This window comes from Calliphora vicina, chromosome 4 (assembly GCF_958450345.1).
Source record: "Calliphora vicina chromosome 4, idCalVici1.1, whole genome shotgun sequence".
Lineage (NCBI taxonomy): Eukaryota > Metazoa > Arthropoda > Insecta > Diptera > Calliphoridae > Calliphora > Calliphora vicina.
Window position 1 is genome coordinate 2289441 of NC_088783.1, and position 72089 is coordinate 2361529.

Sequence of the window (72089 nt, forward strand, 5' to 3'; positions counted from 1 at the left end):
AATAGTTGGATTTGCTTTGGAATTTAATTACTTAATTAAATTCGAGCTATTTTAGATGCTTCGGCAAATGATCGCTTCTTTGTAACAAATTAAACGCATATTTGTATTTTCTGTAAACGTTAAGATAATTTTTGCGTGGGTATATTTAATTTCGTTGTGTTTCAATAAAATATTAATAATAATAATAACAATAACGTAATAAAAATAAATTGGATTTAATTTTGAGATTGTGTGTTTTATTGTATTGTGCGTAAAAGTACGAAGAGAACAACATAAATTAAGCAATAATAAATTTCATCATTAGGGTTAAATCTATTTTGACATGTCACCCGTGCCATTTGCACGCATTTTTGCTGGTGTTTGTATTGTTTCTATTGCTGCTCCTTTGTTTGTTTATTTTGTGATTTTGTCTTCTTTTCGTTTGTTTTGTTTATTCGTCTCTCAGTGTTTGCAGCCACCATTGCGACATGTGCCAAATTTGTAAATCACTTCGTGGTTATAACATTCACCCGGATTTAAAATGATCGATGGGAAATTGGGCTGAAATGGGACATAGAAAAAAATTGATTAAATTAAATTTTCAATATTTATATAAAAAATAATAAAAGGAGCAACGAAATCCTTATATTTCTAAAAACATTTCAGCTATAGATTAAGTCGTTGTTGTATCTGTTTGGTATTCAAATACTTTGTTTAGTAGAAAGTTGGAAAACGAAGAAAAAAAAAAAATAAAAATATTTAAACGATGTCATTTTGAGGAGAAGGTGGAGTCGAGTGCTGGCTCTATCTTTATATGCATATTAACATGTGTGTGTGTGTGCTTGTATGTGCTGCTTAAGGATATCAACAGCAAACAATTACAGGATTTACACCCTGTCAGACAATAAGTCAGTGTTTGACAGCTAAAATAGACTTTAGCACCTCAGCATTGTTGCTGCTGCTGCTATGGTTATTGTTGTTGTTGTTGTAACCCATGCATAGTTAACAAAATTGAGCTTAAAAGTCTATGGAAGTGGAAAAGGACAGCAGAAGGACAATAAACAGATATCACTGTCTATTTGTGGGGCAAACAGGCTGAAGTGCAAGTTCTTGTTTTTCTACTACTTATGTCTTCTTCCTCATCTTTGTTTTTGTCCTTTTTTTGTTTTGTTTTACTCTACTCTATCATTTCTATTGTTGACTTTATGCAAGATACTCTACTCATTTGGTTAAACGGTCTCCTTCTTATGTTGCTCCATATTGTTGTTGTTGTTGCTGCTGTTGTTTGTGTTTTTGCTGGTGCTTCTGCTCCTTGTGGACAATGGACAATGATATTGAAAACTTACATGATTGACAGCATCGGGATACTTTTGTGTCTCCAAACAAAAGGCACCTTGTTTAACATACTGAGAATGACTTTTGCCTTGTAGGGGTGTCTGAAAAACAAATCGAATATAAATAAACATATTACCGATTATTTTTCGTATTGTAAGCTTAGATAGAGAACAAAGAAATTATAGAGTATGTACATTTACATGCAAGTTTCTAAATACACATCGCTCATTTGCTACAAGATAGTCATAACTCAACATTGGTAATTTTTGAACTTAATATTTATTACATTTTCAAGATTGAATTCTTTTAGACAAATTATTTTCGGTCTGTCAGAAAAATAACTTAAAACACACAAATCTATTTTATTTAAAAGCATTTCTTGTAATGTAAAATAAATCAAATGAAATTTATTTAACAAGTAAGAGTGCTATGTTCGGCTGTGCCTAATCTTAAATAACTTTACCAAAGCACACTTTATGATAAATATTGAATACCTCAATCATTTATGAGCAGATTTTATATAGCAACCGATTTATTAATTAAGGGCTGAGATCGAAAAAACCTTAACACACGTTTTTCCTTAAAACTTTTAACACATGTATTATTTGATTTTTGTTTTGATCAAGTTACCTTTGTAAAGCATGTCAGTTATTATGTTTAATGTCAATTGTTAATCTGATTAAAATGAGTGACCAGGAAAAAGTGCATAATAAAATTATTAAATATTTTCAACAAAACCCAACTTGCTCCTACAAAAAGTTGACCAAACAATCAAAGGTCTGCCGTCAAACTGATTCCAATGATATTAAACAGTATCGGTAGAACTTGTCCGTTGATAGAAAATCAGGTTCGTTTAGATGGAATGGTCCACATGATGCTTCTAAAGCCAATAAATAGAAAGCATTTTCAAAAGACATTCGGTAGGGAAGCAGTCCGGTTAGCTCAGTAATCGGACTATTTGGTATGAAATGGTAAAGCCAATGCAGGTTTAAAACATACAAGGCTGAATTTTTGAGGCCAAACACAGAGCACGGAAATTGAAGTAAAATTTTATAGTAAATAAAACTGGATGACGAAAAATTTTCGCAGCTTTCCGGTCAATATTTATACCCTACACCACCATAGTGGGGAGGGTATTATAACTTCATGGCGATCGGTCCATAATTGGTCCCATATAAGGCCTATTTCCGAAAATCACTCAAAAATATAAATTATTGAAATTTTAAAAGAAAAATGTTTTTGCTCTTTTACTTAGTGTTGGGTATTATATGATCGGGCTAGACCGACCATACTTTCTTACTTGTTTTAAGTTGCTGATGCTCGGGGGAATGTTGTAGAAAAGTTTGGGATTTTCCCAAAAAGTTCTTGGTATGGCAAGAAGCCAAACATTTGTTACAAAGGGCTCTATAAATACCGAAATTTACATCTAGGAATATTTACAAAAGAGAATGCTTCCATTCATAAGACTTCCTAATTGAAACAAGGTCTTGAGTGGTAAAAGAACAATAATGTGGTATTTGTACCAAGAGAGGCAAATCCTCCAAACTGCCTGGTGCTAAGGACAATGGAGAGATATTGGTTTCTTCTTAAAAGAGAATTGAAGAGCACAAAAAGGAGTCCAAAATTGTGGTAGATTTTAAGAGTTTGTTCGAACAAAGTGACAGAAAGTTCAATAAAAACCTTAAAGGAAGGGTTTCCGAAAAAGATTCATAAATTCATCACCATTGATTAGAACTATAAAAATTATATTTTTTGTAAATTGTAATAATAATTTCAATCAAATAAAATATAATCAAAACTGTAGGTTTAGTGGTTACTTTTTTATTAACATTTATGTATGTTAAGATTTTTTCCATCACAATTTGTAAATTATTGTTTACAAACTACTCGATTGTTTGCGTTTGTAAGAAATTTGCAACCATCCATGATATCAACATGTAATGAATTTGCTCTCATTATTTTGCAATGTATTGGATAGTGCTTCTTTGTTGGAAATTCAGTTCAAGTTTCTGAGAAATTTTCAATGCCACATTAAACCCTTTTTTTATTGTATTTCCTTTTAGTTGGTATAGTTTTGTTCATAATTCAAATAAAAACAAATTAAGAAACAAACTACAACTACTGCTACTATCTCTCTTTCTCTCTCGCCTCCGTTTTGTTCATTGTATAATTACATATTTATTTTTATTATTATAATAATTTTTATGTTTGTATTGCTGTTGTAGTTTGTTGTTTGTTTTAGCGAGTGTTAAAACAAAACATAGGGCAATTTTAAGTAATTACAATTTGTGAAAATTTCTCTTTCTTCTATTCTGCTCTGTGTGAACGTGAACGTGAGCGTGAATGTGTTTGGTTGTTTTGTTTTGTTTGAACGGCTGTTGGTTGGTTGGCTGGATGCTCTGCACACAAGCCTTAAACTTTTTATGGCATTTCACTGCCATGGTGGATACAACATACACAATTGTTTATAATGTTTATTATAGTTGTTGTTTGTTTGTTTGTTTTTGTGCTTAATATTATTCTGTTGTTATTATTGTTGTTTTGTGTTTTTTGTAAAGGCATTGTTACCCATGTTTTTCTTTTTATCATTTTCAATTCCTTTAAGGCATAAACTTTTGTTTTTTTCTCTTCAACAAATACAAACGTATTACTTGGAAAAGCATGCTCAAGTAAATACACACACACAAACAATTGCATGTACGCACTCACATATGCACAAACACAAATATACAGTCATGCAATGGGACACACATTCGGGCTCACACACACTGCCAGGTTGTGTACATAAGAACAAGCTGCAGTGAAAAGTGGAATTTGCACAAAGAAATTGTATTGAAATATTTTCGAACATCATCAACAGCTACAGCGGCAGCAACAATAACAATAACAACAACAACATGTACAGGAACATTAACAACAAAAGTAGCGACAATGACAATTGCAAAAAAAAAAACATTTGAAACAACAAGTTGTTTTATTTTGTTTTGCGTTTTGTCGCTTTTGTTGCTACATGTTGCACTGCAATCGCTGATGTCACAGCCATTTGAGAAATAAAACATGCATTTTATACATCTACGTGAGCTGTATGCACCATGACCTCCCTGTGCACGCCAGCAATAAAAAATGAAATATGAAAGACAGTAAAACAAAGTAAAGTAAAGAACGGGGCCAAGACAACACAAACAGCCAGACAATTTCACTTATTGGCTTTTTATTTTACCATCGTAGTAAATGCAATTGTAGCTTGTTGGAATTGGTCAAAATCTTGTTTATTTAAAAAGATGTTCATATGTATGCATGTTGTGCATTAGGTTGGCTCCGTTTTCTAGGTATGAAAACTGATTTAGCTTGATCAGATGATATGTAACTGTTTTTTTTCTTATGTAAATTTAAATAAGATGTGCGAAATAATTAAATAATGGCATTGATTAAGAGCCAAAATCAATTCAAACATTATTTGGCTTAGACAAGTATTGTTTAATATTCCCTTGCAAGATTCTTCAATAATATTTGAATACAAAGTATTGTATTGTTTTTATCACAAAAATATGATAACTAACAAAATAATAATAATAATATTTAAAAAACAGACTTAAAAAGCTTAATAAATTTAAAAACTTTAAGATTTTATAAAATTCTGCTTTATTCTTTCCCGTTTAGAAAGTAACATTTTCAAATATTATGACTTATCGTGTTTTTGCACTAAATAAACTCTTCAGTTGTAAAAAAAACACCGAGGAATTCGATTACTTGTGGCAGAGATTCATAACATTCGTACAGTCCATATTGGATTTACTTGTATGTTTGTATATTTGTGTGTGTAAATGGCATTGTATGAATGTCTATGTAGTATTTTTCTTCGTCTTTAAATTAAAAATAAAATTTCATATTGTTGCTTGTTTACTTGTCTCATCTTTATACACAAACAAATGTACGACTCAGCAGACACACATGTGCTTTAGGGAGGCCCTTATTTTTAAAGTTGTTATCAGTCATCGAGAATCAAATTTGTGACCAAAAACTAAATTCCTCGAAATCCTCTAATTTATGGTTTTTCTTTTCTGGCATAAATGATGCATTTTTCTGTCCTTACCCTTCTTTGTGTTCTTGTCTGAAAAAAAATTAGTTTGGTCGTGTTCTTTTCTAATAATGTTACCCTAAAACCCTGAATATATGCTACATGCATGTTTCACCCTCACCCTCTGGTGCATTTCTAACGCACCACTTTTTATGTAAGTAAAAAGTATAGTTTTATAATATTTCGAAGCTACATAAAAGAATATTGCATAAATGGTAATGATTTTTGTTCTATTGTGATCGTTAAAAATGCAACAAATTATAAGGGTATGGGTAACATTTAATAAATGGTACAAAATATATAGGCAACATTTTGTGTCAGAAAAGAAAACACCATTAAAATCTGTTCCCACGGTATCTACATAATAGGTACAAGAGTTAAAATTTGCATTTATAATACTCAACATTTTTACAAGTTTTTTAACAATATTATGGTCACTGTAATTATTTATATGATTGCGGTAACCATAATGTAGTAATGTTACGATTCGCAAGCACCACAGAAAAAACAAAAAACCTTCAAACTTTTTGTCGAGATGATTTGAATAGAAGAAAACACTAAAATGTTACTATGTGAAGGTATTTAGAGCTTATTACAATATTGCAAGGACAAAACTAATAGTTTAAACTGATTATATTTAAGTTTTTAATTTAATTAGTATGATTTAGGCTAAGATGGTGGCGAACACTAAGCTCCCATTTAGCATGTAATATGAATTTAATTTGACTCTGATTGGTTTTTTGCTATTATCACCTTTTTTATTGAAACCGAATTTGAATACATATTTACAGAATATATATGGCTTTACTATAAGTGAAAAATCTGTCACGTACGGTATGTCACGTACGATACTAAATTTTATTTATTATAAAATTATCCAAATATTGTTTTTATTTAAACATGACGGATTGTAAAGGAAAAATATTTGGTTAATTGAATTAAATTTAAAATAAAACATAACGCCTCTCACGATTCGCAAATTTTCGCATATACATGTACCTCATAATTACTTCCCTTTTAAGTCACGTATAGGGTTTTTAATTTCCCGACCTTTTTTGATTCCCGGGAATCGGGAAATTTTTTTCTACATTCCCGGGTACCCGGCTATTCCCGAAATATATAATGATACTGTAAATGTAGGAATATTATAGCCAAATTTCATATAAAAACTTAGTGTTATAATTATTAAATATCAGAGCTTCGAATTAATTAATAAAATTTGAGCTTAATTCACTAAAATCTTAATTCGTAATTAAAAAATATCAGCCTTTCATTCCATAAATCCATTCCTAATATTTAATTTTTCATTCATTTCAAAGACTTTGTTTAAACTGAATTAATTTTAAAGTTAATTCATAACAGAATTTATTCAAACTTTGAATAATTAAATTTTTGTTAAATCAAATCATTTACAAAATTACTTGAAAAAAATTGTCTTAAACCTTTTTGTACTAGATTTTAATTGAAGAAAAATTTAGTCATTTAATAAATTTTTGAAGCTATTTTGTAATGGATTTGAAGAAGAAACTTAAAGAAATTAGAATGATTCAATAACAAATAAATTCTATAAATAATGAATTATTTTTTTAAATTTTCATACTAAAAACTCCAAATAAATAAGCAAAAAACTGTAAAAAACTTTCCACTGTTTTTTGGTGAAAAAAACAGAGTTCTAACTTGTTTTCTATGTATTTTCGTCAGTTTTTAATTCCCGGGATTCCCGACTAAAAATCCCGGGAATCGGGTAGTGAAAAATTGGCTAAATTCCCGGGAAATTCGTACCGGGAATCCCCCGAATAAAAACCCTAGTCACGTACGATATACCCTTATTTCGCTCGATATTTTGGACAACAATGTTTCGAAAGTTCGTATCATTTTTTTTTTTTTTAAATAAAGTAACCTCTGAATGGAACATAAAGACCAAATTATTTTTCAGATACTCTTATTTTTGCAAACAATTACACTCTGTAGGTGTACAAATGTCACGTACGATGACATGGAATTGCCCATTTTTCATATTTTTATAAATCATATTGTGACAAACATTTTTATGATGGGATTTACCATATTATGTTGTTACCATTTTATGGTTACCAGAATCATATACATATAATTACTGAAAAATTTTGAAAAAAGTTTTTTTTTAAATTTCGTTTAACGTTTAACGTTTGGAAATATGCATGAAATTTTATTCGCGATGTTCGAAAATGTTTATATTTTATATTTAAATATCTATGGGTCAAAAAAATACAAAAATTATTTTTTTAATTGGATTTTTTCTAAACATTTAATTTGTTATACAATTTATAAACATTATACAATTTTGCTAAAATTTAATTTTTTATCTTGGGAGCATTGAACATCGATAAAGTGCAAAATAATGGTCATCCTAATACGCACATTAGTACGGCCCAATTTGTATATAAACGAATATAATAAATCTTACTTTATAAAAAATAATTTTTACATGGTTTTTAATTTCTCTTTAAATACAATATAAATAATATATTATGATTGCCTCTATATTTGTCTATATTTGTTTAAAGTTCTTTAGAAAATTAATTTATGAAATCAAATATTTTGTACATCGAATGTCCTTGAAAGAACTGGCATATTGAATAAAAAATTTTATATTTTTTCAAACAAATAAGAGCAAATTTAGACGACGATGAAACAATTATCTAGTTCTCCAAGAACTAAATGCCAGAAAAAACATTTTTGGCGCCATCCTAACGCTGCTGTATGTCAGACAGACAAACATACATTCAACCCAACAATGCACTCGCTACTGTCCCTGTCGTATGAGTGATTTTTATTGCAATTGGTTTTAATAAAAAATCAAATTGTAAAATGCTCATACGTTATGTTGGGCACGTGAGTTTTTATTATTATTGTATGTATGCATGTATGTATGTGTTTATATATGAGAGTGTGTGCGTGTGTATGTGTGTGTGCATTTCTGTTTATGATGACATTTTTCATATTCGTTTGTGTTTGTGTTTGTATTCGTATTTGCGTTGATGTTCTGTAGCTGCTATTGTTATTTTGCTGTACAATTCTGTTGTGTTTCTTCCTTTGTTTGCATTTTTTGTTGTGTGCGTAGTCAGCATAAATAACTTATGAATAATTTAATTTTTTGGTACAACATTCACAACATTCATGTGGATGTTTTCTCTCTCTTTATTTTATTATTTTGTGATTTGCTTCTTAAAATAAAATCATTAATGCGATTTTGGTTTTACACACATGTAGCATTCATTCATTCATTCATCTAACTAACCACAATAGATTTTCTTCCATAGTGGATTTTTTAAAATTTCCACAACAAATAAGTTGACTTAGCTATTGTTTAAATATCTAGTTTAAAAGAGAGTGTGTTGGTTAGAAAATATTAAAACTATGTAATTTAAAAATTGAAATTATATGTCATACAATTTGTTTAAATATTCAAGTTTATCAATATATTTTTATGTATGTTGGCAGGAAAATTATTTAACCAATCAACTTCTATTAAACATTTATTTCGCAATCAGTCCCATTATTTGTTATTGACGAATATCACTACAATAGCTATTAAATGTTTCCAAGGGATTGAAATTTAAATTAATCCTGCAATATCTGAAATATGGTTAATTGCATCAACTTAATCGTAGGAAATTAAAATTTTGTATAACAATTCACACTGCCTTGATTTAAGTGATCTTTGTTAAAAAGATGAGTGCAAAAAATCGATTATGAAATTACTGCTCACCATTATATATAAAAAAACGAAGATTAATTCCTTTTTAAAATGTTTCTTTTGTTAGATTTCTTTATACCCGAGCATCCATTTAAGTATGTTTACAGAAGCAGACACATACCAATACATTGTATTTACATTAGGGTAATAACCAAAATATTGGCTAAGCAAATACCAAAATATTTGGGACAAAATCCTCAAAAAATTCAAATAGTGCTCCAACCATGGATTAATACACAAAGAACGGATAACTCTCCTGTCAAAGCCCAGATTTAGTTGTCAAAAACATAAGTGGTGATAATATATTAGTAAACAAATTATGTAAAAACATAAGCAACATTCTATTTTCTGCTCTATGTGTATTGATGAAAAGTTTTGTCATGAAATTATTGGATCTTCACTTTATCTGTTACTGTATAGTAGATCTGATGTAACGTGTGCTGATAATATGCTAACGCAATTTTCTAAAGTCCCACGCAAACATCTTTATTCAGCATAGCATATATACATGTGGTATCGCTTCCTGGGAATCAAAGAAACAAAAGGACTTAACGAAGAAACATATTTAGGGTACATTTTGAATTAGTTTGGCTACTTTGATGATGATATGATGACATTAATTCTCAAAGTGTTCAAAGAATGAATGATTTTGGTGCTCATCATTCTCGTACTATGCATATTAGAGTGCTCCAAGATTGTATGGCCGAAAAATTGTTCTATGTATTGTAGAACCACGTTCTGTAAAATATTAGGACAATAGGATAACGTTAACTGGTGGCTCAACGGCCCTAAAGTTTGGAAATGCATTTACAAGGAGAAAATGTGAAGGCATTTAGAGCTTATTACAATATTGCAAGGGCAAAACTAATAGTTTAAACTGATTATATTTAAGTTTTTAATTTAATTAGTATGATTTAGGCTAAGATGGTGGCGAACACTAAGCTCCCATTTAGCATGTAGTATGAATTGAATTTGACTCTGATTGGTTTTTTGCTATTATCACCTTGTTTATTGAAACCGAATTAATATTTTATATATATTTTTTTTTAGTTTTTGAATGCATTGAAAAATCTGTCAAGTACGGTATGTCACGTACGATATTAAATTTTATTTATTATAAAATTATCCAAATATTGTTTTGTGCCTTACAATCTTAGAGGGGCCGAAAAAAAATTTAAGGTACAAAAAGACTCCCACCCCCTCTAGAATTGTTCTATGTATTGTAGAACCACGTTCTGTAAAATATCAGGACAATAGGATAACGTTAACTGGTGGCGCAACGGCCCTAAAGTTTGGAAATGCATTTACAAGGGGAAAAAGTGCATTTTTTCAGTTTTTGCAAAAGTTTTGCTAGTAAATAACTACTTTTACAATTTAATATAAAAGAATCGAAATGTGGACGTAATTGTCGTTCCTACATTTCTTGTACTTGCCTGAGACAAATTAATGACCTGGCGAATTTTTATTAACTTTTACATTTTTTAACCAATTTTTGTCTTTTGTATCTCATTAGAACGACAATTACGTACACATTTCGAGTCTTTTAAATTAAATTGCACAAAAAATGCACTTTTTGTCATTGTAAATGAATTTCCAAATTTTAGGGCCGTTGTGCCACCAGTTAACGTTATCCTATTGTCCTAATATTTTACAGATCGTGGTTCTACAATACATAGAACAATTCTAGGGGGGGTCGGTCAAAAAAACATTACAAGTATATTACAATTTGTGAAATTTATACAGTGGTGTCCACCAATTTAAGACAAATACTTGAATTTTTTTCATCAACTGAATTTTAGGTGCGATAGAGCCAAAATATACGGGTATGAAATTTATTATTAATGTTTCTAGTTTCTGAAAAATGTTTCGAAAAATCGGTAAAACATATATGGGCAAAGATATGTGGAAATACGTTGACCCACCTCAGCGAACATCGGCTGTTAATAACATGATATGACCGAAACGAATGGAACCAAAAATACGAAATTTGGTCCGAATATTTTATAATAATAAAAATATAATGATATAAATGTAGAAAATATGTTTATTTAAAAAACAATTTTTTGGTCATGTTGTAGAAAAATCTTATGAGTTCGTGGTGAATATGTATGAATTGATGCAGTCGAATAAAACACACTTGTGTGTTAAAACAGTCCTCATTCATACATATTTGTGGAAATATTTGAAAAAATAATTGACAATTACATGGAATTTAGCAAAAAAATTTTGTCTTAATTACCTGGCCACCACTGTATATAAAAATGAGGAAAAAATCGCAAAATGTAATAGAAATTTAAATTTTTTCCCTCCCTTATGGTTCAGCTGGATCCGCTCCTGTCTGTACCTAAACCTAAATACTGGCGCAGATCCACAGAAAATTTAAATCCAACCCCCCCCAAAACCGAACAATTTTTATATAAAAATGGAATAAAAAGGAAATTGTAGAACAAATTTAAATTTTTAACCCCCTCCAAATGGTTAATCTGGATCCGCGCCTGCCTAAACTTGTATTTTGTTGTAATAATTTTGGATTTATAAATACATACATAATGTTGTATACTGTAGAATACTTTGCATTCAACATAATGAATTTAATCAAGTTTTTATTGTTAAATCAGTTTTTTGTAAAACGAAAATTTTATATCACTTCAAATATGCACTTATTGTGTTTATATGGATAAATATGTATATCGCTGTTTCAATTTTAAAAGTTCCCCCGGCTACACGTTCTGAAAAATATTAGGATACTAGAATGACATTAACTGATGCCGCAACGGTTTGGAGATGCATTTACAAAGGGAAAAATGCAATTCCAGAAAAATTACAAAAGTCTACACTCTAAACTTATGTATCTCCGTTTGTTAGATGAACTTTCTTAGCCACAGCAGTATGTGTAAACAAGTTGTGGCCCTAATGAACGTAAATACATACGTTCATGCCATCACTGAACATAATATAAACAACAACACAGCAACAAACAAAATTACTAATTAACCATAAAAGTATTTAAACGCCTCCTTTTTACAACACACTAATAAACCTTGATGTTGGCTGTTGGTTGTAAAAACGCCAGTCAATAACAACAAAAACATTTTAAAAACTTATTAAACCGTGCATAAAAAGCATTTATGCTCTTTTTTTTAAGTAAAATCATGTAGAAGAAGACGAACAGCAATAACAACAAGAAAAACAACAACAACAACAACAACAACAGAAACGAAAAAAGGCACTGAAGTTTTTAATTAAACGATTGAACGAAATTAACAACCGAACGAATGAACAAGCGCAAGCAAAGAATGGCTGGCAGGACAAACGAAAGGACCGACTTAACACCAGAGCGTGCCAAACGGGCAAATGAGTGTAAAAATAAAAACAGAAAACAGCAAAAAGCAAAAAAACATGAATGGATGAATGAAGAAAAAAAAAAAAAAAAAATTTAAATGGGCATCTAAAAATCAAAAGCAAAGCAAATAAAAGAAAATTAGTTGAAAAAGGGGTGTGAGAGAGAGAAAGAGAAAAAAGTTAACGCTATTCAGGCATCATTGGTCAATAAATTGCACTTATTTAAGCTTAACTTTATTTTTTCTATAACTTGGGCTTTCTGCTGAAGGTATTATTGGTGTTGTTGTTGTAGTTGCAGTTGGTTTTCAACAAAGTTTGTTTTATTTAGCCAACTTTATTTTAATTTTTTTTTGTTGTTGCTTCTCATACGAACAAACATTTGCATTAAAACAAACACATACAGTATTTTCTGCCTTAAAGAAAGAAAGAGAGAAATTGCTATGAAAAAATAAGTAACAGAGAGGGAAGATGGTGGTTTTTAATTAATATTATTTGATTGGGGTTTGTGTTTTTTTTTGTGTTGTTTTATACATTCCGACATCATATGAATTTTCAAAAGTTTTTCTTTAGTTTACAAGGGTTTATTGTACAATGCAATGTACTACATGCTCAAATAAATAAATAAATGAATGAATAATAAAAATGAAATAAAATTTACAAAATATACTCTAATACACAGACACATTCTTTAACACACACATACATACTTATTTACACACATAGTTAAATAAACGAATAAATAAATAAAGTTTATAAACGAAAGACTTTATTTTCTATTCATTTAGCACATGTTTTGTAAATAAATATTATATTTAAATTAACATTTAACAAAAATGGCAACAATAACAACAACAACTACGAAAAGGACTAAGAGAAGAAAATGCAAACAAATAGTTAAAATAAAATAAAACATACCTCTCCTTTGGTTGTATCGGGCATATAATTTGCCGTATAAAACTGCACGCCTGGTTGATTACTGGCAATTTCTAACCATCTTCCGGTTTTTGGATGATAAGCTCTATTGAATTTTATTTTATTATTTTATTATTCTGTTTTTCTTCATTAAATTAATTTCACTTTCGTTTCGTTTTGTTTCTGTTCAGTTCTTTTCTGTTCTGTTCATACTTACTTGGCTATTAAGCTGACACTTGTGCCATCAGTGTTTGTTTCCACACAATAGTTGTCATCATAACCATTGGTGGCAGGCAAAAGTTTCTTTATTTGTTCGCCCAAATTTCTCATTGTTCGCAAATCGTACAAAGTGCCTTCGACATTCTTCAAATTACCCGTTGGTATGGACTCTGCATCAGTTTCAGTTATTTTGTCAGCTTTAATCATGATTGTGTGCTCGTAAATTGCTTCCTGGCCGGCATTCTGTAGAATGAGTAAATGACACAAGTTAGATATTTCTTTAAGTAGTAGCCAAAAGATTTTCTTTTTATGTCTATTCTTGCGTACATATTAAGGTTTAGAAAATATGATTTCCTAAAATAAAAGATTTGCCAAACTTGCTGATTATAAATTTATGTATAACTTGGACACATGGCCAATTGAAATGACTAAAATTGGTTTCAAAACTTTTTTTTCAAATTAGAATTTTCTGTTTCAAGACTGAGTTTTGTGAAACTTTCCAAATATTACGATACCTGTTTTTATCTGTTATTGAAAACTTATAAGACCAGTATGACTTAAAAATGCGAAATTTTTTAAAATTTTTAACTTTTGTTTTGAAACATTTGTACAATATAAATTTATTCAAAATATTTGCCATTATTAGCTATGACCTATTCATATCTTTCTGGGAACATATGGTTTCCGAGCCAAAAGAACTGCTCATTTTTTGAGGCCAAGCACGAATTAAGCCAATTTCGGATACTATGTTTTGAAGTGAAGCGCATCCCAGATAGAGCGTTTTGCATCGATCGAAACAAATAGAAGTCGGACGGGGCAAGGTCTGTACTATAAGGTGGGTGAGGCCAAACTTCCCAACCGATTCATTCTAAATAGAATATTACGGTTTCATGTCTGCTGCATACTCTGGACGTTTTTCGACCAATGATCGTTTTAAACGAATCAGTTGCATTCGGTACAGGTTCCCTATGATGGTCTGGTGAGATTTCCGCAGCTCATAATAGATATGACCCTTTTGGTCCTACCAAATATAGAGAATTACCATAGCGCTATGGATATTGATTGGATATTTGACTTGGGTGGCGATTCTGCGGCTTTGCCGCAATTCACATATGATCTCTTATGCTATGTTCACACTTGGGCTTTTAAACGCGTTTAAGCAAAATTTTGATTAAGTTAATCAAAGCCGTTCACATTACATTTGAGATGATTAAGTTGACACTAAAATGATTAAGTTGACAAATAAAAAACAACAAACTAATTTATATTTCTTTAAGGCATTAAATATGGAAATAAATACTTTATTAAAGATATCAGCAGATTATTTTAAACTTTTTAATTATGAAATTGTGAACATTGATGAATTATTTAAGGTTTTTTAAGGGAAAAAAATGTATTTATCGGTATTACACTGAAGGGTGGCCGATGCTACATCATAGTCGGTTTGAGGTATGTTCAGTTGATTCTACGTGATTAATGAAGTGATTAAGATTTAGTCATGCCAATTTGAAGTGATTAACAAATCATTTAAATGTATGTATAATCATCTCGATTTTGAAGTGATTAGAGCTTAAACTCGTTTGAGATGATTAACTCTGCAAATGTGAACATAGTATTACGCTTCGAGTTATAGTAGTGGGTCCATTTATCATCGCAAGTAATGATGCGGTGCAAAAATTATCTTTTTTTTAGCTTTCAACCTGCTTTTCGGACATACAAAATTATATTTCAAAGTCTCTCAGCTTCCATTCGTATGGTACCCAATTTACCTGCTTTCGAGTGAATCCTGCTACTTGCAAACATTTTAAAAATGCTGATTGAGCAGCTTCGAATGATTTTGCAAGCTCTTGTTGAGTTTGACAACAATCTTCATGGAATAATGCCTCCAATTCTTGGCCTTAAAATTTTTTTAGCTGGCCTGGGCGATTTTGTCTTCCGTGTCAAAATCTCCACTTCTGCATCGCACGTTGAAACCGATGAAACATATTCAACATAAGCATCGGTGAGCTTCAGTGGCACTTTTTTCAAAATTAAAGAAGTAAAGCAAATCTTACTGTTTTGTTGGCATAAAATTAGACAATTTTCGAACCCAAAAAAAATGTTGTTGTTTACACTAATATTTAAGTGAGAATAAATGACAGATATGTACCTTTCAAAATGACATATAAGTTATTAAAAATAAAATAAATAAATAAAAGATACGCCAATTTTTAATTCATACACCCAATAATTTAATAGTTTAAACAAATATTTAAAAAAAACTTTGTCTAGGGACTTAATCCGTTTGGTGAAAACGAAGAAAAGTCTACGACAATTCTGATTTTACGAAAGTATTTTATTAATATGGCCTTAAATATATTAGAAATGTTACGAATATGGCAACACTGACAAGATCATAAGTTAAATAAATAGTTTAGAGTAGAAGGATTTTGAATGTGTTAAGCTATTTATTACATTTTTCTTTAAGTAATGTATTTCTGGATCTCATGTTTTTTACTTCTTCTAATGAAATCAGGAATCTATTTTATTTCTCTATATTTTAATTTTTTAGATAAACAGATTGGTTTTTATTTCACTATCTCTTCTAGTTTATGCATGTTTATGTAGTGCATTAAAAAAACTTAAAAAATAAATATTTATATATGTAAACGTATCAGCTAAATAATTTTATTTGACTAGTATTTATTGTACGTATTCTAACGATGGTGTAATCTATTTTCATAATCATCTCTATTAATCTACATGTGTCTTTAGCTAACACGTTTATTTCCTTTAACAATTTTCTTATTTTATTTTTTTGTTTTTGATCTGTTTACATACAGCGACAAACTCACAAATTTTCTTTCTGAAGAACATCCCAACATTTCCTTCCGACAATTTCAATTTCAATATCATTTGAATTTTCCATTTCCTCTTGCAACATTTCATTTCATTTTGTAGCAACAAACCGAACGACCAACTACATACATGCATACATAGTATGCAGCAAACTTAATCCTCAACTCAATCATTCTAAGCTCAACGGACAAAACCCAACTAAAAACTAAACTAAACATATGGTGCAATTGTTACTTCAAGTACCAAAAGAACAAAAAAAAAAACTGGAAAAGAATTTATAAAAACTAAAACAAGGAAGACAAAGAAAATGATGACTATGATGATAATAATAAAATGTGAATACTTACATGTCCGGCCAAATTGAAATACGAATGATTTGTCATATTGACAGCCGTAACTTTAGTTGTCTCTGCTTGCATTTGCACATGCAGACAATTGTCCTCGGTCAATGTGAATTTCACCGTTGCGGTTACTTGGCCCGGATATCCTTCATGACCATCCGGTGAACAGTGTTTGAGTGTTATGCCATCTTGGTGTACGGCTTCCACCTGCCAATGGACCTTGTCGAAACCAACGAAACCACCATGCAATTGATGTTTATTGTTGAAATTACGAGAGACCTGTATCTCTTGACCCTTCAATGGAAACCGACCGTTGGCAATGCGATTACAAACTCGACCCACAGTTGCACCAAAATATGGATTACTTGAAGTTTGGTAACCTAAACGCACACACACACAACATACGACACCAAAAAAAAAGAAGAGTAATAGATGAGAGCACAAACATAGAAATTTATATAGTACGAGTATTAGTTTTAATTTTTTTTTATTATATTTTAGTGTTTGTTCTAGCATAGTTGTGCAGGCAGCGGCACGTAACACAGTGGAAAAAATGCCAAATGTTTTGCAAATCTATTACAAAATATTTTTAAATAATGACGTTGTTGCTGCAAATGAGCGATATACATATATATTCTGGATCTTGGAGTCCATCTGTTGAAATCAACTTTCTGAAACCCCCAAATAAATTAAAATCAATATCGATATATCGATATATCGGGTATTGTCCTGGTTCGGTAGCTATTTAAAATCGGGAAAATTGTACCATAAATGTCAGAGATATTAGATCGAAAAATTATTAACACATGTTTTTCATTATAAGTTTTAACCCAAGTATTATTTGATTTGTATACCCTTCACCACCATAAGTGGTGAATGAGGGTATATATAAGTTTGTAACATTGAGAAATATTCATCTGCGACCCAAGAAATTATATGTATATATTATTGATCCTTATGAAATTCTAAGTCGATTGAGCTACATATGTCCGTCTGTCTTGCTATGTAAAACACGCTCACGTCCAAAATAGACAAACAAAATTGGTAAACTTGCAAGAAAAATGTTTATTGTTCTCCTAAGCAGTTTGGTATTGAAAATCAGCAAAATCGGTTCAGTGGAACCAGAGTTATGAAGGACTAACTCTGGTAAAAATTATAGGAATCGGTCCATGATTTCTCCTAGCCCCCATACAAATTTCTTCCCGAAATATGATTATATAGTCTGTAAATGCCTACAAAATTACAGTATCCACACAAAATTCAGGAAAAATAAGTTTCGTGCTTAAAAAAATCACAATACTAAATTTTTTGTGGATCGGCACATATTTGACCATAGCCCCCATATAAAGTTCACTTCCGAAAATCACTTAAATACACATAAATGTCTAATAAATACCGCTATTAAATTTAAATTCGTCATAAATAGTCTCCATATATACAAAAATCGCTATACCTAATTCTATGAAGATCGGCCAATAATTGGTTATAGCTCCCATATAAGGACCACTTCCGAAAAACACTTTAACCTACATAATTATCTAAAAATTATCAATATCAAAACAAAATTTTATACAAATCTCTGATTTATATTTAGAAATCATACTACAGGATTTTGTGAATATCGGTCCATATTTGACTATAGCTCCCATATAAGGTCCACTTCTGAAAATCAGTTAAGTACTCATAAATCTCTTATAAATAGCTTTATCATGCTAAAATTCGACAGAAATAATAAGCATATACATCTAAATCACTGCACCAAATTTTACGTAGATTGGCCGATAATTGGTCATAGCTCCCCTATAAGGCCCATTTCCGAAAAAGATATTAACCTTAATAAATATTTAAAACAAATCGATATCAAAATTAAATTACGCACAGATCAGTCATTTGTATCCAGCAATCATACTACTGTGAATATCGGTCCATATTTAACCATAGCTCCCATATAAGGTCCACTCTTGTTAATGGCGTTGTTTATATGAAATTGTACAAAAATAGCACTTAAATACTTAGGTCCATAATAGGTCATAGCTTCCATATATTGAACCAAAATAGTACACAGATCAGCAATTTTTAAAATCATACTACTGAATTTTGTAAATATCGGTCCATATTTGGCAACAGCTCCCATATAAATACATAAAAATCATGTTAAACTATTTTATGACCATCGACTCATAATAGGTCATTGCTCCCATATAAGTCCCACAAGCCAATATCTTGAAATTTGTCTAAATATATTTGTATACCTTTTTTTTATATTCTGATTCTTCACTCGAGGTTAAAAAGGAAAAATGTTGGTCCGAACTTAACTTATCAACTTATTATTAAGTATATAAATTGTTAAATTTCATACGTTCTAATAGGAATTTCAATTATAAATTTCTGAATTAGTTAAAATTTTTTGTACATTTGAAATAAAATATCTTCTGCGTAAACTAGCCTTACTAACAATTGTTATATTATTTCAGTTGTTATACCATCATATTTAGGTGGAGGGTTTTTAAGATTCGGCACGGCCGAATATAGTACTCTTACTTGTTCACAGCAAAAATTTTGTGAATTTTTGTAATGACAACTAGTTATTTCATGCATTATTTTGTAAGGAGAGGTGGTTACCCAGCACATTATTAGAATAAGTACTTATTTTTATGCAGGCTGGTAATGAACTTTTGCATTTAGCACAGCTATCTAGTGTGTTTGACTGGAAAACGGGAGGTTAGTGGTTCGCCACCTGTCAAAGCCATTAATTTTTTTGTTCATATCATATTAATTTATATGTTGATGTTAAAACTATTGTTAACTTCCAATAAAATAACTCGTACATGGAGCAGTGAGTTAGCAGCTTGACTATCAAACACAAGCAAATAATGTGACTGTTCGATTCCCACACAAGGCAATATTTTTTGTGTTTTTTTTTAAGCTACATATTCTTGTTGTGAATTTACTACTTATTTCTCAACTGATTGTAAGTACATTTGTAAGCTTGACCCCTGAATTTTTTAAAAATCTCGAACTACGGTAAGTAGTGTTTCAGTTAAATAATAAGTAGTTATGCCTTGGCTCCAATGTTACTTGCTGGCTTACTAAGTAAGTAAAGTTTTTGCTGGGTTTTTATTAACATATTTGTATGTTAAGAATTTTTCGATCTCAGTCCATAATTATTTAAAAGTTTTTGAAAATATTTGAACCTGTTAAAAGCAATATTATTAATTTTTACTTTCAATTACTAAAAAACAATTTTTTTTATTATGAAATTTGTGTTTTTCATTTCAAGTCGACTTTTTTGAAAAAATCTCAAGTTTCTGCACTGCATCTCCATAAAAATAAACTTCAAATGTTGCACACCGCTGGTGTTAAATGCCACATGTTTTTTTTTTTTTTTGCTACAGATTTATAATAATTTTTCTTGTGTCTTTTTTTTTCTGCTTTTTTTTTGGTGTTCGCATTTTCTACTGATGTTGCAAAACTCCAGAAGGCAACAAAACAAGTGGTTTATAATGTACACTGACGCTGGCGAAACCGCAACTTTTAGCTGTATTGCAACGGAAGTGGTCATTGTAAAAACTTGGCGGCGATGGTGGTTGTTGGTGGTGGTAGAAGTGATGATGATGTTGTTGGCGGTAGAAGTGGCGTTGGTAATGAATCGCAACAGCAAAACAACAAAAACAACAAAAACAAAAAGAACGAAATTGTTTTTATATTTCAAAGGTTGCCACCAGTCGTTTGGCAAGGTTTAGTTCGGTTGAATGTGTGCTGTCTGTGTGTTCGTACGTGTGTAAGTAGGAGTCTGTAAACTTCTTTGTCATAAAAATAATTTTACTGTTAGTAAAATTTTTTCTGTACACATACTATTTATGCAACAAAAAAAAAAATAAAAAAATGAGAGAAGGGAAAACAGCAGTAACAACAAATCATTTTGCTTTTATTTATTTTTTTTTGTGTTCGAAACCCACAAACATGCAACCGAGCTACCGACGACCAGCATCTCTGCACTTGTGATTGTTTGAGTGTGTGACGGAAATTCCCTTTTCTTTCTGTCCATCTCTATTATGGTTTGCTGTCTCTTTGCCGCTCCATTCCCAACCAAGATCCACAAGTGGTAAAAGCCAAAAATTGACTCTTTGACATTATGTTCATCGTCATCATCAGACATTTTCAGATGGCTGGCAAGCGTGTCTTCATTGCTGCCATTGCACTCACAAAGTGACACTTTATGTTTAGCCCTCAAGTGTACTTTTGCATTTGGAGTGACCTCCTCCCTTTTTTTGTACATTCGTTCGTTCGTATGGTCGGTCGGACGGACGGACGGTCGGTAGCTCGTTCTACCAGCTGTAGTGGTGTTTTTCAACAAATACACGCTCACCAACAATCCCACATTGAAAAAATTTGTTTTTACAAAAATCTAGGAAGTGCATGGATATAAACAGTGCAAATTAGTCTTGCCATGTTTTTTCATTCTTGCTTGTTGTGCTGGAAAACTGATTGCAAAAAGAGTAAACTAAAGAGATATTGTTGTGACACAGGCACAGGCAGATCCAGGGAAAGAGGGAAAACAACATGGATAGATAGGTGGTGCTAAAGTTTGTACAAGTGAACTTGTGAGTGTGTGCAAATTTGTGTTCGGAGTTAAAAAAAAAAATGTTGGTTGAAGTATTTGTCGAAAAGATTTGTACAAAAGATGAGTTGAGTTGTGTGTAACTGAACTCAGTTAAAGCAGATTTTTCCCGTATCGGTTTTTATTATTTTTTTTGGATTTATTTTGTTAAATTTTATATTGGCAGCTGTTGTTATTTTTGGTGTTACTAGTGGGGTCAGCGTGTTGCTAAAGGCATGAGTTGGATGGGGGGAATAGTGAATGTAAATTTGATAAGATTAGCTCAAGAGAAGCAAATTGGCTAAGAGGGAGTCTGAACATCAGCACAAAAACAACATGAAAAACCAACAAAGTGTTTCTTTATTACTCGTATTACTATGAATGATGAAAGGATCATTAAACTTAAAGTATTTAACATGATTTGGGGTTTGTGAAAGTGGCAAACATTTTGCGAACAAACACCAAATGAATTTATTATGAGTTTTTAAGTTGACTAAAAACTGCATTTCAGTTATTTATTAAGTTTTCTTCTTTTCATATTTCTTTTTTTTCATTCATCTCTAGTACTATGCTAGCAAAATCATTAAAGCAACATATTGTTGCCAAGTGAATAATTGCATAACTTTAAATTTAAAAAGGAACTTGCATTTTACAAAATGTGTATGTATATATCTATGTATGTATCTTTTTATGTGGGTTTAAAAGTGTATCTTTTGATTTAGTTCCAGTGCTACTGCTGGGTGTTTTAGTAGTCTAAGTTTCCCTATTACTACTACAACTACAGCCATAAATACATAATATTTCATACATGATTGTGCAAATATGCATGCAGCACACATAAATACATCCATAAGTAAGTATGTATGTAGATGTGAGTACTCGTATAAGCCACAAACTTTCATATATACATAAATGTGTATATGTATGTACATAAATATTGTTTATGTATAAATCCCTATACAATCTCCATTGTACAAGTACACACACTAACACAAGTTAATTTATGCTGCTGGTGTTGTGTTGTGTATGTAAATCAATAATATGTATTTTTGTATCATCATTTAAACCCAAATGATTTTTACCAACTGCAAACTCTATGCTCCACACACTCGTATCGCAGCGAAACACCATGCAACACCAACCAACTAAACAAGAATACCCAAAAAAGTTTTAGTCGTAAAATAAAACACTAGTAGTTGGACAAGAAAAAATATGACTGTTCATCAAAAATAGTTGAAGAAACTGAGCAAAAAAAAAAAAAGGAAGAGCCCGTCCTAAGAACACAAGCAGGAATGGGGCTATGGCACAAAAAAAAGGGAGCAGAAAGAAAGAAAAAGAACTATAATCATTCTTTACAGCATATTTCGTGACTAAGCGACTAAAAGTAATGGTAGTAAAACTTTTCATAACAAATTGTAACAAAAAGTTTTCGTTTTTTCTGTTTGGTTTTTCTTTCAGTATTTTTTGTTCTTCCTTTTCTCCTGTAATAATAGTTTTTGTTAGTGTAAGCATAAAAATTACAACATATCAACATTTAACATTCAACATACTAGTTTCTTTCGTTGCTTACTTTTTCGCTTGCTAGTAACGCGCACAGTTGCCCGGATTGTTAATAATTCCGAACCGTTACAATGATTAACAAAAGTTTTCAATTTAATATTTCTTTCCAACCTACATACATACATGCATGCTAACACATTTATTTATGTATGCTCCCGAAAGCATTAAAAATAGAATTTCATAAAAAAATACCCAATTGGAAACGGGCTTGTCATTTCTGTTAACAATATTTCTGCACATCTGATTTTACCCAGAATTAAAAATCCTTCGGAAAATCCAATAAAATGCCAAATAAAAAACACAGTTTTAATCTCAATCTCGCATGCCAGCTATGTTATTTTTATGTTCACCTCGAACGCCTCATTCTTTAAATTTCAGAATATTCACTTTCGACAAATGTTTTTGAGAAATTTTTTGACAAAAAAAAAATAATTTTTTAGCAAAATTTCGAACATATTGTTTTTTAAAACGGCATAAAATGCTGTTAATTTTTTCCACGCACATAGAAAACAAAGTTATAAACAAAACAAGCCCTAAATGATTAAAATCTGTGCACAGCTTTTGATTTTATAAACAAAATATAAAACAAATATCCCCTAATAACATTTTCAAATTTTTTCCCATATTTTTACAAAAAGTCTTTTACAAATTTTATAATTCGTAATAATTGTATACATTTTTGAAAAGAAGACACAATTTCCTATACGTTGATATATAATATATACAGAGGTGGCTAGGTAATTAAGACAAAAGTTGTTTGCTAAATCCCATGTGATTGTCAATTATTTTTTCAAATATTTCCACTGTTTTAACACACACTTGTGTTCATATTGTTACGAAATTGTACTTGAATTCAAATATAACGATTTTAAGGGCTGATTTAAAAGTAGCATAATGCTTTCAAATAACAGTGCTGTAATGACAGACTGTAACATATCTGTGGGCATTGTTAAATAAAAGCTTTCAGTTGATTTGATCGTAAGTTGGCAACGCTGTATTCGAATATTCAGTTAAAGAACATTGTAGAAAGTACACCACATATGGCGTATGATCTAGAATATTCGAACTTTGACAGTTAAAGAGCTTTCTAGATGGTAATGCAGTGTTATAAATAGTGGCATTATAAATTGTGTCTGTAATTCTGAGAATTTATAAACGTGTATAAAAAACACTGAGTGGCTATTTAATTCTGTTGTTGTTACAATTTTCAAACTACTAAACGGCTTTTATTTGCAATCAAAAGTATCCGGTTTATTTAAAGGAAATAAACCAGCATTTTGAAAAGGTTAAAACGTAACAATATATATTCACACATTCAAAACGAACACATAACATTTTTCTACAACTTGACCAACAATTTTTTTTTTTAAATAAACATATTTTCTCACATTTATATCATTATATTTTTATTATTATAAAATATTCGGACCAAATTTCGTATTTTTAGTTCCATTAATTTCGGTTATATCATGTTATTAACAGCGGATGTTCGCTGAGGTGGATCAACGTATTTCCACATATCTTTGTCCATATATATTGTAAATAGCTGGCCACCACTGTATGTCTTATCTTTTCCACTAGTCAAATTTATGGATTCAAAATCAACAACAAACAGAAAATTTACAGAATCTTGCCGAGCACTTTGCACTGCATTACCGACTATTGCAGTATTAAAAAAGAAGAACACTACAAGATGTAGCTATTTACTGCGAGTTATGTATTTCGTTAAAATATTAGAGATATTTGTTTCATCTTTTGTGAATAAAATTAAAAATTAACACCGTAGCTGCATTTGCCAATTTTTTATGCCCTTTTCAAAACCAATAATTTCGAAATTTTTATTTTTCTAAAACGACTTCAACAGTTTTTGCGCACTCCTGAAAATGTTTGAAACTACACTTAAGTTGATTTGTCAAAAGTCCACAGATATGTTTTTGACAATATTTCATATAAAACATATTTCATAAAAAGGTACCAAAACTCGAATTTCTAAAAAGTACCCAAATACAGGTATATGTAATACTAGAGAGTCCCTTAGAATTAAATTTTTTGAAATGTTGAAACGGTAGCCGCTGAAAACTTTCATAATGACCTAAAATACCACCAACTAAATTTTGAGCTTGTTCTAAGAAGCACAACCCGTGCCGACTTTCGATTTAGTTTTGAGGTGCATTTACAAGGAGAAAACAAAATTAATAACAGTAAGGAAAAATAACATTCTCCAAAATATGACCAAAAAAATAGTTTTTCTCGAAAATCACAAAATTTATATCGCAGTTACGGAAAAACTATAGAAGGTATTTTTTCACATTTTTATTCCCTATTATGTTGTGAATAAATCCCCATGTGATGATCAAAAAATTCTGAAATTTCTTTAACAAAATTTTTAAAAATTTGAAATTGGAGTTTTGAAACTGCCGTTAAAAAAATATTTTTTTTTGGTTATACCTGCGAATTGGTTAACTGTATGCTATGAAGATAAAGACTCATATATGGATATATTTTAAATAAGAATAAACTTTTGTTTTAATATTTCACAAAATATGTTAATTTTGTTCCTACATTTCTTGTTCTAGTCGCCTGAGACACGTTAATGCCCTGGCGATTTTTTAATAACTTTAACATTTTTTAAAAAATTTTTGTCTTTTATATCTTATTAGAACGACAATAACGTACACATTTCGATTCTTTTAAATTAAATTGCAAAAGTAATTATTTAATGGCAAACATTTTAAAAAACTGAAAAAATATATTATTTCTCCTTGTAAATGCACCCCAAAACTAAATCGAAAGTCGGCACGGTTTATTTTAGGTCATTACGAAAGTTTTCTGGGGGTACCGTTTCAGCATTTCAAAAAATTTAATTCTAAGGGACACTCTAATGTAACACTTTTAGATAAAAAAAAAACCAAAAGGATATGATTTTAAATTTATTTTATTTCTAATTATACCAAAATACAGTTTTTACTGCTTTTCTCGCCTAAAAAGTTCGAATTTCAAAAGGAAGCATAAAACACTTGTTTGATATTTTTTAACGAAAAATTTACCAAATTTACATTATTTTTAATTTTTTATTTGGATGGACCATATCTCTAAGCTAACTGGTTTGACCTTCAATACTCCTTATGCAATTACAATTTTAAACATTCGAATTGTACATTTTGTGAAGATAATTTATGTATCTGATTATTTCCAACATGGTTGGCAAGCAAACAAAACTCATACGCTCACTTACTTACATTCATCTATCGCTATTAAAATATCATAAAGACTGTGATAAAATCACTTTGTATTATGCTAAATCTGCTGATAAGTCCTCCTATTCAACTTTATTACATATAATTTTCTTGTTAGGGATTAAGCAGACAAATGTTGCTAAAAAAAAGAAGAATTTTGAATCGAAATCTAAATCCAACCACTGTGTGGTGACAGAAAACATCAGAAATGGTGACACATATTTCCAAGGAATTTACTATGAACGACTAAGAGTATGAATTCCATTTACTACATTGTTTTTTTTTGTAGTTTTTTTTCCATCTAACACATAAAGAAAATTGCCACGCAACTTGTTGTTGATTTTGTTGCACTCGTTTGTATTAAAGCAGATGATGGTACGTACAATCAGTGATAGTGATACTAACCTGAAATATCATCGTAACCCAGTGCGATGTCATCCACATGGCCATTTGCATCCGGTACTTGGATACTAGTTATGGTGGCACCCAAAGTAATAACCTGTGTTTTTTTGTTGTTGTTGCAGTTGTTGATGTAGTTTTTATTTAGTTTTTAGTTTAGTTGATGCGACAAGGCAAGTAGTATTACACAAAGAAGCAGCATTTGTGAAAAGAAGTGGAACAGTATTTACACATTGACCATCGCAAACACCAGCAGTTTGTATTATTATTATCACAGTCATAATCGTTATCACCAGCATCATTTGATAATGTTACCACATTCCAAGAAATTTTAAGTGTGAATGTGCAACAACATTGTGTGTTTTGTGTTTGTTGTTGCCACATTTTATGGGAAATCATGCAAAAAAAATGAGAGAGAGAGAAAAAAGTGAGAAACAAATTAAGAAAGTTGTTAAGAAGTCAAACATAGAATTCAGTCTAAAATATAAAATGTAAAACAAAAATCCATTAAATATTCTACCAGGTTTATAACGACAGACGGACGGACGGATGGACGGACAAACAAAAAAACACACCAATAATAAAACAAACCGAAAAGATGAAGAAGAGAAAGAATAAAACTGCAGTAGGAAATGTACGGGGTAAAAACTTAAAATGTTGTGTTTAGTGGTTAGAAAATTGGCTGTGGTGTTTCGGTTTGGTTTGGTTTGGTGGGGTTGAGTTTAGTTTGGCTTCACTTTGAATTTGTTTGTCTTTTGGGAGGTAGGGATTTATGACTTTGAAAGAAATCTTAAAATTTAATTCCGCTTACATACTCCAGAGGTTTAAACGTTGTGAACAATATTTATTTTGTTTTATTTCCTTAAACGAAATACGTACTTTTCCGCAAATAGCTATTCATAATACTTTCAGCTTAATAAATAAAATTCTAAATTTTTTCAAGCAGAAGGTGAAGGATGAATATGAAACTTTATATTAAAGAATAAGAAAATAATCAACAGACGACATAAATTCTATCATCATTTTTTTTGTTTTTTTTTGAATATTAACGGGTGACTGCTCACAACTGATGTTTTATGAATTTGCAATCTTGTCACTTTAACAGTTTTACAATCAATCAAGTGGCTCATGATTCCCTTTTTAGAACACAGTTAAAGAAAAAAAATATTGGATGTTTCTTAATAATTATTTTGTTGATGGGTTTTTAATAAATAAGTATTTTAATTGAATCAATTAATTCCTTGTTCAATACAATTAGTAAAGAAAGTCTAATTTTAAACATGAAACGATTTAGATTTGGAAGTTTGGAGAAATTGAATCAAATTTTGAATTTATTGATCGAAGAATTAGTATTAATTCTTATTTATCATTGATTTTTAAAGCAATGATATTCATCTATTCAAAACAAAAAACGATGGCGTAGAAAACTCATGTCAATCGCCTTCTTAGTATTAGTTTCTAATTAAACAACATTTTAAAGCGAGGGCTTCAAGAGCAACATGTTAAAAAAATTAACAATTCGAAGCAACTATTAGCGAACATTAGGGTGGTTTCAAAAAATCAGAGCAAGAAAAACCAAAATACCTTGATTTTTGTAAAATTTCTACCACCCATTCTTAAAGTATACCGATCGACTCAGTATCACTTTCAGTATTGCTCGCTGATTTTTTTCGGGAGTATGCCTTTCTATAAGGGCTATGTAAAAGTGATTTAGAGTTAATTAGTTTTCTAGGATGAAGTTTAGTATGATGAAAGTCCATTAAGGTTGTTCACGGTTGCCTGGTTATCAGGTTATCTGATTATAAAATTAAAAATAACCTCTGTGTACCGTGAACATTGGTTAGTTTTAATATTGAAATTTAGTTTATTGAATGTATGTAATTTGCTCGTCATTAGATGCAAATTTTAAATGTTTTCACAGGATTACAGGAACTGGCCTAATTCGGCAGTGCATCGGCGACTTTTCTCAGACATTTGGTGAGTTCCGCCAACGAATTTACTCCAATAAGTTTCATGTTGTGGATAGCCCAGTAAGCTATCACGATTCCAAAGTATTGATTTAGTGGGGAAGAATGGATTGCAACTGATTTCGCATTCCAATCTCATTTTCATTTTAGATTTTCATTACAATTTTTTGAAATAAATTTTTATTATTTTCCAACACTAGAAATAAGCAGATAACCACGTAAGCTGTAAACATAAGAATGGGTTGGGCAAAGTTGCATATATTTTTCAATGAATTTGTTTGTTGTTGAAATAAATAAACCAGCACATAATACGATAACCAGGCAACCTTGAACAACCTTATTGTTTTTAATCAATACAAACATCAGCACAAACGCACAAACTGCGAGGTTGGGTTAAAAAAACCATCGCTCAAATAAAGATTAAGCTTGATAAATACTATAGAAACTCCCCACCATCAGTTTAAATGGTAAAAAAGTGGTTTACTGAGTTTCGTTGTGGCTGTGCAAGCACAGAAGACGTCGAATGTTCTGGACGATCAGTTGAAAATTTACGATATGGTGTTGGCCGATTGGAGAATGAAATTCCGTAAATTGTGGAAGCCATAGGCATCTCACGTGGCTCAATGATTTCAATTTTGAATGATCACTTGGGTATGAGAAAGCGTTTGCTCACTATTGGGTGAACAAAGGGGTACACACATGTGCAGTTTCCATTAAAAACTTCATGAATTAGGCTACGAAATACTCCCTCTTCTGCTCTATTTTCCGGATTTAGCACCGTGTTACTATTTCTTGCTTCCAAACGACGGAAAGAGATTTGACTCCAACGATGAAATCATCCTACAAACAAATACCTGTATTTATGACTTCAATAAATCTTATTTTTCGGAAGGGATACACAAATTGGAGAAACGTTGGACAAAGTGCATAGAGCTCAAAGAAGACTATGTTGATAAATAAAATAATTTTTTATCCAAAAATTTGCGTTTCATTAAAAAAGTCACGGAATTTTTGGCCTTCCTGGTATCGTATAGTAGGTTATAATTAAATACTAAAATTTATTTTTAGTATGGAAGCAATGTGTACATCTTGAACATATCGCACTCGTTCAACAATACTGTATTAACTCAAAATTTTAAAATGTTCAGTAGAGGGCAAAAACTGTTTGTGATTACATTTTAAGAGAAGAAATCCGAATACATCATATTAAGCAAATTCCATTTGAAAATATATTTACATTGTTTTTCTTTAAAAATTTTGCAATTATTGCAAAATAAATCTATTTTTTAAGTTTATACCATTTTTCTGAAACTTCTCGATATTTTTTTGTATTATTTTATCAACAAACCAGTATCAACTCAAAATACAACCAAATTTAAATAAAACAATTTTATTATTTTTAACTTGAATAAAGGCTCAATTCAAAATAATACATTTTTTTTTAAATTATACGATGTATTTCTATTTAGATTTCTCAAAATAATACCTTTTTGATACAAGGTAGTCACTAATTATCACGAAAATGGTCCCAAATGTGGTTATCGAATACGTTGAAATTTTTACAGTAGATAGATATTGATGTTGTTAGTTGATTTCTTGCAAAAAGTGAATTTTTACAAATTTTGAGTTAATACAGTATTGTTGAATGAGTGCGATATGTATTACCCTTAAAAAGTGAATTTATCATGGATATTTTGTTCTTCAGTATGAATATTTTTTGTTAAGGGCAGGTCTAATGTACCCCCGTCAAGTTCATATTTTAAATGTATGTCCTTTAAGTAAACCTTTTGTAATAACAGAGCATTGTTTAATTTAGTTGTTCACCCCTCCACCGCTTTATACTTGCCTAGAAAATAGACTTCCTGGAATTTTGTTTAGATTTTAAACAAGACTTAACAAAGTATTTTAGTTAAAAATTCAAATTGTAAAAGATTTAAAATCTTTTATTGTCAATAAAAATCTAAGTGTGTCATAACAATTAATCTCTAGCCAAGAATAAACTTGTAAATGTCGAATACTTAGTTGACGAATGTTGTTTCTTTTCTTTTCAACTTTTTAACGATTCTTTTTTTTTTCTTCTTTTCTTTGTTTTCTTCTGGAATCTATTAAAGAAGGTCCATGTTGATGATGGTTGAACTTATAAATAGCAACAACAATGTTTTTGCTCTAAAATGAAATTCTTAAAGTTCAATATGATTTATTTGTTATTCTTTGCAATTTAATTTAATTTAACGTTGACAGAATTGTTAAAACGGAATGAATTGAAAGCCAAATAAACATTATTGAGTCTGAATGTTGTTCTGTGTTATTAAAAGAGTTTGAAGGTTTGTTTTGATATTCACTTAGAAATTTGTGTACATATGATATTGTTTGTAAATAATAGATGTAACAAGTATTCAAGTAAAAATTCACTTGAAAGAAATAAACAAAACATACTTAACGCTATTTGTTGATAACACAAGTTAAATATTAGCGAACTTGATCAATGTAATCTAACTGTGGGCGACAAATCAATCCTTGACGTTATAGTTTTATAATAGTGAGATATGTATTACTCGCGCATAAATTTCACGTCCCTGTTGACTTTTTCACATGCGAGAACGCTATATATCTATATCTACAATATTCTGTACATAGGAAATGCGATTAAAATGTCATTAAATATCAACAAACTAAATAAGTAGTTCAAACATTTTACGAGTATCACCTTAAACAAATTATTTTAAAATTTTCTTTAGATGTATATCAAGGAAAAGGGAACTTATATCAGATTCCTCACAGCCGAATGTAGCACTCTTATTACTTATATTGGTAGTAGAATGTACTTTTGTCAAAAGAATTTTTAAGTACTTTTGTTAAGAGAAAGTATCAGCTTACTTCACGATGACGATCAGAGTACTCAATGCAGTTTTTTTTTTAAATTATACAAGAGTTATTTGTTAACAACTCAAGAGAACAGTTTGGTAAATACAAATTTAGTCAATAGGATAATTTAGACAAATAAAATTACATATTTCGAATTTAAAGTTGATAAAATTTCCGTTTATTTTAAAAGGTATATGGGCAATTCCACGAGAATGACAACCACGACTGAAAAAAAAACAAAAAGCCTTGAAACTTATTTTCAAGATGATTTGAATAGGAGAAAATATTAAAATATTATTATGTGAAAGTATTTAGAGCTTATTAGCGTATGCGGAATAAAATTGCAACAAAACGGGAAACGCTATATTTGTTTCCAACTTTAAAGCTAATAATATATAAAACCTTTATAAAATAGCCCATTAATTAATTGAATATAAGCAAAAAATTTAAAATATTCATTTACTTTTGTGGCATTTATGAAGAAATTTATATACAAGTGTTGGATATATCGATGTTTGCACTTTTCTGTGCTCTTATTTGAGTTTCATGGTCTTTTTTTTCTCGCTTTTTATTTTAAATAATCTACAAAAACTCTACTATTTAAAAAGTTCTGGACCTTTTTTAGTTTTAATTTAAAAAAATATGGAAATTTGTTCACTTTAAAAAGTCTGGAATTTCAAGGATGTTGGAAAACACCATAATCATCTGGGCGTGACAGTTGATAGCAACGTTAAGCAGAACTTTCTTTTTAAAAAAATAATCTCTGAAGTTTCTTTTTATGAAGTGATTAATTTTTCATAATATATTAATTTCATATTATATTAATAATATAAAATTCCAAAAAAGTCAAAATTTGCAATTTACATCTGATTAAGATCCATATCAATTTGTTTAAAAAAAGCTTTATTTATTTCCAAAAAAAAAGTCCACTTCTCTGCCTTTTACTGCCACTGGATGTAAAATATAACGAATTGTTCCCGATGAAATTAGATAAAATATGGAAAAATTTGCAAATATATTTTCAATGTAGTTCTTATTTTGTTAACATTTTGAAATAACTAAAAGCCAGATTTTCAAATGGGGGTTTAAAGTATTAAGGGTTTTAAAGTATTAACTTCATGTACTTTTTCTTTGGCCAGTGTCAAATTTTTTTTGAAATATCATTCCGCTTACGTTACAACATTTTAAGTGCAAAAATAATAGTTTAAACTGACCATATTTAATTTTTTAATTTAATTGATATGTTTTAGGCTAAAATTGCGTCGAAAACTAAACTTCCAATTAGCATTAATTTGACTCCGATTGTTTTTTGCTATATCAAATTGTTTATTGAAATCGAATATATATTTTCTATTTTTTTTAGTTTTTCTATACATATATTTACAGAATATAGTATATTGTTTTACTATAAGAGAAAAATCTGTCACGTACGGTATGTCACTTACGATATTAAATTTTATTTATTATAAAATCATCCAAAGTTTTTTTTATTTAAATGTGATGGTTTGTAGAGAAAAAATATTTGGTTTAGTGTAAGAAGTTAATCTTACGATTCGCAAATTTTCGCATATACCTAAAAATAACTTCCGTTTTATGTCACGTACGATATACCCATATTTCGCTCGATGTTTTGAACGACAATGTTTCTAAAGAATTTATTATTTTTTTTAAAAAATGGTACATAAAGACCAAATGGTACATAAAGACCAAATTATTTTTCAGATACTCTTGTTTTTGCAAAATCTATTCCACTTTATAGGCGTACAAATGTCACGTACGATGATTCCCGGAAAATATAATATAGGTACAATTATTTTTGACGATAAATTGTAATATGCTTGCATGTATTTTTCATATACTTTACAATTTTCCAATAAAATTCTGTTTCTTTTTGTATGATTCTAATATGTATGTATTTGCTGTTTCCATATTAACGATATTATTTTATTATTTCGCTAAGCATACGCCATCTATATGTTGAGATACTTTTAGTACACATATTGGTGAATTTTATAGTTGACGTTTACCTGTGTGTTTATCAAACTTGTTTTAACCTTTTTGGGGGCAAAATCGCAAACCTTCGTTTCGCGCCAACATTTGAAGCTTAAACCGAGCCTTCATGGTAACGAAAACGCCATTTGTCGGCCATTATTTTAAAACAGTTTGGAAAGAAATATCTCCCAAGTTGTGATATTTATTATTGTATTTACAAAAATTAAAGCAAATACAGTTTATAGTTTGTGTATACATTTTTGAATTGTGAGTATGTAATTATACGGGAATTTTTACAAACTTTTATTATAAGCAAAATTTAATTCTATTAGAATATTTTCTCGCTGTATTTTATATTGGCAAAACTGTCTTAGAGGTTTAATTAAAAACCATAGAAGTCAACATATTTTCATGGAAAAGGAACTTTTCTTAAGGAATATAATCAATCCTCGTTTTTTCTCTTTTTTCTCCCTGGTGCCATCTCCAAAAGGGTAATATTTTTATAAATAAATTCTTCTTTTATATAAATTTCTTATTAGATTACTTTTGTTTTTGTAATCTAGATTTGGCACCTTATCCACAATAAAAATTTATTAATTGCTCAATTACTCTTGATGATCTAATAATTTAAAGAAGAAGAACTGCATTTGTACTCTCTTTAATTCTGGTTTGGCAATCCCCACTTCATACATTTTGTTGTTCTGCAGTTGGATTAATGACGGTGAACATAAAACAATAATATATCGTAGTGCGGTGAAATATTAAGAAAAAAATGAAAATCGTATTGTGTGATCAGTGTAGCCAGATGTGGGGATTTGTCCCCAAACTGGGGATTTCAAGATTTTTTTGGGGACAGAATTTCGTGGGGAGGGATTTGGGGATTTTAACAAAATTTGGGGATTTACATGCATTTTTGGGGATTTTACATTTTTAGACATTCTTTATTTAAATTTTATAGTGCTTGTATCGGTAATTAAAAATGTTAATTACATTTCTTCAGAATTTGACGAAAATGACAAAAATTTTAGATATGCATTTCGAGACTTTTTTTGCTCCCAGGCCACAATTTACTTTGATAATCTAAAAATTAAAAAAAGGTTTCAAAAAATGTTCACAGATGTTAAATTGTTTTAAATTCTTGCTAAAAATACAAAGCTGAATCATTCTCTAAGAGCTATTTTTTGAATTCGTATTTAAATATTAATTATCTTTATGTTCTATTTCAATGAGTTTTTCAGTGCTCTTTTAAATGGTACTTAAATGGCCAACGTTAGTTATTTAAAATTTATTTAAGTTTCATAAACTCCAAAGCAAAAACTCCACTTCCGATGCGGTGTCTTCTTTGTCCATTTTCTTACCAATAATTTTATTTTTTAATAAACTTTAATTTTTTTATTGGGTAAAACGTACAAATTTTTGTTTTGGTTGAACACCTGTTTTATGCAAAATTATCGATAATTGTTTGACATTTAGTATTGCTACCATAATTCTATCATCATTTAAATAAGAAAAATTATATAGCACTGAAAAACTCGGCTGTGCCGAATCTTATATACCCTTCACCAAATTATACTTCAAAATAAAAATTTTAAATATTTTTAAGTAAACAAAATTAATTTTTATTTTTAAAAGTAGTTTTTTTAATTTTTTTTAAGGGTTTTTTTCTTTATTCATTACAAAAAATTCAAATTATAAATTATGCCTCAGCGCCTTAAAGGCTTTTTAGAGGCAACATTTTTTAAATTTTTTTTTTTCAAATTGTTTTTTAAATTTAAATTTTTTTTTAATATTTAGTAAAAAAAAATTTGGTGAAAAAAAATCGGGTTAAAAAATATTTTTTCCGTTTTTGACCCTACAATGGGTCCAACATACTATGGTCATAGTAATCTAGATATAGGTCAAAAATAGAGGTTGTCCTGGTTTTTTCCTTATATCTGGACCGATTTTCTAGATTTTAAACAGCAACCGAGCCGGAAGAATTCCGGAGATATTGATGTATGAATCGGGTATGTAAGTTATTTGGGGGCTTCGGAAAGTTGATTTCTACAGATAGACAGTCAGACGGACATGGCTATAATCGAATACAGTATCCATCTTATATATCAATTGTATTGCAAATTAAGTTAAAGTTCTAAATTCGAATCTTAATTATGTACTAAAAGGTGAACTGAATTTACATTTTTTAAAAAAACATAATTTTTTGGGATAAAAAATTCAAACCCCTACATTTTAAAAATCGAATATTCTTGATTTCTCAAGGAGTCCTAAAAAATAATATCTTCTAAACAAGTTGTTCCAAAATCGATGAATCAACTTTTTGTAAAACGGACAATAGTAAAATTTTGTATTAACAATATAATATAAGTTTTTTTTTTTAATTTTGTTTTTTTAAAAATACATATAAACTTACGGGTACAAACTTGGGGATTTAAATTTTGAAATGGGGATTTTTTGGGGACATCGACTTTCAAATTGGGGACATGAGGTAAACTTTGTCTGGCAACACTGTGTGTGATAGTGATCTAAAATATATATGAAAAATATTTTCACATTTAATTATTTTCTGTTAAATTGTTGATTTCTAGATTTGGTTATAATTTAGATTCTAAATTATAACCAAATCTAGAAATCAACAATTTAACAGAAAATAATTAAATGTGAAAATATTTTTCATATATATCACCTATAATTGTCTCAGATGTAAGCCAAATTTTGGCCCTAGAAAGTTAAAATTAATACAGAAATGTGATAAATGCAACAATATAGAAAGTTTAAAAATAAAATAAGTAAAATTACAACAAGAAAAGTACAAAAAAAATAGTAAATTCTAAAAGTTAACACTTTACAAATAACACATTAAAAATATTTAAAATTTGTTAGAAAATGTTAAAATTTGTTCGAAATTGTTAAAAATTGCTAAAATTTGTTAAATTGTTAAAAATTCTTAAAACTATTAAAATTGTTAACATTTGTTAAAATTTGCTAAATTGTGTTAAAAAGTGTCTAAAAATATTTTACATAATGAGTCTTTATAATTTTTCCCATAATTGTTCATAAGTTTGTTTTTAACTAGTGAAAGAAATATTTAACTGTTATTATGTATTAACTTTTATTCTTTTTTGTATTCAGTTTCTATATTAGCAAAAGCAAAAGTCATAAATAATTACATCTGTTAAATGCAAAAATTTATGTTATTAGCATTAAAATTTTTATATACTAAATATTGTTAATTGTGACATTTGCTCATGCTAATTACACATCTTTCTAAAAGATTCTCAAAAGTTTTTTTATGTTAAATTGTTTAAACATGTATCAGTGTTATTTGTTTGTGAACATTTGTACCGCAACATTACCTCAAATGTAAGAGAAAGAGAACCTGCAGCAACACTACAAAGATCTTTGGAATGTCAGCAGCTGAATAAAGTGAGTTTTTTATGTTTGTTTTTATATTCAGTTTTATTCTTTCACTTACATTTTTATTTCAAAAGTATTATTGATTTTGATTTTTGTTTAAGGTGACCAGCTAAAATATTGATTTTTTATTGATTTTAAATCATTTTAATGTTATTTGTTGCATGCCGTTTTATTAAATATTTATTCATATATTTTTGCTGGAAATCTTCATTAATTTAACAAACTTTTTAGTTTTGATTCATTTAAAACTTTTAAAAACATTTTAGTAATATTTCATAATTAAATTTAACTTTATATTTTTTTTTATTTTTTTTAAAATTATTTTTTTTTGTTTATTATGATTAATTTTGTTTCATTAAATATGTATGCTTAAGTTAATTTTGAATCTGTTTGTTTGTTTGATCTGGGAAATTACGTTGTGGTAGGTTTTTTAAAAGGGATCATAAAGTGTTTAAAGTGTAATGGATATTTTTTATTATGATCATGGTAGGGTGGGCAAAGTCAGTACATTCGATCTAATGACTTATAATGTAAATCAAATTGAGTTAACATTGTAATTTGCATATGTCTAAAATCTAATAAGCACGCATAAAAATAAAATTTGTTACTAGTGTATTATTGTGGCTATTGGACAGTGAATAACCGAACCCCCCAAATTTTCGACGAGCAATAAGGCCGGTGTAAAAGCGTGCTACCTTTTCATGAGTCCTCATCTACATCTGCCACTGTGTTTATTTTATTAAGATCTTCGATGATACACGTTACAAAATTTACGATTTTGAAAAATAATTTTGACGATTTATTTAGCTAATATGAGATAGACATTATATTATTATTTACTCACCTGTACTTTCATTTTCATATCATTTTGCAAGGTAAAACGCTTTATTTGCTCCGATTGTTTGTTGGTCGGATTAATCGCTGTTCCAAATAGATCCTCTGTAACACGCACCATTTTTGTTAAGTAGTTCTTATTATTTTTAAATAGCAAAACCAAAGAAATATGTATGTATATGTTAATGAAAAAATATGTATATTATCTATTTAAAGACAAACTTTTTAATATTTATTTGAATATAGTATTTAATAATATTATTAAGACAAATTTATAGAGCGTTAAACTGTTGTGTACGGTGTGTGTAGACGAAGCAAAAAGTTCGCGAAGCAAACTAAACTCAAAAGCAGGCAAAGAGCATATTTTATTTGCTTTTTATTTTAAACTTTTTATTATTATTATTTAGTTGTTCTGTTGTTGCTGCTGTTGTTGTTTTTATTGTTATCAGTAGATGTTCTTTTATGAAAATACTTATATACACATAAATATTATTGTATTTTTGAGTGTATGAATATGTGGTTGCCATACGATAAACAATTTACAAAAGTCGGATGAAGGTTGTTGTATACCAAAAAAATTTGATTATAAAAGCAGCAAGTTTTTTGTAGTTTATCAATGAAATTTTTATGTATATATGGTATACTTAGATTTATTAGGTAAATAATACAAAGTTATTTAAACAAAAAAAATAATAAATACATTTTTTGGGAATTATTTTATTGAATTAAGAATAATTTGTAATTTATATCTATGGCAAGTCTTTAAATATGTATTCAAGAGAGCAAATTAGATATTCTTAATCAGAGATGAAAATATTTGCACTTTTAGTATTTTCTCTTGGTACAAAACAGAATACTAAATGTTTATACAAGTTGCATTATTATTATTTTTTGTGTCAGAGACTAAGGCTGGGTAATTTATCAAAATTTTAAACATAGTTTAAATATATTTTTTATTTAAAATTTTGATAAGTTACCCGGCCTTAAATAACTATTCTTAAGTTTCGGAAACATCCTAATATAATTCAATTTTTAATTTTTTTTTCGAATTTCAAAAGGGCTCAGAAAAGTACCAATATCTTTTAAATTAGCGCATAATTATATCACATTTATCATCTCTGTTTTCAGATGCCTCAGTAGAATTCAATTGATAATTTTTAAACTCTTTTGGAAATTTAATATTTTTGATAATAAATACATACACTCTTAATAGAAACTACTGTAATTGTGTTCTCTTCTGAATTCTCTGATAAAATTAAATGATTTTATATTTTTAAAGCTCTGCAAAAGAATTCATTATTTATTTAAAACAAAACAAAACATTTGAGGTTTTGTTCTGAACTGACCCAACTTAATAATTAATGAAGAGTCAATAGTTGATAATTAAAAAAAAATATATAAAACAAAACACAAAATATATTTTTTTAATTTTCCTTGCGGTTTTATGCGACCAGTATTAAGTTGGATTAAATTGTAATTTTGGTAATTTTTGATAAACAACTAATTTCACATTTTAAGCAAATATACCCCTATAATTGTTTGATAATGTGCATAAATACTCTTGCGTTTGTAATTATGCAAATATAATGGACATACAGCAGAGATGGAGAATATTAATTTCTGGCAAAATATTATTATATTTAAATGAAATCGAAATGCAATATAATAAATAGCTGCGCAAATTTATGACTTACTTCGAAGATATTAAAATGATTTTATATAAATTTTATTACCATCCACTTATGTTATGAAATTTCTAAAAAGATTTCGGATCTAGTGATAACAGTTCATGAGCTGGACGGTTTAAAAAAATTAATTTTTTTTATGCTTTTTCAAATATTCTCTAACCATATACCATCACAGAAAACGTATTAATTTTTCAAAATTACAATGTTTGAAACATAGATAAATACACATAAATCGGAAACTCTCCTGTCAACGACCTAACTCAGTTGTCAAAAACCCAAGTGGCAAGAATTATTAGTAAAAATAAAGCTTTCATGTGTGATTATTTTGAGTAATTTTTTTGTTAGAGTTCTCTATCAAAGATTTTCACAAAAATTAGATTTTGATGGCAAAATTCAAATAAATTTTTTTCCAATTTCATATCCATTTTAGTAATTCCTTTATGTTAAAAAAATTTTATTTCTGAATGTAAAAATCTCTATGCTTTTGAATAAATACCAAGGTTAGCTAGCGATTCAATACTGTAAAATGATTATTTGGATTATTTCGGAAACGGTGACTTAGCGGTAACGGTATTTTGGCTTATTTAAGTAGCGCTGAAATAGGTAACGATAATTGCTGTTATTTTGGTTACGATATTTTAATGCTAACAATAATTTCGGTCTGACTTATTTTGTTAATAAAATTTACAAAAATGACAAATAATTTAACCACATTGTTATTGTATTACATTTAAAGTTATGTATGTATGTATGTATGTATGTATGTCGATTTCAATAAACTAAATTGCGGAAAACAATAATTGGCTTTTTTTACAATTTAAATTTATTTATAGTATATCGGTAACAGTATTTTAACGGTAACTGTCGTTGCAGTTATTTCGATAACGGTAGTTAGATAGATACACGCAGAGAAAAAATATAGTTGGGCATGGTTACTGTAACCATTTCAATATTGTTACAAGTTTTTTAACTATATTATAGTCACAGTAACCATTTACATGATTGTGGTAACCAAAATATTTTTAATTTACGATTCACATGATTGTATCAACCAATGGTTACAGTAAACAAATCTATGTTTGTGACAACCATTCATATGATGAAGGACTTATCATATTATGGTGTTCTCGGCTTAAGGCTTATCATAATCTGAGAACAACATATTATGATAAAATTAATCATCATAAATATGGTTGTCACAAACATATATTTGTTGGTTCATCTACTATGAATTGCAAGTCATTATGTTTAGTTTTCAAAAGTGTAGACACAATGGAAAACGAAGCCAGATATAAAATTGTGCACATATATCTAGAAAATCCGACTTTGTCGGGTTAAAAGATAGCCAAAATCTGATTTTCGGCAGATATCAGGTCAAAAATTGTACGTCTTGGTTTGAAGAGTCAAGTTTTTCAGACATGTTTTTAAAGAATTTTCTGAATTAAATATAAAAATAGAGCTTAAAAAGGCGATGCTGTCATTTATAAGACATCACACATCTGATACAAAGTTTTAGCCAAGTTGTCATTACTCAAATACAACTATGAAGTGGTATAATGAGAATAATATTGATGTACCGAACCGATTTTAAGTGGCCACTTCTTTATAACGTTAATCACGAATTTGGTAAATTTCAACATGCTATAAACTCCTGTTCCAATATCGTATCAATATACCAATATACCAATATACGATTATATGCCGAAAATAAAAATTGGACCTATCCAAGCAAAATAATAAATAAATGAACTTCTTCCCATACAATTAATTGCATGTATATAAATTTAACAGTAAAATTTAATATTTAGCAATGATAGCTAACATTCATTGACTAAAAAAAATATTTGTACTGAAATTTATTTCACGCTTAAAAATAGGATTGATTGATTTTCCAATTCAACTCAGTGTTATTTTTTGTCACTTTTCTCGAACTAAAACTGGGTGTTGCTTTGTTTGTCAAATAGAAAATCTTGATAACCTGTCTAAAGTGCATTGAATGTTGCATGAGAAGGTTGTGCATTGATAAAACAACAACATACATATGTACAATTGTACATACTACATACATATATGTATGTACATATGTTTGTACGTAAATAAATTGAGTAGTAGCTGGGCTCAAAGCTCAATTCCCAGCTCTGCATAAAACTTGACAAACATTTATGCAAGCCCAACCTAGAAAATACTTGTATGAATGTATGAATGAATGTGTATTTGAATGCATGAAAGAACGACTGTTTGAATGTTGATGTTGATTTGAATTGTGTTTTCACTCTTACAAAAACCAAAAACGGCAACAACTGCAACATCACAACAAGTGACAAACATTTATTTTGTGGTTCTCTTTGAGCATTTTGCATTTACAAGTTTTGTGTTGTATTTGTTTTTGGTTTCTTTTTTGTTGTTATTTATTTTTCTTGTAGTTGTTGTTGTCGTTTTAGTTGATTTGTTTACTTGAGGTATTTGCGGAACTTTTCGAGTTTTTATGCAAAATAAAGTGATAAAGAAAACAAATACAAATGACAACAAAAATATGTATAGTAGTGATAAAGAAAAAGTTTATTTAGGAAAAATTATCAAAAAGCAAAAAACAAGAATTCCAGAAATAAAAAAATAAACAAAAACATAGTTGTAGTTTGGAAAACTTTTACTGGCCAACAAGTTCCTGTGTCCATGCACTGTGATGAACTGTGTTGCTCTCTGCTGTGTTTAAAACTGTGTTTATTAAAGTAAAAAATCTGTTTATTTGTGAAAATTAAAAAGTTTTGTAAATTGTCTTTTTCCTTTTTGCGTTAGTTTTTTTTTTTTGGTTGCTGTAAAGTAATTGGTTTATTTCAAATGTGTTAAACATATTTAAGATATTTACCACAGATTCTGAGAGGTTATGTTTAGTTGGTTATGTTTTTCTAGAAATATTTTAATAAGTGTGTTCGTTTACACCATAATTTTTACTAAATACATAGTTTCTTAAAATTTTCGTTTTCGTACACAAAAAATACCTTTTGTATTTACCTTTCGTTACTACTTTAAGAAAGGATATTTGTTTGTCTGTATGTTGAAATCAACTTTCCGTAGCCCCCAAATAACTTATAAACATAATTGATACCTACATCAATATATCGGGTTGCTATTTAAAATCGAAATTAATGTAGACAATATGGATATCTAATGATTGATATTTCAAAGTCCATTTCAACGATGTATATAAGGCTATATTAATTTGGAACTACATTGAGTCAAAATTGGGAAAAATATTTTTTAACCCGAATTTTTTTTAGCAAAAAAATGTTTTTGTCATACATTTTTTTCACTAAATTAATTAATTAAATTTTTTTTTCTAAAAAATTTAAAAAAAACAATTTCGAAAAAAAAGTAAATTTTTTTTTTTCAGTTTTTTAAATTTTCAGAAACAATTTGGATTTTTTTTTTTAATTTTGTTAACCTAAAAATATTTAAAATTTGTATTTTAAAGTATAATTTGGTGAAGGGTATATAAGATCGGCACAGCCGAATATAGCTCTCTTACTTGTTTTGTTCTTGATTTGACAAATTTCATTCGTTCTCATCGATCCCAAAACCTGTAGCTAAAAGAACAAACCAAAAAATTGGCTTATACGGGAATCTACCCGGTATTGTTTTCTGTGTTTGAAAGTCTAGCTGCTTACTCATTACACATAACAGGTACAACCGTCTAGCAATTATTGCAAACTATTCTTTTTAAAATTTAATTAAAGAATTGTTTGGAAATGTACCACTTTGTCCTAATTTTCCAAACTTTAAATAAAATGTCCAACCTCAAACCGTTATTCGATTTTGCTAAAATTTCAATATAAGGACCTTCGGTGTTCAGATCGTCCGATGTTGGGAGCCCCCTAATGCATTTCAATAACATACCAGATAGTTAAATTTTGACCTTTAGAATAAATTCTATACATTTAATTCCTCTTTAAAAACCTCATTTACTCAAAAATTATTACATACATACAATTATGTAAGGTCAAAAAATTGTAATCAAATTTTAATACAGATTTCATTAAATAAATGCTGCATCAAAATTAACATCGTTTATCAATAATTTATTTCTAAAATAGTTTTTTTGTTACAGAATTTTACACAATTACAAATTTACATCGTATGGTCGTTGCTGTTTTTGTATATACAGTGGTGGCTTTATAATTAGAAACGATGTTTTAAGAAAATAATAACGTAATGCAATTTATTGTAAGATCTACCTGTAAATTGTAAGTACCGTTATTTAACAAGTACATAATCAACATTGTTTTGGATGTAAAATGAGTTCAAATTAAGAGTATTTCCCAAGTAGTTGCTTTAAATTCTGGACATATCGTATTATTAGTTACAAAATGATCTGGAAGTCTGAAGCCTAAGGCACGAAGATGATTGAATTACACAGGTCAACAGCAAAAAAAAGTCTTCACAAACCACTATATACATTTGATGCATCATGATTATCTAAGTACAAAAATGGTAAAATTTTTTAATTGTATGTATAGATTTTTTTCGTTAAAACAACGAACAAATCTTCTAAGTTTACTTCAATAATAACGGACTAACTCTTTTTGAGTTATCATAAATTTTGTGGAGAAACGTCTAAAAAAATTCACAATTTTACAAAAAAAAATAAAAAAAACTTCTACATAGAATTTAAAATTTGGACCGTATTTGTACTACTGGAACCACAATACATCAAAATTGTGTAGTGGTTAAAAAAGCCTCTAAAATTTTTTCAATTTTGTTGCCCTGTGTTATTTGTAGTGACATTAAGAGAAATCAATTTTTTTCTAAGTGCGAAATGAAGGCTGAAATTGGACAGCAACTAAACGTAGAAATATCCACACGGATACTAAGGAGTCGCTTAAAAGAGTCATGACTCCGTGGGTGCATTGTACAAAATGACAAGTAAGAGTGTACCGAATATAACACTCAATTATAGACCGATTCTTTGAAAAAAGTTGGTAGAAAGAGTTAGGTTCATACAAAACTTGCTTATGTTCATTTTCATATCGTGATGAATTATAAAGCAAGCCATTTTCTAAGTATAAGGACTAGGAACAAATATTGCCACATTTTCAAACAGCCTTCCGTGGGGACATTTGTATGAGTCTATGTGAAATCATGGATCGATATTGACCATTTTCTATACCAAATATATTTTTATCAACAGTCAGCTAGCTACTTTCGTTTGGGCCCTATCATCTTTTCAACAGACATACTTAGATTATATCTTTTCACATGTTTGCAAGTGAGACGTCCACTAATGAAATCCTTAGATTCCAGTTTCATTATGAAAACTGTTGTTTCTAATTATAAGGCCACCACTGCATATGTGCGTGTATGTGTGGCAGGCAATTCGATTGCAGACATGTTTTATTTACTGCTACTACAACAACATTTTAATGAAAATTTAAACATTTTAGTTCATTACATTTAATTAATTTAATCTCTTGTCCAATGTATTTAGTTTAGGTAATAATTTTTGATTAATTCAAAATGTTAGCAAATTATCATAATTTTTAATGAGTTTTTGTATTTTTTTTTCCTTCGTTTTACTCATTTAGTTTTAGTTTTTAATTTGTCTATCCGCAAAATTCTACCATAATCATATTGTAATTACTAATTTTTAAATGCACAAAAACAATTCAGTTTGTGTGTATGTACTTTGGCATTGATGTTGCAGTTGCAGTTGAAGCTGCTGCTGTTGCTGCTGCTGTTGTTCTTTTATGTTTTATATTTGTTTAACCCTTGAAAACATGAGGTCAATGTATAAATACAAACAATTCCAACATTATAAAGAGCTTTTGTGTAAATTCAGAAAATGCTAAAAATAAACTACTATAAACATATGTATTTAAGTGTGTAATAGAGTCTGTCTGCCTGTAAATAGCTAAAATGCATTTCTATTCAGTTCTTAACAGCATATGCTGTAGTTTGCTGTAATTGTTGATAGAGGGTTAATTTAAAATTACATTTATTGGCTGCATAATAAAATATTATTATTTAAAAATACATCCATACATACTATATGTATGTATATATGTGGGTATGTATTGTATATTTGTATTTAAACCAAATACTTACAAATCTCTATAATAAATAATTTAAAAATACAAATTGCGTCGAAATACATCACACACAAAAACACTGATGCATTGGTTGCACTGGTTGCATATGCAGCAAAAAACATAATTTTATTTAAAATTTCAATTAACCCTCAGAATAAATAATTGCATGAATTGAATGTATGAATGAATGAATGGAAAAAGCGTGAATGAAAGAGTTGGTGACCGGCTAAACAAAAAAAAAAAATACTCTTAACAGAAGTGAATATCAGTTTGTATTTCATGTTTTTATTAGTTTAACGCTGTTGAAAACAACATTTTCGTTGTTATTTTTTTTGCATGTTTTCTATTTATTTAACTAAAACATCCATCCACTCGCCACTAGCAAATACTCCAGCGACCAACACTACTAGTTACTACAGCTATGTGTAAATGGCAGTAGTAAGTATTTACATATTTATTTATTTGTTTACTATTTGCCCTAGTACCATTTATTTATTTATTTATATTCGTATATTTATTTTAAATATAAATACATTTGACTTGTTTTTGACCAAGCAAAATATTATTATTATTATTATAAATAAGGTTTAGTTTTTTTGTTTGGTTATGTTTAAATTTATTTCATCAACCTCTAAAAGGTCGTTAAATTACTGAAAAAGGACATGTGTTAATTTGAGCATGTCATTTGTACCAACGTATATGTATCTATGAATGTATGATTGCTTGTATCATCTACGTGTGTATTTTGGTTACCTGCTGGTATGTTACCACAAAAACTAAAAAAGAAAAAAATAGTACTATCGAATTGAAATAATTTTAAATAATCAGTTTTATTTGGTTTTGTGGGTTCTACTTTATGGATGTAACCAGTATGAAACACACTCATATGTGGTTGCCACTGTTTGTGGAGATCAGCTCAACAAATGTTTGTCTTGTTGTTGGTAGAATATTATTGTATTTTTTTGTTGTTGTTTGTTTTTCACATGGAACTTCATCAGGATATTGTAAAATGTTGACGCAATTGAGAGGAGAACAGTGACGTTTCTTCTAAGGTGAACAATTGTTATCCAAAGAGCCTAATATTTTTTCATATCCTTTGTAATTATAAAATTTTACTAAACTATTGGGAATTTTTATTTTTTGTGAATAAGGACTAGTGACAAGAGTTGCACTCTGTACTTAGAACTGATTTGTGCAAAATTGTATCAAGATTGCCGCAGCATCAACATATTTATGACTAAACAATATTCAAACAATATTCTGGTGAGCATTTGTATGAGGGGTAGGTGAAATTATGGGCTGAGAGAGTATTTGTTGCAAATTCCAGCTAGCTAGCCCATTTTGTTTGTGCCCTATCGTGTTTTCAACAGACAGACAGACAGACGGACGGGCTAGATAGCTAGATACTTTTGAGGGTCTGCGATGAATATTTGGTATGACAAAATCATTATACCCCCCATCGTACATATTAGTATAGCGTGTTGCTTCAGCTATTCGGCCATGCGATATTTACATCGAATGGTTCTTTAAAACCATTCTTTTATAGGGATCTTAATAATATTTATTACTGTGTGTTCGGTTGCGGATGGATAAACCGATTTCGGTCGGATTCTATTGTTTATCCTTTGGAATTTTAAAGGCCATTTAATGTCCCCATCATGAAAAACTGAGTACGCAGTGTTGGCATACTTCCATGTTTCTCGTTTATATAGATTTTTTCATGTCTATGGTAAAAATATTGAAATTGTTATAGGGTGTAATACGCCCAGCATGTAGATCATTGTAGTGAGTTGAAAATATATAAATTAAACATACTGCACTTGAGATTACCAAGGGACGCTAAGTGACTTACTTCAGGTGGATAAAAAAATACACTATCAAATAAAAATTCGCTAAATTTCTTAGAGACACTAAAGTGAATTTACGCTAAATTATTATGTATAAAGTAACTAATTAAATTATGCTTGACTACAAAGTGCACATACGTAGCAAATGATACAAAAATATACAAAGTAGAGTTCCCAAAGAATCGAATAATCGATTAAATATTAAGATATTGTTACGTTTTTACCTTTTTAAAAACAGTGGTTTATTTACTTTAAATAAACCGGATACTTTTGATTGCAAATAAAAGCAGTTTAGTAGTTTAAAATTTTAACAACTCTTTATTTATTTAAATGTACAAAAACAACAGTTTAAATAGTCACTATATGTGTTTTTGTACAAATACACTTACGCACACACACTTAAATTACACAATTTAAAAACACACTTTATAATGTACAAGAATATACAGCACACTTAAAGGCAGTTAATTTAATAATGATGAATCAAATTAGACTGACTTGTTTGGTGTTCTCACGGTCAATTTATATTACACTGCATTACAAAAGCTCTATTTCTACAATGATCTTCAAACCAGAATATACGAATTTTAGAGCTTTCGATGTTAATCATTAATCATTTAGTGTTGCCATACTTACAAACAATGATCAACTCAATGCTTTCATTCAACGTTGTTAATTCCACAGCTATCAGAGGATTTTATTATAAAATCCTAAGAAACTTTTCCAAATATTTCATTAGTGGCTTAAAATCTGAAATAATTTTTTAAAAAATTTCAACATTTCTGTAGTATTTTATTTATTTGTATACTTTTATTAACTTAATTTAACAAAAAACAAAGGACATAATTAATTAAATTCTAAACATGAGAAAACAAAATTAAAAGATTTCTTGATTACGGCATTGATAAAACAATGGAAACTTAGGTATTATTTTAACAAATATGGTCTAAACTTTGCAATAACTCAATATTTTGTTGGGTATCCCTTATTTTTTATAACTGCTACACATCGACGATGCATTGAACCAATTAAAGAGTCAATGGTCTCCTTTGAAATATTTTGCCATTCCCTTATAACCGCCTCCGATAAATCTTCCTTCCTGGTGTAATTTTGGGTCCTTATTTTACGAGCTACAATTTCCCATAGATTTTCTATGGGAGTGAGATCTGGCGATTGGGCAGGCCACTTCAAAAGACGTACCTCGTTGGATTGTAACCACTCGGTTACAACCTTAGAAGTGTGTTTCGGGTCTTTGTCGTGTTGGAATCTCCAAACTAGGGGCATATTTTCCTCAGCGTATGGATACATAACATCGTTTAATATGGTTCTGTATCCTATACCTGTCATGGTATATTTTATAATATGAATTGGGCCCATATCTTGCCCTGAAAAACATCCCCATACTATAGTATTGCCACCGCCAAACTTTACAATCTTATTTGTGTACTTTGGATCTAATCTTTTTCCCTTTGGTCGTCTTACAAATGTTCTCCCATTACTGCCTCTTTGTATTTGGATTCGTCGGAAAAGAGGACAGCATTCCATTTCTGTATCGACCAGTTTAAATGATCCCTGGCAAATTGTAGACGAGCAGAACGGTTCTTTTTAGAAATGAGTGGTTTTTTCACAGGACGATAGCAATCAAGACCAGCCTCATTTGCCCTGCGACTAACTGTTCGGGTACTTATTTCTAATTTTAGGCTATTAACAACCTCTCGAGGAGTTATTTTTGGGAATTTATTGAACTCTCTCGTTATTAAATTATCTTGTCTAGGAGTAGTCTTACGAGGTCTTCCACCTAAATGTTGAGTTTTTACAGAACCGGTCTCACGAAATTTCTTTATAATATTTGAAACTGCTGATTTATTTATTGAATATTTGTCACAGATACTTTTATGTTTTAAACAAGCTTTAAAATCGTTAATTATTTTATTTTTTAAGTCTTCACAAACCTTAACTTTAGTCATTTTCGTTATCTTTGAAAAAAAGCAATTATGCGAAAAACTTAGAAAAAGAAATTGTGAAAAATTACCAGAATTTAAAAATAAAATAACTGTAAACCGGATGCTTTTCACATCGTTCTTTTAAATATTATTTTTGTTTTACACTTCTTTCTTGCAGAAGTTTAAAAGTTTCCATTGTTTTGTCAGTAGCGAAATAGTGAATATTTTTAATTTTGTTCCCTTTTTTCAGAATATAATTAATTATGTTGATTGTTTTTCAGTTAATTTATATAAATAAAACTGTACAAGTAAAGTAATAAAAAAAATAAAAATTTATTTTAAAAAAATATTTTAAATTTTGGGCTACATATGGAATATTTGGAAAAGTTTCCATTGTTTTGTCAACAACTGTATGTTCACTGCTATTGATTTTGATTCACTCTTTAATTCGTACTTTAAAAACACAGTTGATGTTATATATAACAGCGCCTACGATAATGGAAATGTTTGGAAACATGATGAATGTTGCAAGCAGCCGTTACAGTCTTTTAAAGTCAAATAGATAATTTCGGTCTTTTATGCTCTAAATATTATAAAAAGGATTCATGTAAAATATTCCAAAACCTCACGACACGCCACTGGAAGAAATAATTCTGGAAAAATACCTTTGATACCAAATAAATGCGTATACAAATAACTCAACTTTTGACCAAAATAAAAAAAGCTAAACAAAATATTTTAAAACCCAAATATTTAATGTTCATTTATCTTCAAAACATCAGCAATTTAGATTTGTTCTAACTAAATGCCAACTAAAACACACACGCACTAAATTGGCCTGCGTTTAATTGAGCCCTTAATCGTTATTTATTTTAATTAATTTGCATGTTTACTATTTGGACTGCGTGTAGTTTTCGAGTGTATTTAATTAATTGTAGGTAATTCATTTACACTGTTGGTTTATTTAAAGAAAAAAGCAATACACGGACATGTGTGTTGAAAAGCAAACAATGCCAGCCAGCAGTAGAAATAAAATACTTTTTAACGCTGAAATGAAAAACATGTAAAATATTTTTTCGTTTGTTAAACTTGTAGTTAATTGTCCATAAAATAATGTTGTCTTTTTTTTCCACGTTCACATTCGCATTCTCATTCAGTACTACGATTTGTAAGTTGTTTTGTGTTCACTGTTAAATAAAAATGAAATAAAACTGAAAAGTACCTACAGAAATGTACATATTTTTAAGTATTCCCTGGAGATGTTTTTATAATTGTACGAGTGTGTACAAACAAGTATTTATGTCAGTCAGTGTATGTAGGTTTGAATGTATTTATGTATGTATGTATGTAGTTGTGTTGTTTTTGTAAGCGGATAATTTACATTGTTGTTGTAATTCATCGATTTATTATCTTTTGTCCTCAATATCTGTAAATCCTTTTTTATTTATTGGTTTTTTTATGGTTCGTTTATTTTTTTTGTTTTTCCTTTTTTGGTATTTCTTTTTAATACAGCTTTTTTTCTTTAACTTTCGAATTTTCTGTATAGATAGATTTTTCGCACTATCAAGAATCTGCAGGTGATGTTTACATTTGTCATTGTATAAAATTTTGTACGAAAATCTGTTGGTTTCTGTGGTTTATAAAATATGTAACATAAACACACTCGAACATATTGATACACATGCTGAGATACAGATATTTATCCAGATACTTAGGTTTATATTGTTAAAACAACTTTGTTGAAATTACAAACTGTTTCATATAAAATATTTAAGCGTTTTTAAAGTTGAACTTTGTTTTTTTATTTCCAAAAAATATTTTATTGTTGAATTGAATGCGAGTTCCACTCTCTCACTCTCACTCACAGCCACTCTAGGATCAGTCGATATTAAGTATTTTTATTGTTTGGAAAATTATTTGACACTTTTTATTTCACTTGTGAATTTGTTTTGTGCTTTTTTTTATTATTTTTATTCGTTGGTGTAAAAGTGTTTAGTTGAGTGAAAACACAACACAATTCTCTCTGCCTTGAGGCCATTAATTTTAAACGGATGTTTAACTTTATTAATAAATTTTAAAGAATTTATATTCTTACATACGATGCTTAGAAATAGCTTGATATTACCATTTAATTACAACGAATTTAAAGCACTGTGCAATGCACTAATGATAACAACATTTTTTCAATATTTTTGTTTTGAAAGTAATTTTTTGTGCTAATTTTACTAGTTTTATGACTTTTACATTTTTTTCATCAAAGAAATTTTTTCAATAATAAATCCAATAAATTTTTTAAAAGATATTTTTTTTTTTTAAATTAAAAAAGATTTTTGGCATTCATTAAAAAAATTCGTTAAAAAATTTCGATTTTTTTTTTAATTTTGCTTATTTAAATATTTAAAATTTTTATTTGAAATTGTAATTTTTTTTAAATTAAAAAAGATTCGTTAAAAAAAATTACGAAATTTTTTTTTTATTAATTTTTCTTACCTAAAGATATTTAAAATTTGTATATGAAAGTATAATTTGGTTAAGGATATAAAGATTCGGCTAAGCAGAATATAGCTCTCTTCCTTGTTATTTATAAAATTACAAAATTTTTTTATACAAAATATTTTTTTTTAACTTTTATGTTACAAATAAAAATTATTTCTGTTTTCTCGAAAAACAATTTATTGTACTTTGTCACAATATTTTTTATTACATTAAAATGAATTACTTGCCCTGATGATAATACGTAACGCCAACTATTTATGATCAAAACGAGCCATGCAGGACCTCGAATGCGCTAACAATTTTCTATATTATTTTTGTAAAATAAACAGAAATTGGAAACTAGATTTTATGCTGATTTGATTGCTCCAAACATTTGTTAAAAATGTTATCTAGTCCCAACCTTGATAGGTCTAAATGAGGAACGAGGTCAATTTTTCATCTGCTCTAATGTCGACCACTTTGCCTTAATTGTTGTTAAAATTATAAGATAAAAGCGCCATCGATATTTGGCTTAGGTGCCGATTGTCTGGTTGGCCGTGCTCTTTTGCTTAGGGTAATCGTAATGGAAAATTATTTTCTTTTATAGCGTACAAACATCATTTCTGACACGCAAAATCGTCTTTCAAGGTCTCTAGTCTTCAATTCGTATGGTACCAAATTTCCATGCTTTTGGATGAATCCTGCTGCTCGCAGACGACTTGCTGCTTGAGTAGCTACCAATGTTGTTGCAAGCTCTTGTTTTTTTCATTTTTTCAAATTAAAAAAGTAAAGCAAAACGCTTTGTTTGTACAAAATTCGACATTTTATAAGAAATCAAAGATAATTCAGATGGAAAAATTGTAAGTCAAATTTAAGTTAGTTCCGTGATAGTTCACATTGTGTTGAAATTTACCCTAGAATACTAGATCAATTTCTTACTGCTGAGGTAGGAAACGATGATATTTGAGGGATTCAAACGGTCTCCTATTAGGTCGTATTGTCATAATGTCCTATAATATTTTTTTAGTTTAAACAAATTTTTGTTGGGTTTCAAACAAAAAATTTATAAACTAATAAGACTTTTTGAACTCTGTTTATTGGTTTGTCATAAAATAACGCTTTTTTTGTTTGCAGCACAACAAGAATTTGTTTAAACTAAAAAATATTTTACGACATTATGACAACACGACCTAATAGGAGACCGTTTGAATCCCCCAATTATCTTGAAATTATTTTATATTTTTTAACTTAAATGCAGTAATATTTAAATTTAACATTGCTAGAGTTATTAAAAGAAATTTTCTGTAATACAGACTTCTTAAAAAATACAATTGAACGAAACGTATTAGTGTCCACCTAAATGTAAGCATTTGTCAGAAGTACATTGTAAGTTGATCTCCCTTATACAATCAATGTAAACCATACTTAAGAAACACGCAGTATTTCACAGGCCAAGGATCTATTGGACACAATTTGCATTGTCGAAGGTTATGTGCTACACAAGGGAAGGAAACAAACTAGATAAAATGATGGATTTGATTATGCAGTTGATGCAACTAAAAAGGGTGTGTACGAAAAGTGTATACATAAAACTCAAAGTTTTGTTTAACCACACATACAAATGCTGCAAAGTGAGAACTTATTTTACACAACTTTTTAAAGACTTAAATGGGAACTTCACTTTTACTGTGTTTATTCTCTCAAACCCGCTGTATGTTTTGAAAGAAATGTTAGAGATAAATTATACCTACACAAGTAGTACTAGCAATAACAGATTATGTAAAATACAGTAATTAATAGATAGGGGCTCACACTAGGGAAACAGCTGATTGACACTTACAACATACGGCACTTAATATTCGCCAGTGAATGCTAATAATAATAATATATGACAGCTAGTAGAGCTGGTAATTAAATGAATTTTTCTCTGATTAAATTCAAAAAATGTTGACACTAGGGGAGTTAAAATCTTCTTCCTTGTTCATAATTTTTCTTTCAACTTTCTAACAATTAGAATTTTACCCTTAAACCTTAACCCAAACGTAAAGTTTATTTAGCATATAAAAGTGAAAAGGGGGAAAAAACTTTTTATTTAGGGAGCAATTAAATAAATATGTATATTTTCTCTCGTTTTGCCTGCAAGGTGATATAAAAAAAATTATGCAAATGCCAGTAAATATGTTAGGAAACTGACTAGAAAATTTAACACTGAAAGGGAAATTGTTCTTTGATTTTTCGTGTTGTTTTTCTACAATTTAAATACTAAACTAAAGGTCAGTTTAAATATACAGCAGGGATAATAAATACAACTGAAATGGAACGATATTTTACTCTAAAACATAACATTGGCTTTTTTATTAAATGTCTCCACAAATGTGTAAGCAAAATTGCTGGCATGCATGTGAAAATGAAATGCACACAGTTCGAAGTGCAACATATGTGGCAAGGTCACAATTAATGTGTATACACTACATTCATAGATTCATACATACGTTAATATTTACCACTTTCTATACGAGGGTCATACCATAAACCACCACCACAACGCATTTCTAGGCTTGCTGATTATTTTAAGTCTTTAATGATATTAATTAATAGTTTAATATTTAAAATAATTTATTTTCATTACTTTCTTAGTGAGTTTAGTAGCTATTTTGCCATTTGGAATGATGTTTCCTGATGAGTATTCATTAAATTTTAGAATTGACAATCCATAAATACTTGATGTGACCCTAGTATGTAGTAACAATAGTCTGTATCGTATAAATTATATTCCAATACAGTTTCTATTGTTTAATTACAAGACACAGCTATTCTAAATGCAATACTTACACACATTTTTATAAACAATTTGAAGGTCGTATGTATATATACAACCCAGCAGTTCTATTGATTTTGCCGCACATTTAGGGTTACAACTAGTTACATTACTAGCTACTTGATTATATATTTTTTATTGAACTATTTGGATTATAATAAGACTGTCCGATAGTGGTTAAATTGTGAGCTACGTAAATGGTTAATTACTAATTATTTTAATATGTACATCTCATAGACTGTGAAATAACTGATTGCTTGTAAACAAGTCTTCAACCGACAACTCTCCAATAGATTACTTCTGGTAGGTAAAATAACTACTTTCTAAGTCCAGAGACACTAAAATGACAATTGACTTCACGATAGGTTACCTGGGATGTATAAAGTAATCAATTGACTTACATCTCCACTACAAATAGCACATACACCCAAAATATATAAATTGGATTCTGCCAAATGATCAGATATTAGTGACAATTACTGCTGGGAACATATTACGTAGTATTAAAGAAAACAAAGTGTGTTCTAGTCTTGTATTAATATAAACAAAGTTGAAATGTTTTGTGATTTTTACTGGCATAAATTAAATTAGACATAAAAACAGAAATAGAGACAGACATTTTTGAGTATTTTTTTTGTATTCATAATTTCACAAAGGGTATGGAAAATATAATGTAAAACTGCAGTATAACAGTGATGGTTTTTTTTCCATTCTATGTTCTCATATTCCAAATAATTTTCATTTAAATTCTATTAAAAATGTCATAAAATCAGATAAATTTACATTTATACAATGACATCAGTTCAATATGAGAGGTATTGATATAATGTACATACGTATTTGTATTTACAATTCTATTTCCATTAGAGTATCCAAAAACGAAAAGCGTTCAAACGATTTGCGAGCAGCAGGATTCGGTTTTTGGGTTTCTTAAACTTTTCTAAAGCTTATTGGGAAATATTTTTGAAAATTTTGGTAACATTTTTAAAACTTTGATCTATTTTATAGAAAATTGTAGAATTTGAAATTTGAATTTCTGCATATTTTACAAGTTTTTTTTTTAAACATAAAACATTGCTTTTGAGTTATTTACCCACAACCAGACATCGAATAATGGTAGTTAAGCCCACAATATAAATGAGGGATTTCATGTCAAGTGAACCAACTTTTGAAATCGATGTCTTCCGATCCAATTTTACATTTTGGCAAAGTAGCAGTTTTTCCCATCCATGTAACTTATTATCTATCTATTGTTCTTAGCAAAATTGTCTCAAAGAGTTTAGATAGCTATTTCTTCAATCTTTCGAAAAATAAAAAAATTAAAATAAAAAAAGTTTTGAATTTTTTTTTCAAAATCAAAAGCTTTTTTGACTTTTTTTTTCAAAATGAGCATTTTTTTCTCAAAAAAGCTTGACCGATCTTGCTGAAAAATTGTGTCTGAATTACTATCCAATAGTGTTACAAGATTTTTAACAATATTATAGTCACAGTAACCATTTACATGATTGTGGTAACCATAATATGGTTAATTTACGATTCACATATTGAAATGGTTACAGTAACCATGCTCAACTATATTTTTTCTCTGCGTGTGGTTATGTCCGCCGGTTTGTCTGTTTTTAGAATAATATTTTTTTTACTCAATATTATTTATTGGCGTTTTATGTAACAAATAAAGATTTTGGAAAGTGGAAGAACAATTTATTGTTCTTTGTAAAAAAATTATTACTTACTTTAAAATTAATTTAAACTCTTATTTTTGATAATTTCCTGGGCATATTCATGCTTTTGTTTGCATATTTTCTAGTCTTTTTTTGGCTCAATCGGTAACCAAGTTTTTTTTAATTCACTGGTTTTTGGATACTCTAATTTATATGTTTGTATTTATGTATTTATATGTGTGTATGAGTAAGTTTATTTTATTTTTTGCAAACTTATAAAGTTTAGGCTGTCATTCAGCATAAATCAATGTAAAAATCATTATCAAAAATTCAAATAAATGTTAAGCAATATTTATTTAGATCAGGAAGTTAACAATGAATACTCTGGCATTTAAGCCCACACAAATACTAACCATCCACCCACCCACTCATTCACAGTCAGTCAGAGTTTTTACAAGTTTTTAACATTTTTATCAAACCTCCCACATTTTTCATAGAATTTCATTTCATTCCATTTTATTTTTTTTGTTTTTGTTTTTCGGGGGTATAGAAATGGGGAAAAATAATAATATTTTAAAAATTGTTTCTCTCTAAATGATGAGACACAAACAAAAACAAAAAAAATTCAAATAAAACTAAATTTTAAATTTACATGACAAAAAAGCTCAACAGTAGTGAATAAACTGAGTTTATGCAAAATGTATAACGAAAATTATTCATCATTTATGTTTAATTTAAAAGTTTCATTATTTATTTATGTTCTATATTACACTCTTACATACTGGTTGCTACTGACTGGTAAAGTTATGTATTTTGTTTCAAAATTTAATTTGATATTTTATGTTTTTCTTTCTACTTTATTTGTGAAACAAAGATAAAAACATGCATGTTTTAGCAACGCTGGAAGGTGTATGTACTGAGTAAAAAAAAAGTTTTGTTTTTTTAAATCTGATGGATAAAGTATATTTAGAATTATGATGGACAATTTAAATTTAAATAAATGAAGTTGCAATTAGTAGGTTTTTAGGGAATTTATTCAGATAGCCTAAAAATTAAGGAAGTAGTGAATTCTCTAGATTTGACAAATTGGTAGAATGTTTTCTGGTTAAATCAAAAATATTTATGTACTTATGCCGATTTCTTTTTCTGCCCTTTTTTTTTTTCCAAAATTGTGTTATTGGAACTAAAAACGTTTTATATCAACAAAATTTTTTTGATTTAATAATTAGTTACCTGTTTGGTATTTTTTATATTCTTTGTTTTTATGCGATAGAAGTTGTATTGTAGTTTTGTAAAATCAAAAACAAATTTATAAAAAATTCCAAAAGTCAAATTCTGTTTCAGTTGTTACACAAAGAAATTCTTATTATCCCAGCAAAAACTTTACTTACTTAGTAAGCCAGCAAGTAATATTGGAGCCAAGGCATAACTACTTATTATTTGACTGAAACACTACTTACTTTTGCTCGAGATTTTTAAAAAATTCATGGGTCAAGCTTACAAATGTACAAGAATAGGTAGCTAAAAAAAACTCAACAAAAAATATTGCCTTTTGTGGGAATCGAACAGTCACATTATTTGCTTGTGTTTGATAGTTAAGCTGCTAACTCACTGCTCCATGTACGAGTTATTTTATTTTAAGTTAACAATAGTTTTAACATCAACATATAAATGAATATGATATGAACAAAAAAATTAATTTCTTTGACAGGTGGCGAACCACTAACCTCCCGTTTTCCTGTCAAGCACACTAGATAGCTGTGCTAAATGCAAAACTTAATTACCAACCTGTATAAAAATAAGTACTTATTCTAGTAAATAAAATAATTTGCTGGGTAACCACCACTCATTACAAAATAATGCATGAAATAACTAGTTGTCATTACAAAAATTCACAAAATTTTTGCTGGGATAGTTTAAAGAAATGCAAATTATTAGCTTTTCAGTTACACAGAGGTCCGGAATGAAATAGAATGACTGCAACGTCTGGTATGAATATTTAGCTTGTTATATATGTATATATATTTCGTCTATCTGACGAACTTCTTAAAATAAAATAATTATTGGGTGTATGACTTAAAAATGCGGGTTTTACAATAGATGCGGTTTTTGTTTTTAACATTATAGTGTAAAAAACCAAGCGTCATATGGTGGAAGTTTTACGTTACCTCTTTAATTTGAAAAAAAGTGCCGCTGAAGCACACCGATTGTTCCATCAATTTCAACATGCGAGTGGTTGTTTTTGCGTTTCAGAAGTAGTGATTCTGACATGGAAGACAAAGATCGCCCAGATCAGCCACACAAGTTTGAAGGCCAAGAATTGGAGGAATGAAGATTGTTGTAAAACTCAACAATAGCTTCCAAGCCACTCAAGCAGCAATTTCAAAACGTTTGCGAAAAGCAGAATTTATCCAAAAGCATACGAATTGAAGACCTTGAAAGAAAAAAATGATGCTTGAAAGCTATGAAAGAAAATCATTTCTTCAGCGTATTATTACTTCCGATGAGATAGTACGTGAAGCCGGTCATCCAGCCGAATCGACAACAAAATGTTCAAGGCGCTAAGGTAATGCTCTGTATTTGATGGGAGCAAAAGGGTCATATCTATTATGAGCTGCTGAAATCTGGCCAGACCATCACAGGGAAACTATACCGAATGCAACTGATTCGTTCGAAGAGAGCTTTGGCCGAAAGACGCCCATAATATGCGGCCAGACATGAATCCGTTATATTTCATCATGAAAAAGTATTTAGAATGAAGTGTTTGGGAAGTTTTCTCTCACTTGCTTTATTGTTCAGATCTTTCTTCGTTCGAATACCATTTTTTTCGACCTATGGAGAAGTCTTTTTCTGGGATAGGCTTCACTTTGGAACAGAGTATCCGAAATTAGCTTGATTCATTCTTTGCCTCAAAAGATGAGCAGTTCTTCTTTCGGAATCCATATGTTGCCAGAAGGATAGGAAAGATCATAGCTAACAATGGCCAATACTTTGAGTAAATTTATATTGTAATTTTGTTTAAATTAAATCATACAATTTATTACATTATGCAATTTATATGATATAAAATCAGGTCGCTTTATTTTCCTGGACATTGGCCTCAAATAAAACAAAAATATTTTTTTATGACACTTCATAATTTGGAGATTATTTTGACAAATTTAAAAATTGTATCTCTTTGCCATCAGGTGTATGCATGAGTGTCAAACAAATGTTTGCCTAAACTAACATACAAACTAAATTGCAGCAATATATGGAAAAATGGAAATAAATCTTTACCTTCTAAACGGATAGACTAATATTAATGAAACTTCGCATGGCTGTAGAAACGGTATAGTTGAAGTTTTTGTTTTCGATCCGGTTTGAAAATTGTATTGCACAATCCAATAGTTGAGGTGTACAAAAAATGTTAAAGTTATTCTAAAAAAGAACTGTAAATATTTCCTTATGTCTTCATAACACTACAGAACTGTCAACCTTGTATGTGCTGAAAGAAGAACAAATAAAAAAGTAACTATGAAGAAATTCAATAGAACATTAATTTCATTAAATTTCAAGTACATGGCCAATACTGTATATATATGTATTTTGTCATTATGTTTCTAACAGATTTTCTCGAATGGCACACAGAAAATGTGACAACAATGCCGAATGAAACAAACAAGGTTACCGTTACCTCTAAAATACCCGTTCAGTTTGATTACTATTACCACTAAGCTACCATTACCGAAATAATCCAAATTACCGTTGCCGTAACATTTTATTATTTTCGAATCGGTAGCCAATCTTGCAAACAAAATACTAAACTGTGTCTACAGTATGTCCATTTTAACTACAAATTAAATAAAACGCTGCGGAAATATATACGCGGATTAATTTAAAGTTTTTTATTTTATAATTTTTTATTAATTTTAATTGTTACAATGTATTTACATTTTTTTAAATTGTTATTTTTTTACAATTTTCCCGGCATGGCATGTAGGGTTAATTAAATGTAAATATAACATTGTTATAAAATTATATTTAAACAAATACTTACACGTTCATACATATTCACTTATTTATTTACACCTGCAGTTGTGTTGAAAATGATTTTTAAGTGAAATTTACAAAAAAAAAAAAAATTATCGAACTATGACTTTACAAATATATACTGCATTTTTATACCCTTCACTATGAGTGGCAAGGGCAGGCGCGGATCCAGAGGGGGTGAAATAGGATATCCCCTCCCCCCCAAAACCGAAAAGTTGTCATATAATAAAAGGAATAAAAAGAAAAATGTAGAACAAATTTTAATTTACTCCCCCCCCAAATAGTTGACCTGGATACGCGCCTGGGCAAGGCTATATATAAGTTTGTCATTCTGTTTGTAATTTCTACACAAAGTATATATATTCTGGATCGTTATAGATAGCGAAGTCGATATAGCCATGTCCATCTGTCCGTCTGTATGTTAAAATCAACTTTCCGTAGCCCTCAAATAACTTACATACATGATTCATACATCAATATTTCGAGAATTCGATAGAATCGATAAACAAATTCGGCCCACAAATGGCTGAGATATAAGGAAAAAACCGGGACAACATCGATTTTGGACCATTTATGATATAAATATATCTGGATTACTAAGTCATTAATATAGACAATATGGATATCTAATGGTAGTTATTTCAAAGTCCATTGCAACGATGTATATAAGGCTATAGTAATTTCAAAAAATTTTCAAAAAAAATAAAAAATAATTTAAATATTGTTTATTATTAAATGTTTTTGATTTATATGGGAGCTATGAAAAATAATGGACGATCGGACGGAGTGTGAGTTTAATTTAGTAGTGCTATTAATTTTGGAGCAACTTTACGTACGCACATTCTTACATATGTAATTTTTCATAGGATGACAAAATTTCCTTTATAGCTTAATACACTGCTGCCTTTAAAACTAGTTTAGCTAATCTAATGATAGATATTTCAAAGTCCATTGCAACGATATATATAAGGCTATCCAGCAAAAACTTTACTTACTTAGTAAGCCAGCAAAGTAATATTGGAGCCAAGGCATAACTACTTATTATTTGACTGAAACACTACTTATCTTTGTTCGAGATTTGTAAAAAATTCATGGGTCAAGCTTACAAATGTACTTACAATCAGTTAAGAAATAAATAGTATAAAAAAATATATAGCTAAAAAAAACACACAAAAAATATTGCCTTTTGGGTGAAGGGTATATAAGAGATTCGGCACAGCCGAATATATCTCTCTTACTTGTTTTATATTACAAATGTTCTGTTATGAGCTTTCGAACTATCGATTTGATTGTGAGTTATTGCGAATATATAACATCGCATTAGAACAGATATAACGACTTATTTAAAACTGCAGGGCATTCAGGTGTGTACTTTTAAAATATAAATGCGAATGTTTATTAATATTCTTAGTTGTATGTATTAGCACGTTTGTATGTACATACATATGTACGAAGAGCAGCAACAACAAAATACAAATAATTAATATTTGCAAAAATTAACATTTAATTAAACATTTGATTCGCTTCAATGTTGTTGTAAACTACAAACGTATATAAATACTGTAGTACTTGAAGGCAAAAAGAGAAAATAATAAATAATAATACATAAAGCATTTAATTTAATATTTTTATTAACAAAAAAAACAAAAAATAATAACAGCAAGAGTTAAATTAAAGGCTTTTCAATAACTTAATGCAATTCACTTAAATTAATTCATAATTTTTATATTCGATGAAAAATCAGAAAGGAAACCAAAACTAAATTTGGGACGAACTGCCACAATCCAAAGTAGAATATTTGTGTTATTTCTTTTTACCAGAATAAATTTAAGCGTTATCCATTAAAGTATGCCACAGTTTTACCAAATTAATCCGAAATCTAATTGTGGGATCATTTCCCAATTACTGTGTTTGGTTTGTTTGAAGTATTTGTTGGCATGTGGTTGATTAATTGAATAAATCATGGTACTGCTGTTGCTGCTGCCAGTCATTGTTGTTATTGTTTTCGTTTTTGTTGTTAGTGCAGAAATGTTATTATTGATTTTAATTTCAAAAATAATTATCATCAACTTAATCAGCGTCATTATTGTAGCATTCAGCAGATGACAAACGAAATGGCAGACACACAAAATACAATTTTATATTTAAAAAAAAAAATAAAAATCATAGAAATTTGTCTCATTCAAATTGTATTACAAAAACCAAATTTGTTGTGTAATTATGTTGAAATCAATGTATTCAAATGTTTTGATCGTTAAAAAGTTATTTAACTTTATGAGATTAATAGCGATTTTAGTGGATTTAAATAGAAAAACCAAAAATTTGTTAAAATACCAAAAAATAGCAAATCATGAAAAGATACAAGATACAACAACATGGACAAGAAAATTTTGATGAGATTTGATTTAATCTCATACAATTGTTTTAATTAAACAGCCCATACTACAGTGAGTGAGTGAGTGGGTGTGTTGGCCAGTGAAGAACTCTGTGCAGAAGAAAAGTAACTTTGTTTTTCGAAATAAAACTTCATTATTTTATTTCTTGGAAATGATTCGACACTCTCATTAAATTATCCTAAGAAAAAAATATCTTACTTAAAAACAATAACAAACAGTGAGAGCAACTAAAATGACATTTTGTTCGAAAGATTATAAAGAATTTTTATTTCTGATATGGGACTCGGAAGTTATCTTTAGGCTTAGGATAGCGATTACAACCAATATACGGACATAAGGACATTGCTAAAACAACTTTGCTATCTATAAGGATCCAAAGTATATACATATACATATAAATTGCAAAGGTATTATTAGCAAATATTTGTGTGGCACTAAATTTAAGTAAAATTTTAAGAGCCAAACTCATACACATGATCTTAATGTACATCCAATAGATCTTGTAATTAAGAAAAATAAAAAAAGGCAAACTTTGCCAAATTTTAACTTCTTTTTTGTTATTCAGTGTTTAATATATTCTGCCTTAACATTAATACATATACATTTTTAATTTGATTCTAAAGAAATTAACAACATTTCAATAGAAGAAAGAGAGTAACATCCACTGACAAATAAAGTTTATGCCCAAAATACATTTATGTAGCTTATACACTCAAATCCCAGCAGTTCTGGCTGATTGTTCCGAACTAGGAATTTTATCTATCATTTAGGGTCAGTACTGGTTACATAATTAGCTACGTGAATAGATTACTAAGACTACAAAGACACTACAGGTAGGCCTCCATTTACGCGGTTTGTTGGGCCCAAAAAAATAGCGTGTAAATCAAATTCGCGTAAAACGAGGATCTAATTTAGAACGAAATGCTTTTGTGGGGCTAATAATTTTTTATTTCGCGTAAAACAATACATCATAGAAAACACAAATGTGCATACATACATATCGTCACCTTAAATGAAAGCCTAACTACACAAAAATTTAAAATCGAGTTTTTGATTGATTGAACAAATGCCAAGAATACTCTATTATTATTGATTTTATAACGTATCCTGTAAAAACAATAAAAATGTAGTTACGTTCATTTGCATTTAAGGCGACGATATATACTTTAAGTAAACTTATTTTATTTGTACTTCTAAAAACTTACTTAAAACAAAAGTAAAGTAAAAAAACTCAACTAAAAAAATTATTTCTTATCGAAAATTAAGGGAAAAAAATTTTAATTAAAAAAACAAAATATTCTAATACATAAAAGAGATCAAAACATAACATAAAATTCATCAAAATTAACGAAGTTTTCAAAAAAGAAATCTGTTATTCGCTTGTGTTTTTTTCATTTCCTATTGTTTGTTGCCGCATTATATAAAAAACGTGTAAAAAAAGTCGCGTATTTGAAAAAATGGTTGCTAATTTGAGTTCGCGTTATATCGAAATCGCGTAAATAAAGTACCGCGTAAATGGAGGCTTACCTGTACATGGTAGCTCGTTCAAAGTAGTTAATGCACTGGATTCACATACCGGTTATATAGAGTAGAATTACCTTAGTATCAACCTTACTGGTTACTTGATTAGTGGAAACTAATTTACCTCAAATAGTCAGTCTAAAATCAATCTCCTAGTACTCAATCCAGCTAGATAACAGCAACAAAGAGACAGTCCAGTGAAGCATTACGCTGAAATAATCGAATATTTTTCACTCAACTACAAAATTCGGTCATTACGGGTGATTCAAATTTAAATTTTTCTGGTTGTAATGGAGTTTGTAGGGTCTGTTGATGATTGGTCTTACTCCATATGCGGCAATTTTTTATTAACAAACCCGTTAAGTCCAAAATTAGCCTCATCGCTAAACTCAATTTTGCTATAAAACAGCCGTGTATAAGTTGGGCGAATCGATGATAGATTTTCAAAGTAAATTTGGATATTATGGTAGCGTTAGTTTGGACAGCGTAGCTTCATTTTCCAATTTTTCATGACTTTTTAAAAAACAAAAATTTCGAAATTTTGCTAAAAAAATATTTTTTGTTTGAAAAAAAATATTTATATTTCTAAAACGATTGCGAAGATTAAAAACATGTTAAGCCTTTCTTAAAGGTAATTTTGGTTTTTTTCATATTATTTAATAAATAATAATGAAATGTTCCATGTATGTAATGGCATCACGTGAGAAGATGATTTGTAAAGAAAAAAAATTAAAAAAATCGGAAATTTTAATTTTTATATGTATATTGCCTTCTTTTCACTTCTCACTTTTCTTAATAATATACATTTTTTGGATATACTTGAAGAACTAACATTAGTAAATAGCTACCGGCCTAAGCCGGGACGGTCATCTAGTTATTTAATAAATTAAACCGTTTTTGAGTTACGCGAATATACAGTGGTGACCAGGTAATTAAGAAAAAAATTGTTTGATAAATTCCATGTAATTGTCAATTATTTTTTCAAATATTTCCACAAATATGTATGAATGAGGAATGTTTTAACACACAAGTGTGTTTTATTCGACTGTATCAATTCATACATATTCACAACGAACTCATAAGATTTTTCTACAACTTGACCAAACATTTTTTTTTAAATAAACATATTTTCTCACATTTATATCATTATATTTTTATTATTATAAAATATTCGGACCAAATCAGCGGATGTTCGCTGAGGTGGGTCAACGTATTTTCACATATATTTGTCCATATATATTTTACCGATTTTTCCAAACATTTTTGAGAAACATTAATAATAAATTCATACCCTTAGAGGTCCTTTTATTTTGGCTCTAACGCACTTAAATTGGTGGCCACCACTGTATGATGTGCAACCTCCTCCATTTTCGAAATAACCTAAAAAAACGATTAGCAACACTGAATTCCGCGTACCCGAATTAGCTTTACCCACCGGGTGCCCCGCTTGACAGTTTTTTCAACTAGCACAGTGTAATTATTATGATGGTTGACCTGATAATAAAATATTTGTTGCGGATAAATTAAACGGTCTTTAAAATCCTATAGAAATTTAATTTAAGCAGTTCCTTAAATATATATAGAATTTTAAATGATTACAGATTGGTGTTTGTGATGAATGAAATATCTTATCTCTAAAGTGGAATGAAGATAAACAAATTAAACATACTACCCTTCAGATTACAAACAGACCATAAGTGACAATTGACTCTCCAATAGATTACTTCTAGTGGATAAAGTAACTACTTTCTTAAGTACAGTACAAAATAAAAGTTTGGAATGACTTCACCCTACATTACTTATATTTGCACATACGTGTCAAATGACCATACAAATATATAAATTGAAGTTAGTCAAGTGGTTAGATAAGATTACTGTCTGCAGGTTATACATTGACTACTTGTAAAACTGCTGGGTTAGTTGTACACACATAAACGCATTCAGACATGAATACTCATACAAAAAGTTTAAGTTCTGAAAACAAACAGAAAAAATAAGAAAAAAAATACACAATCCTCATGTTAGATATTTTAAAGCCTAAATAACAATTTTTTTCATGCATAATTAATTCTAAAATTGAATACAAAACAACAATAACAACAACATCAGCAATATTATTTAAAACAATACAACATTTTGCATCATTAGAATTCAACAAAAAATGTTTTGAGTATTTTTTTTATTTCTTGGTTTTTTTTTTGTTTGTTAAAGTAAAAAAATTAACGAAGAACAAAACAAAAAGAACAAATTTTAAATAAAAGCGAAAAATTATAAAAAATAATCCCCCTTCTATAACTAGAAATAAGTTTTCTTTTACACGATTTGGTGACAAAGTTTTACAAACATTTAGAACAAAGCAAAAAAAAAAAACAAAAAATATATAAAAAAACAAGAAAGACAAATGTTGTACCATAAACTTATGGAATTAGAAGAGTATGAGGACCACAGTCTGAATGTGAACAAATACAAACACTTATGTTAAGTACAGCCAAATTCTGTTATAACGACAATGCTGATTTATTAAAAAAAACACTTTCTTCTACACAGAGAAACCAGATTCGTGATAGTAACCGAATTTGTAGTCTTAGTGAGCGAATTTTACAGTTGTGGGTACAAAATTTTAGAAGGAGTAACAAAAGTTTGGTTGCTACACTAGAAATTTGTCTTTATCAACTGGCTTTCTTTTGACAGAACCGAACAATTTTACGTATGCAACCGAATCATTCGATTGTAACAAATTCTGTTGCTACTACGAGTCAGTTTTCTCTGTGTAGAAATAATTCTTAACAACTTCAATCTCATTAACGCAATAGTGGTTTCAGCGAGATCATTTTAGTCGAATTTGTCTGTAAATCTATGTAAGAATACAGTTATATATTTGAATACATTCTTAAAATCATGTGTATATAATTTCATATAAGTGTACGAGGAATATACCACACACCGATTTATACACTTATTTACGCATACCATTTGAATTTTATCAGAACACTTTATTTTCTGTTGTTGCTATGTAAGTGTGCTAGTCTGTCTGTACATACATATGTATCTCTGTAAATCTGTATGTCCGTATGTATATTAGGGTTCTACTCTTTATTTTACCGAGCAAAAATGTGGTGTTACCGATTCATTTTATTAACAAGCGCCGCATCGATTCTTATATTCGGAAATCATTCACTTTAAAACATTAATAAAATATAAGAAGCTGATTTAAAGTAGAGTTCATAATATTGAAGACAATTCCTTTCTGAAGAAAAACCTAAGTATAATCTTTAGTAAGGCATCTGTCAAGACTTTTGAAATTTCCTGCCCCCAAATAAAGGTCAATAACCCCTCCATTGTTGAATTCGGAATTTTCCAAGCTACGTAAATAATTATGTAAGTTTTCCATACCTTGACTTTATTTGAAAAATACTAATGGCTCTACAGGATTTACGAAGGTTATAGCCAAGAGGCATTTCATACAATTCATTGCAGAATTGACGAATACTTGTCAGATTCTTTAGCGGAATCTCTGGATATTCTACTCAATGCCCATTTCCCAGACAGCACGAATGTGTCTGAGTACGAATTGCTTCACAGTGAGTCATATTTCGAAATAAATGAAAACATAATTCGCCCGTGGAGAATTTTATGATAAATGAAAGTGACATAAGAGTATACACTGATGGTTTTAAGGTGAGTTGTTTCTGGAATATTCTAGACTAGATAGATTAGGCGATCGGAAGGCAATCAGAGTTCTGTCATTTAAATCTTATACCACATCTTTTAACTTAGTAAGACATACCAGAGAATGATCCACTTTAAATTTATCAAGTGCAAAATCGTAGTACTTTCTGGAATTATTATGTGAAATCATCAGACATTGTCTTCAGAAGGCTGACAATAAATAAATGGAGCAAAATGGAAACATTCAAGGATAATGTGAAATACGATGTGAAAAGCAACTCTTAAATAGGAATGGGAAGAACAGATATCTTAAAGGTTTTACTAGATGATCGGTAAGCAAACAGACTGAATGCGACAGGTTGGATCTACTCATAATTTAACTAGCATCCAAACTTGATCTAATACATAAATATCAATCTTTCCCGATAATTAAAATATGAATAAAAATCATATTTTTGAACATTTTAATATAGGACCGTAATTGTTTGTGGCATCCATGTTATGACAAATATCTGTAAAGATCAGTGGAATATTATGGATTTGTCCAACTATATTTTCTTATTTTTTTGCTTATAAATTGTCTTTTTAAATATGTATATGGGGGATTTTATGTCGGTCGAGAGCTCTCTGAGTTAGAGGAGGTCCAAAATTGGCATTTTGGCCAAACATGAGTTTTTTCTCATCCATGTAACTTATTATCTATTGTTCTTAGCTAAATGTGTCTCAAATAGTTTAGAAAGCTTTTTTCTTAATCTTTCAAAAAAAAAATTTAAAAGAAAAATAAAAAAAAAAAAATTTGTATCTCTCTAACTCAGAGATGATCTCGTTAAAAAATTGTATCTGAATTACTTTCCAATAGGACTAACCTTGCAAATATCATCTAAATCGGAAGACATCGATTTCACTTTATACGAAATCACCCATATGTTAGAAACAAAAATCGGTTAAATGAAATTTTTATAATTGGGTTTTTATTCACGCAATTTTGGAGCTGTCTAATGTTTGTTTGTCGTTTGTCTATATGTATGTGTTGTGTCTAAAATACAATCTTTGTTTATTTCTTTTTATCATACTTGTTTTTATTTTTTTTGGAATTTCCTTTGCTGTTTTCTTTATGTTTTATGCTAATATGTATTGTACCCTCAAATGCTCATACATAAACACAAACTCGCACAGACATACATCTACATATACATACGTAGTTTATTTAAAATCAAGACAACAACATCAGCACCAGGAAAAAAGGAGGCAACCTTAAATATAATAAAAAAAAACCTCAGATGATGTTGAAGGCCAGCAAATGTGGTGTCAAAAGATAAACAAATGATTCAAAACTTTTCATTTTGCTACTTGTCTTCTATGCTCTGCTACCAGCAACCACCACATATTGAGTTATGAATCAAAATTTCTTTTTCATTTTTTTTTTTGTTTGTTGCCTTTCGAAGAAATACCAAAAGTAACAACAGCAAAGAGATAAAAAACGAGCTACAATTTTGTCCATTTCTACTACAAAAGAAAAAGGGCAATACTCCGAGATACATACACTCATATAAAGTAAATAAATGGTATTTGTATTTTATATATTGTATATCATATAAAAAGGACTCTTAGTGTGTTTGATGCTGTCACTCTATGTTTTTGTTGACTTAACTTCTTTAATTATATTTAGTAATGCTTTTTTATGCCCTACATACCACTAAGGTGCACTGTAATCGTATTTGTTTAATAAATTCATTTAAATGATGGTCATTGGGTGATTCTGGGTATTAATTTAATTTGGTATCTGAACAGACTTGTTACAAAACGTAAGCAGAACTCTGATTCAAATAGTAAACACAATACGATAAATTTCTTTCGTATTTTTCAACTTCCCGGGAAATGGAAATAAAAAATCGCATTCCCGGGATTTAAATTACAATAGATAGTTTCTAAAAATAACAAGATTCAAATGTCCTATCACAGTTTTATTAAAAATAAGATTATTTTTATATAACATAATTCAAGCATGTTCAAGTTTAAACGCTAAATAATATTTATTAATATTACCATTAAAATTTTATTTTCGGGATCCTGAATTAAAGACATAAAATGTATACGATATGCTTGTTTCAAAGTTGTGCATCAATTATATTTCAATTATTTTTGCTTTGAAAACAAGTGAAATATTTGAACCAAAATGTTATGCTTTAACTAAAGAGGTGAAAATGTTGTGTATAATCACTGACGTAGGATTAATTTTACCCCATCTAATTTAAGCATTAAATGTTACTAAAAAAACTACTTTTTCATTAATATTATTGGGTGTATGACTTAAAAATTATGGATTTACAGTAGATCAGTAGGCGTATCTTTTGAACACAACAAAGTTCTTCAAAGTTCGAAAATGTCGAACTTCGTGCTAACCAAGCATAATAAGCAAAAAGTGCCGCTGAAGTACACCAAAGCTGATTGGGAATGTGTTTCATCCAGAAGTGGGGATTTTGATACGGCAGACTAAGATCGCCATGCCAGCCCAAAAAGTTTGAAGACCAAGATCAAGGAGGCATTGGTCTATAAAGATTGTTCTAAAACTCAAAAATAGCTTGCAAAATCATTGGGACCTACTCAAGCAGCAATTTAAAAATGTTTGCGAGCAGCAGGTTGGATACCATACAAATAGAAGTCTTGAAAGACGATTTTGCATGTCCGAAATGATGTTTGAATGCTAAAAAAGAAAGCATTGGCGGAGGAACTCCCATATTATGCGGACAGACATGAGACTGTAATATTCCATCATGGAAACAGTCGGCCACATGTTTCAACACCTGTTAAAAACTATTTAGAATGAAATGGTTGGGAAATTTTAACTCCATACCTTGCCCTGTTCGATTACTATTGGTTTCGATGGAAGCAGAACGCTTTCTCTGTAATACGCTTCACTTTGGAACAGAGTATTATTTACGCTCAAAAAACAGCAAAAATCTACTATTTTTTAAATTTTTAAATTGAAAATCGTTTATTTTTGGATCCATAATTTATATTGCTCTGAAATCTCTTGAATGTTATTTCTAAGTACGACCTATATTTTTAAAAAAGCGGACTAAGGCATTGAAAAATTTTAAAATTTCAATTTTGAAATGCCTATAACTCGGAAATTATAAGAAATAATTAGCACACGCAAGACCTAGAGCGCTTTCCAAGAATAAAATATAAAAATCTTTGAAATCGAATGACTCTTTTTTATGGGCCCCCAAAGATTTTTGGAAAAAAGTTATAATTTTCTCAGGCTCATATCTTGCAAACTGTTCGGAATTTTGATTTACTCTCTAAGGTTGTAGCCCTTGTCATTAGAAGCAAAAATTGTAAACATATAAAATCCAAAAACTTCATCTTCAAGATTTTTGACACCGAGGCCCTAAATCTTTGGGGGCCCTTGAAAAAAAGTGTATGACTTTTTGGTCTTTCATCACATACAGTGTAACTTATACACGAATACAACTTGGCTACGACCACGTCAAATATTATCCCGATCGTACCGTTAAAAAATGCCATTTATACATATTTCCAAAAAATGTTGATTCTGCCCTACTGTGCAATGAAGAATAAGATAAAGTAATTCTATGAAACACAAACAAGAATATACAAATGACAACAAAATCCGCACTGCTTCATTTAATTTGCATTTTCTGTAGGAGTCGGAATCAGCATTACAATCTGCAAGCTTGTGTTTATACACTTAAGTGTTCAATTTAAAATTAAAAACAAGACTCTAAATAAATTACCCTATATATTTTAAGTAAAATTTAAAAATAGGGTATTTTCTGTCATCGTCACTGCAGATTATTAGTATTTCTTATAATTTGATTTTCTTTTACTTATATTTTAAATTAACAATTTGTTTTTCTTTTGATAACAGGACACATTCTTGTTAAGTGAGTAAAAAGTTTTGCCATAAGTAAACAAGTTTTTTTTTCGTCCCATTTTCCAAATCAAGGCTAATAAACGCAACTTTAGAGCTGTATGCAATATTAGGGAGTGCCATAAAATGCAAAAATATCATCATTAATTAGGTCTTAACAACATATTTACCAAGGCTTTAAATCGTTGAACAAGTTATAATTTTTTTATTAAATATTGAAAATAAGGACTTCAGGAAGTTATTTACAAAATTTTAACTTTGTGGAGGACCTGCAAGAATTCGAAAGGGACCTGGTACCGTTAGGTCAGCATCAGTCAAAAGATAAAAAAACTCATAGATTTTTGTTTAAATTTTATTAATATATTGATTAGTTTGGTAACTTTTACACAATTTTTTATTACAAGTCGA

General features: G+C 29.3%; 1 protein-coding gene across 2 annotated transcripts; it reads right to left on the reverse strand.

Annotated features, from left to right (window-relative positions):
- Positions 1 to 214: 214 nt before the first annotated feature.
- LOC135957638 (galactose mutarotase) lies at positions 215 to 37980 on the reverse strand. 2 transcript variants are annotated; one of them, XM_065508423.1, is made up of 7 exons: positions 37661 to 37974; positions 26585 to 26678; positions 16790 to 17163; positions 13603 to 13847; positions 13389 to 13491; positions 1326 to 1415; positions 215 to 540 (listed from the first exon to the last, which is right to left on the reverse strand). In XM_065508423.1, the coding sequence occupies exons 1-7, from the start codon at positions 37769 to 37771 to the stop codon at positions 442 to 444; spliced, it is 1116 nt and encodes a 371-aa protein (XP_065364495.1). In that variant the 5' UTR covers positions 37772 to 37974; the 3' UTR covers positions 215 to 441. The 2 variants fall into 2 exon arrangements, with proteins under 2 accessions (XP_065364495.1, XP_065364496.1); XM_065508424.1 differs by lacking the exon at positions 1326 to 1415 and having other exon boundaries at positions 37661 to 37980.
- Between the last annotated feature and the right edge of the window lie 34109 nt (positions 37981 to 72089).

Bases quoted from the DNA above. Each gene is read 5' to 3' on its own strand.
- LOC135957638 (XM_065508423.1), bottom strand. From the start codon at position 37,771: ATGGTGCGTGTTACAGAGGATCTATTTGGAACAGCGATTAATCCGACC. The intron at 17,164-26,584 runs GTTAGTATCACT...GTGTGCGTTTAG, and splicing joins GGGTTACGATGATATTTCAG to GTTACCAAACTTCAAGTAAT. The intron at 1,416-13,388 runs GTATGTTTTATT...TTTGTTTTTCAG, and splicing joins CCGATACAACCAAAGGAGAG to ACACCCCTACAAGGCAAAAG.